We start from the raw sequence: 72,089 nt of genomic DNA, 5'->3' as shown, positions 1-72,089 counted from the left end.
AGTGGCACGATCATAGCTCACTGTAGCCTTGGGCTCCTGGGCTCAAGGGATCCTCCTATCTCAGCCTCTCAAAGTATTGGGATTACAGATGTGAGCCACTGCACCCATCCTGCTAAGCCATTTTTTGCTAAACCATTTGAAAGTAAATTATAGGTATTATGACACTTCACCTGCATATTTTAGAATGTATCTCCTAAGATCAAGGACATGCTCCTAAAAACTATGATACATCACACCAAAGAAATTTAATATTGATATAATTTATCTTTTTTAAAAATTTATTTAAGACGGGGTTTCACTCTTTTTGCCCAGGTTGGAGTGCAATGGCCTGATCTCGGCTCACCACAACCTATTGTCACCTCACTCCCAACTGGGTTACACACATCCCACCAACCTGGCTAATTTTGTATTTTCATAGAAATGGATTTCTCCTGTTTGAGATGGAGTCTTGCTTTGTAGTCCAGGCTGGAACATAGTGGTGTGATCTCGGCTTACCACAACCTCTGCCTCCCGGGTTCAAGCGATTCTCTTGCCTCAGCCTCATGAATAGCTGAGATTACAGGCACCCACCACCACACCCAGCTGACTTTTGTATTTTTAGTAGAGATGGGGTTTCACCATGTTGGCCAGGCTGGTCTCGAACTCCTGACCTCAAGTGATCTGCCCACCTTGGCCTCTCAAACCGCTGGGATTACAGGCCTGAGCCACCGTGCCTGGCCATTATTTATCTTATGATCCATATTCAGATATCTGCAATTATCCCCCCAAATGTCCCTTACAGTCTCTTTCCCCCAGTCCAGAGTTCAATAAAGGATCATGCATGCATTTGAAAGCTATGTCTTGTTACTGTCTTTTAATCTAGAAGAGTCCCTCATCTCTTTTGTCCTTTCAGGATATTGACAGTTTTGGGGTCCAGGCCAGTTGTACCTAATACCCTGCCATCTGGATCTGCTTTATTGTTTTCTCATGATTCGGTTAGGATTAAGCTTTTATGGCTAGAATATTAAACGGGTGATGGTGTGTCTTTCCCATTGCTTCGTATCAGAAAGACATAATGTAACTGTGCCCCATTATTGATGATGCTACGTTTGATCTGTTGGGTAACATGTCTTCATTGGAAAAGTACATTTTGGGGTTAATAAGTAATCTGTGGCCTTCAAGACTACGAGACTGTCTTGTTCGCCACCCACCTTTCACCCAGTAATGTTTGTGTCTGTTTTGAGACGAAGTCTTGCTCTGTTGCCCAGGCTGGAGTGCAGTGGCGCAATCTCGGCTCACTGTAACCTTCTTTTCTTCTTCTCTTGCCTCAGCCTCCCTCCCGAGTAGCTGGGACTACAGGCACGAGCCACTTCACATGGCAAGTTTTGTTTGTTTGTTTTTTTTTAGTAGAGACGGGGTTTCACCATGTTGGCCAGGCTAGTCTGGAACTCCCAACCTCAGGTGATCCACCCGCCTCAGCTTCCGAAAGTACTGGGATTACAAGCGTGAGCCACCGTGCCCAGTCCTCACCCAGTAGTTTTTTTTTTTTGGTTTGTTTTGGGTTTTTTTTGTATTTTTAGTAGAGATGGGGTTTCACCATGTTAGCCAAGATGGTCTCGATCTCCTGACCTCGTGATCCACCTGCCTTGGCGTCCCAAAGTGCTAGGATTACAGATGTGAGCCACTGCACTCGGCCAACCCAGTAGTTTTTATCATCCCTTGATGATCCCTCCTTGGATTATTATGCTGGTGGTTGCAAAATGGTAACTTTCTAATTCTACCATTGCTTCCTCTTTTATTAGGTAATATTCCCTCCCAAAAGGAGCTCCTGCCCTTTTTCTGGGGTATCACTATGGACTCATAAACTTTTTTTTATTTTATGTGTTATAATCCATTACTATGGTTATTCTATTTTCCCTTGGTTTTATTAGGGTATAATTTACATAAAATGAAACGCATAGATATTAGGTAATATCTAATCTGATGAATTTTGACATATGTATATACTTGTGTAACCAACACCTTCATTTAACCAATACTCCCAATGAATATAGAAATTTCCATTAGTCCAGAAAGTTCTCATGCACTTGTTACTAACACCAAAGGAGAAAAATGTACCTTTCCACTGTTCTAATTTTGATCATCATAGATTAATTTTGACTGTTCCATAACTTCCTATAAATGGAACCATCTAATATATAGTCTTTTGTGTTTAGCTTTTTTTTACTAAGGATGATGTTTTCGAGATTCATCCATGTTGATCTGTATGTCAGTGGTTCATTCCTTTTTACCACTGGGAAGTATACGGTCTCAGGAAATGATAGTCCAGGGCCGGGTGTAGTGCCTCACACCTAGAATTCCAGCACTTTGGAAAGCCGAGGTACAAGAATCGCTTGAAACTAGGAGTCTCTACAAAAAATTTAAAAATGAGCTGGGCTTGGTGGCACACACTTGTAGTTCTAGATACTTGGGAGGCTGAGGTGAGAGGACTGCTTGAGCCCAGGAGTTGGGGTCTGTAGTGAGCTATGATCCCACCACTGCACTCCAGCCTGGGTGACAGTGTGAGATCCTGTCTCTGAAAAAATAAAAAAGAAAATGATACCCTAAGATAAAGGCTTCAGAAGCAGCTCTCTCTGACCTTCTCCTACCCTGCTGTCTCTGGCCTCTTACTCTCTCCTGAGGCTAGTCATAGAAACTAGAATCCCTCTTCCCCAAGGCAGGGCTTAGAAACCAGAAACTGGCAGGGCGCAGTGACTCACTCCTGTAATCCCAGCACTTTGGGAGGTCGATGCAGGCGGATCACCTGAGGTCAGGAGTTCGAGACCAGCCTGGCCAACATGGTGAAACCCCCATCTCTACTAAAAATACAAAATTAGCCGGGCGTGGTGGTGCATGCCTATAATCCCAGGTACTCTGGAGACTGAGGCAGGAGAATCGCTTGAATGCGGGAGGCGGAGGTTGCAGTGAGCCGAGATTGTGACACTGCACTCCAGCCTGGGCACAAGAGCAAAACTCTGTCTCAAAAATAAAATAAAATAAAGAAACCAGAAACCTTCCTCCTTCCCCTTGCCAGCGGTGAAACCAAACCTAAAAATATTACTCTAACTCCCCCCCCCAAACCACCACACCTTTCTGTGCATAAACTGGCCATAAAGAAATTATCCGACCTACCTAGTTTGACTGTAGGTCATAAGACCCCCATTCCAGAGAGGGTCCTGCTGCACACCTGGAAGGAAGGACAAGAGCAAAACTCTGTCTCAAAAAAAAAGAAAAAAAATTTTGTGTGTGTGTGTGTGTATTTCTCATTATTCTTTTTGATGCTCAAATTGTCCCAAATTTGACCATTGGTAGTCCTTTCAAATTAATTCCTGTGTCGTCCTTGGGACAATCTTGATTTTAAATGGCCCCTGTGGGACTTAAACTTGTCCAACTCTGTGATCGGTTCTGAGTTCAGAAAATACAGTCTAAATTTTTGTTCCAGTCTCCACAGATGTAGATTCTTACCTCATTCCCAAAGCTAGTCACTCCTTAATCTACAACAGCCATTCTTCAGCAACACTGAAGACTCTTAGGACGTAAACTTGAAACTTCTTTCCCCAAATGATGCATGCATCTGACACACAGGCAGACACACACGTGCGCGTGCGGACACACAGGCAGACACACGTGCGCGCGCGGACACATAGGCAGACACATGTGCGCGCGTGGACACAGACACACGTGCGTGCACACACACATTTTGCCAGTGGTTCTTGGATTTACAGTGATCTCTAAATCGCTAAACACCTACTATGTATCAGAGATTGTGCTAGATGCAAAGAAATGCAAAGGGAAGAAAATAAGAAAATTAACATTTAAAAAAGACCTAGGCCCCCATGTGGTGGCTCACACCTGAAATCCCAGCATTTTGGGAGGCCGAGGCAGGAGGGTCACGTGAGCCCAGGAGTTGGACACAAGCCTGGGCAACATAGTGAGACCTCATCTCTACAAATAATTTTTTTTTTTTTTAATTAGCCTGGCATGGTGGTGCGTGCCTGTGGTCCCAGCTAGTTGGGAGGCTGAGGTGGGAGAATTGCTTGAGCCCTGGGGGCCAAGGCTGCAGTGAGCAGAGATTGCACAGTCCAGCCTGGGCAACAGAACGAGACCCCGTCTCAAAAAGAAAAAGAAGGCCGGGCGCGGTGGCTCACGCTTGTAATCCCAGCACTTTGGGAGGCCGAGGCGGGCGGATCACGAGGTCAGGAGATCGAGACCACGGTGAAACCCCATCTCTACTAAAAATACAAAAAAAATTAGCCGGGCGTGGTGGCGGGCGCCTGTAGTCCCAGCTACTCGGAGAGGCTGAGGCAGGAGAATGGCGTGAACCCAGGAGGCGGAGCTTGCAGTGAGCCGAGATCGTGCCACTGCACTCCAGCCTGGGCGACAGAGCGAGACTCCATCTCAAAAAAAAAAAAAAAAGAAAAAGAAAATACCTACCATGTATGTTCCAGACACTGTACTAAGTGTTTGATACATGTCATCTTAACAAAGATGCATAAAATAGAGATTTCATAAACTAACAAATTATCACAGCACATTAGAATACATACTATTATAAATAAAGGCATGTAGTCACTGAATTACATTCATTCACCAGATATTTCTTGAAAACTTCCTATGTACAAGCTCAGTCCCAGGCGTGGGGGATACATCTGTGAATACGACAAATGCAGCCTGTGCCTTCTAGGGCCCAAGTCTAGTGGAGGAAGGCAGACACATAAGCAATTACCATCAGGGCTCCAACTCACACAAGCATTTTTTAAAAAATATTATTGTAGAGACAGGTTCTCATTATGTTGCCCAGGCTTGTCTCAAACTCCTGGCCTCCAGCAATCCTCTCACCTCTGCCTTTCAAAACATTGGGATTGCAGGAGTGAGCCACTGCATCTAACCCAAAAATATATTTCAAAAAGAAAAACAAAATCTAAAACCCACTGCCTCTGAATCTGTACTACATTCTTTGGAAGCTCCTCACAGGTGACAAATTTGCATTGTCTTGTACACAACCCAAAGCCCTCTGAGCAGAGCTTGATGAATAAGTGGATAAGTAATACCATTTTTTTTTTTTTTTTTGAGACAGAATTTCACTCTGTCGCCAGACTGGAGTGCAGTGGCATGATCTCGGCTCACTGCAACCTCCGACTCCCCGGTTCAAGCGATTCTCCTGCCTCAGCCTCCCGAGTAGCTGGGATTACAGGCATGCGCCACCATGCCATGCCCAGCTAATTTTTGTATTTTTGGTAGAGACAGGGTTTCACCATGTTGGTCATGATCACAAGCTCCTGACCTTGTGATCCGCAGCTGCAGATGGAAAAGAAATCCCAGATTGAGTGTTGTGCTGTTATCCTGGAAAACAATCGATCAAATTAGGACAGACTCCATGAATAAAAAGAAGAGACTCCAACCAGAAATTAATGTCAGAAATTTGAAAAGGGAATATCATTTCAGATTCTTCAGCACCAAAAGATCATAAGAAGACATGATGAATAACTTTATGCCTATGTATTTGAAAATTTATGTGGAACAGAAATATTTCTAGAAAAAAGTCTTACCTAAATGGACACAAAACATAATAGAAAATTGGAATCATCCTATAACTATTAAAGACATTTCATCTCTAATTTAAAAGCTTCCCACAAAGAAAACTCCAGTCCCTAATGCCTTTGAAATCTACCACACTTTTAAGGAAAAAATAATGCCAACGTCACATAATTTCTTCCAAAGACCAGGAAAAAAGGTCACCAACCGACATGAAAGCAACATAACATTGACACCAACATAGCAGATAAGGTGCAAAAATATCTCTAATTTCATTTCATTCAGTTCAAACTGTGATACAGTTTGCCTGTGTCCCCACCCGAATCTCATTTTGAATTGTAGTTCCCATAATCCCCACACGTCGTGGGAGGGACCGGGTGGGAGGTAATTGAATCATGCGGGCAGTTTCCCCCATGCTGCTCTGATCATGAGTGAGTTCTCACGAAATTTGATGGTTTTAGAAGGGGCCTTCCCCCCATTCGCGCTTCACTCCTTGCTGCTGCCAGGTGAAGAAGACCTTGTTTGCTTCCCCTTCCACCATGATCGTAAGTTTCCTGAGGCTTCCCCAGCTATACGGAACTGTGAGTCAATTAAACCTCTTTCCTTTATAAATTACCCAGTTTTGAGTATGTCTTTATGGGCAGCATGAGAATGGATTAATACAAACTGCTTTCATTAATAAAATTGCATCTATTTGTTGCAGCAATGTTGGGAACATCTAGTACCCTTGTTCTCAGTCTTGGGCTTGCATTAGAATCACCTGGAGGGATTGGCTTTGTTAAACCAGGTTGCTGGCCCATCTGTGGTCAGGGATGGGGCCCAAGAGTTTTACATATAACAAGATCCCTGGTAATGCTGTTGCCTCTGCACCAGGGACCACTTTTGACAATCACTGACCCAGTGGCACATACTATTTTGAAATCTTGCTTGCCATAGAAGTAATGTCATTTGGAATGCTTGGACAGGCTCATTATGTTGGAACAACTTCTAATTTAATTCTCTAAGGATGTAAAAAAAATATATTGGTTAGATTGGCCAACATTGATATGATTGGCCAATTTCAATATGCTAAAGTAATGATATGGTCAGCTGTAATCCCTGAAAATTTATTTTCAAGAAGTTGATTATCACAGTTTTTCCCCCAACATATATATGAATTTTAGCAGGATCCCTTTGTTTTCCTAAGATTTACAGCATATAAAAGAGTATTCCAAATAGCATTGCTTTCAGATTTTTCTAACAATTTTATTATAACTGTATTATATTTTCATTCATATTTGCTACTCTCATACAATGTCTTTACATTTGTCTGGACTAATCTGTATTGGCCAAAGTTACAGTTGTCAATTCTCTGAATGCTTTTAATCCAGTTTTGTGGGAGAAGATTAACCAAACAAGAAGACCCTCCTTAAAATGTTCTTACCACTCATATAAGATATAAACTAAATGTTGTGCAACTTTCAATTTGACTTTCTCTGGTTGGATTACAAAATCTATACGAGATTGTAACGGCATAATAAGCATTGTTTCCAACATTCTGCAACAGTATAGATTCAAGGAGAAACTCTATTATTGCTAAGGTATATTTTTATCGCTTGCTACACCATAAAAACTGTACACACCAAAATACATGCCAGAGGATAAATTTTTTTTTTCAGGAACCATGTGAGCAATTTTTTTCTTTTGGCACATAATATGCAACCCAATACAATGATAATAAGGTTTTCTCACTGACAGTCACAACATGAATCATAAAATTTGCCTATCACATTATACATGTTTTTCTTTCTTTGGAAATATTCGAGAGACTGACTAATTCAACATGTCATGTTTCCAAGCATCTTTTAAGTTTTGATGGTTTTAAGTTCTCATTTGCAAGAACATCATTATAATGCATTGGTGTACATGTCATTTTGTTGGTTTTACACATTTGATAAAATAATACATATATATATGCATATATATAGAGAGAGAGACAGAGTTTTGTAATTATCACCCAGACTAGAGAGTATGATCTCAGCTCACTGCAACCTCCGCTTCCCGGGTTCAAGTGATTCTTCTGCCTCAGTCTCTGGAGTAGCTGGGATTACAGGCGCCTGCCACCACACCTGGCTAATTTTTGTGTTTTTAGTAGAGATGGGGTTTCACCATGTTGGGCAGGCTGGTCTCAAACTCCTGACCTCAGGTGATCTGCCTGCCTTGGCCTCCCAAAATGCTGGGATTACAGGTGTGAGCTGGCCGGGAATGGTGGCTGAGATGGGAGGATTGCTCAAGTCTAAGGGTTTGAGACCAGCCTGGTCAACATAGTGAGACCCCCATCTCTATTAAAATAAATAAACAAATACATAAATAAAGCAAATCTTGCATTTACCCTTTTTAACAAGATGCAAATGATGTCAGTCTGTTGATTAGAGTTGATATTTTCTCCAATATTTCCATTTACTCTTCCCATGTTTTTCACATTATTCTTGTTCTTTGTAGCATTAAAACAGTCAACAGCAATTTGGACTAGTTCAATTAAAATGCTACAATTATTGCACATCCAAAATTTTTTATCTGATTATAAACTTTCTGAAAAACTGCACTGCAAATTCCTAACCAAAACCCAGTTGAAAGTCATGGCAATATTGCCCCCCCCAAAAAAATTCCACTCTTCAATTCACAACTAACTACAAACTATTTTGATATAAAATTAAATAATACACAGCTGGGCATGGTGGCTCACGCCTGTAATCCCAGCACTTTGGGAGGCCAAGGCGGGTGGATCATGAGATTACAAGTTCAAGACCAGCCTGGCCAAAATGGTGAAATCCCCATCTCTACTAAAAATACAAAAATTAGCCAGGCGTGGTGGCGGGTGCCTGTAATCTCAACTACTCAGGAGGCTGAGGCAGAGAGTTGCTTGAACCCGGGAGGCGGAGGTTGCAGTGAGCTGAGATCGCAACACTGCACTCCAGCCTGGGCAACAAGAGCAAAACTCCATCTCAAAAAAATAAAAAATAATAAATAAATAAATAAATACTATACTATTCTGTCATTATAACTTGATGGTCATATTGCCAGTCATGTACCAGAAAATCAAATGAGATGACAATTCACCAAATAAAACAAACTGGTTTTAGCCAATGTGTACATTTTTCATATCCCCTCCTCTGTCTCTCCCACAATGTAATGCAATTAGCCTTGTGCGATTAGTAATGTGCTCCTGTCCTCAGTTCTTGTCAAGAATCCATACGAGGCACTCTAATATTTTCGAATCCATTCTATTTCATTATTTAAAAAGTTAGTGGGACACATTAAATTTATTTCTTGACCCACTAAAGGTTCATGAGCAAAGTCTCAAAAACACTACTCTAAGGCACTAAACTATTAACTATTGCAAGGGAGTTTGTAAAAAATACAATAAACAGAATAGCTTACCTCTTTGCATGCACAATGTTTTCTTTGATAACTTTATTTTTCAAGGCTGGATTTATACCACACCAGGCTTGCAAACTATTGCTGCTTCATGGGTTGGTGGGAGGCGTAGGAGATGGGTGTGTGGGGTATATATGTTTTATTTTATGGTCTTTTTAAAAAATTGAGATATAATTCATATACCATAAAATTCACACTATTAAAGTACAATTCAGTGGTTTTTAGTATATTCCCAATATTGTGTAACTATCATCCTATCTAATTCCAGAACATGTTAATCACCCATCAAAAAAATCCATACCCATGAAGATGAACTCCCCATTTTCCCTGCCCCTGGTCCCTGCCAACCACTTAGTTACTTCCTGTCTCCATAGATTAATCTATTCTAGATATTTTATATAAAAGGAATCACACATAGTATGTGGCCTCTTGTGTCTGGCTTCTTCCACTTAGCATATATTTTTAAAGGTTTATCCACATTGCAGCATTTATCAGTACTTCATTCCATTTAGTTGTCGAGTAGTATGCCATTGTATGAATATTCCATATTTTAACCATTTGTAAGTTGATGAACGCTAGGGTTGTTTCCACTTTTAGCTATTATGAATAATGCTGTTACAAACTGATGTATAAACTTTTGTGTAGACATAATTCATTTTAGTTTTCTCTTGGGTGAGTGGAATTGCTGGGTCACGTGGTAACTTAATCTTTAATTTTAATTAATTTATTTATAGGCTGAAATGCAGTGGCATGACCTGGGCTCACTGCAACCTCCACCCCCCAGGTTCAAGCAATTCTTCGGCCTCAGCCTCCCGAGTAGCTGTGATTACAGGAGTGTGCCACCATGCCCGGCTAATTTTTTGTATTTTTAGTAAAGACGGGGTTTCGCCATGCTGGCCAGGCTGGGCAATGTTTAATTTTTGATAAGCCAACAAAGCATTTCCCAAACCAGCTGCCCCATTTTACATCCCACCAGCAATGGATGAAAATTTCAGGGCTGGGCACGGTGGCTCACGCCTGTAATCCAGCACTTTGGGAGGCTGAGGCAGGCAGATCACTTGAGCGCAGTAGTTCGAGACCAGCTTGGGCAATGTGGCAAAACCCTGTCTCTACAAAAAATAAAAAATTAGCCAGGCGTGGTGGCATGCGCCTGTGGTCCCAGCTACTTGGGAGGCTGAGGTAGGAGTATCACTTGAGCCCCAGAAGTGGAGGCTTCAGTGAGCTTTGACTGCGGCACTGCACTCCAGCCTGGGCAACAGAGTGAGAACCCGTCTCAAAAAATAATAAATAAATAAATAAATAAATATATAAATAAATAAAAATTTTAAAAACAAAATTCCAAATTCTCCACATCCTCACTAACATCTTCCACCTCAGCCTCCGTAAAAGCTGGGACTACAAGTGCGAGCCACCATGCTCAGCTAATTTTTGTATTTTTGGTAGAGACAGGGTTTCGCCATGTTACCCAGGTCTTAAACTCCTGGACTCGAACTATCCACCCACCTTGGCCTCCCGAAGTGCTGGGATTACAGGCTTAAACCATTGCTCCTGGCCTTTTTTTTTTTAAATAAATGATTTAAAAAATTTTTTTATATTGACAAGGCTGGGCTTGGTGGCTCACACCTGTAATCCCCAGCACTTTGGGAGGCTGAGGCAGGCAGATTACGAGGTCAGGAGATCGAGACCATTCTGGCCAACATGGTGAAACCCCGGCTCTACTAAAAATACAAAACTTAGCTGGGCGTGGTGGTGCATGCCTGTAATCCCAGGTACTCAGGAGGCTGAGGCAGGAGAATCACTTGAACTGGGGAGTCGGAGGTTGCAGTGAGCCGGGATCATGCCACTGCACTCCAGCCTGGCGACAGAAAGAGACTCCGTCTCAAAAAAAAAAAAAATTTATATTGACAAATAAAATTAGTATATATTTATCAAGTACATGTTGTTTTGAAATATATATACATTGTAGAATGGCTAAATTGAGGTAATTAGCATATGTGATTAACTTTAGACTTTAAGGATATGTACCAGTCATAATGGTCTCTAAGTATATTAGCCAGGAACCTGACAGGAAACAGATGGCTCATCCAAATTAGAAAGATGAGTGGAAGGTTTAATAAAGAGACTACTTACAAAGGTGTGGGCAGAGTGTTAGAGAACCACAAGGGAAAATACAGTAATCCTATACAGCCAATCCTATCCCTACCCTGAAGGGAATAAGAATGGTTACTCTATTAGTCAGAGTTACAAAACAGAACTAATATAATATGTTTGTGTAAGGCAGGCGAGGTGGCTTACGCCTGTAATCCCAGCACTTTGGGAGGCCAAGGTGGGTGGATCACCTGATGTCAGGAGTTCGACACCAGCCTAACGTGGTGAAACCTCATCTCTACTAAATACAAAAAATTAGCCAGGCGTGATGGCAGGCGTCTGTTATCCCAGCTACTTGGGAGGCTGAGGCAGGAGAATCACTTGAACCTGGGAGGCAGAGGTTGCAGTGAGCCGAGATCGTGCCACTGCATTCCAGCTTGGGCAACAAGAGTGAAACTCCATCTCAAAAAAAAAAAAAGAAAGAAAGAATATGTGTGTGTATAGAAAGAGGTTTATCATAAGGAATTGGCTCACACAGTTGCAGAGATTGGCAAGTCCAAATGTGCAGTGTGGGCTGGCAGGTTTGAAACCCAGGAGAGCCAGTGGCACAGATGAAGTCCCAGAGCGGGCTGCTGGAGAATTCCCTCTCATGTAAGGGAGAGGCCGTCTCTTCATTCTCTTCAGGCTCCAGCTGATTGAATGAGGCCCACCCACATTATGGAGGGTAATCTTCACCAATTAAAATGTTCATCTCATCCAAAAACACCCTTGCAGAAATACTCAGAATAATGTTTGACCAAATATTGGAGTACCCAGTGGTTCAGCAAGGTTGACACATAAAATTCACCACCACCTGAAAATAAAAAGTTGTGTAGAGATGGGATAAAATGATACTTTTTTTTTATTATTGTACTTTAAGTTCTAGGGTACATGTGCACAATGGGCAGGTTTGTTACATATGTATACATGGGCCATGTTGGTTTGCTGTCCCCATTAATTTGTCATTTACATTAGGTATTTATCCTAATGCTATCCCTCCCCCATCCCCCATCCCACATCACAGGTGTGTGATGTTCCCCGCCGTGTCCAAGTGTTCTCGTTGTTCAATTCCCACGTATGAGTGAGAACATGCAGTGTTTGGTTTTCTGTCCTTGCGATAATTTGTTCAGAATGATGGTTTCCAGCTTCATCCATGTCCCTACAAAGGACATGAACTCATCAAAAGGATATTCTTTTTATACACATATATAGAGAGATAGGGTCTCACTATGTTGCCTAGGCTGGTCTTGAACTCCTGGGTCCAAGCAATCCTCCCGTCTCTGCCTCCCAGAGTGCTGGGATTACAGGTGTGAGCCACTACGCACAGTCAGAAATGATACTTTTCGATTGAGAGATGTAGCCAGGCTAAAGCAAACCCTGCAAGAAGGAAGCCAGAGGCATACACGCTCTTGAACTCACTCCACTCCCTTTCACCAATCTCCTGTCTGGGTTCCCCATTGGATGGACCCAACTGGAAGCCAGGAAGAATGAGACCATTAATGTAGCTCATACCGGACCACAAGAACAGAGGATAATGAATTTCTTGGGGCAAAGAATAGGGTGAAAAAGGGTAAAAAGTATATCCACAGGGGGAAATAGAAGATATCCTACACACTAGATTATGCCACAGTAATAAGCAATTCCAGCAGACTCAAAGAAAGTAGAAGGAAGGAGATAAGATCAAAGCAGAAATTAGCGCAATAGACAAACATACACTTGACACCAACAAGTCAGTCCCAAGTTTGTTCTTCAAAAAACAGAAACAAAATAAGAAATCTCTGGCAAGACTAATCAAGAAAAAGAGAAGGCATAGATAATTAATATTAAAAAACAGGCCAGGCATGGTGGCTCACACCTGTAATCCCAGCACTTTGGGAGGCTAAGTCAGGAGGATTATTTGGATGCCAGGAGTTTGAGACCACTCTGGGCAACATGGCAAAACCATGTCACCACGAAAAATTTTTTTAATTAGCCAGGTGTGATGGTGCATACCTGGAATTCCAGCTACTTGGAAGGCTGAAGCAAGAGGATTGCTTGAGTGTGGGAGGTCAAGGCTGCAGTGAGTCGTGATCACGCCACTGCACTCCGGCCTGGGCAACAGAGCGAGACCTCTTCTCAAAAAAAAAAAAAGAACCAAACAGATAGGACAACTTCATGCCAATGAATTCATAGAAAAGTACAACTTTCTAAGTTAGGGAAGAGCGGGGTTTAGGAAAGGACTTTCTTTCCTCTCTCTGGTCTGGCCTGGAATCTGGGGTTTGACTGATAATCAAGGGTATCCCTGGGTGTGGGGATGAGCTGGCCTTGGCCACAAAGAAGCCTGAATAATGAAGTAGACTGTGGTTCTAAGAGTAGTCATAGTTAACAGTAGCTGTTAGCTAGTAGATGATGTTATTTCCTTCCATTATGCCTCAGCTTTCAGTCAAGACTTCTTCAGTTATAGCCGTTCTCGTCTATGTTATGGGGAATTATGTGTAGGCCTGAGTCTCTATTTGAGGCAAAGTAATAGAAGAGAGGGCAGGAGGTATATCCCTGCCTATCAAGGTAGCCAGAGGTTTGCCATGGTACTGAAGAAAATGATCAGCAGCTGAATTAGCCAAGGTTCATGGGCAAAGATGAGGTTGGCAAAAAAAGCCAGACAAATTCCTGGTTAAAAGTCACCTCCTGAGCTATTTAGAGAAACAGTTGATTCAGGGTTGGGATAGGAACGGGATCAGCTGAGCTTGGAACATCTTGTAATACCAGAAAGCAGGACACTATCAAAGACTATTGGGGTTGTGTTAACAGGACTCAGGGCTAACTTGAAGAGAGGTTTCCACTGGCCAGAAATGGGACAATTTGAGCTTTGATAAGAAAAATAATTTCAATGAACTGAAAACCATCAAATGAGTTTAAATCCAGGAGTTCACAATACTTAAAAAAAAAACTTCATTGTCATCATTGGAAGATGCTAGGAAAATGATGCATTATTCTGGAAAATAAAAAATAAAAGTTAAGAATCAAATATTTATCCTGGCTTTCCTGAATGAACTCTGCCCCAAGGAACCCAAATAGTTGACGAGAGGAAGTCTTTCTTTAGAGAAGTAGTCTAGCCTCGGCTGGGCGCGGTGGCTCACGGCTATAATCCCAGCACTTTGGGAGGCCAAGGTAGGTGTATCACCTGAGGTCAGGAGGTCGAGACCAGCCTGACTAACATGGTGAAAACTTGTCCCTACTAAAAATACAAAATTAGCTGGGTGTGGTGGCGCATGCCTGTAATCCCAGCTACTTGGGAGGCTGAGGCAGGAGAATTGCTTGAACCCAGGAGGCAGAGGTTGCAGTGAGCCGAGATCAAGCCATTGCACTCCAGCCTGGGCAACAAGAGCAAAACTTCATCTCAAAAAAAAAAAGAGAAGTAGTCTAGACTAATTAAAATCTCACTATTTTGAAACCCCTGTTGAAATAATGGATCCAAGCAATGACCAACAAATGGCTGTTAGTAATAGACAAGCAGACATCACGTGTCTCTTGACCAAAAGAAACAATAGTGCTTATTCTTGAAAAATAAAAACACCAGCCTAGACAACATAGCGAGACCCCATCTAAACAAAAAATTTAAAAATTAGCCAGGTGTGGTGGTGTGGGCCTGTAATCCTAGCTATTCAGGAGGCTGAGGCAGGAGAATCACTTGTGCCTGTGAGGCTGCAGTGAACTGTGATCACCCCACTGGGTGACAGGGTGAGACGCTGTCTCAAAATACATAAATACACAAATAAAAATAAAAACAAAAGTAAAAATCCAAATCTGATGATGTCTCTAGATCTTAATATCAACTTTAAAAAACAGTTATATAATAAATTCCTCAGAGATGCAATTAACAAAATCCATAATATGGGAAATGTACAGGACATACAACTGCTGTCTTCAACAAACAAACTGCAATGAAAATAGACGAGGAGTGGGAAGGAAGGGAGGGAGGGAGAGGGAAAGAATTCCTGTAAATTAAAAGATACTTCAGAGATATATCATCTAATTTCAAATATATAAATCAACTCTATGTGGGTCCTGATGCAAACAAACTATAATACAAAGTTATGAAACAAAACATTTTGAACATTGGAGAGGATATCAAGGAATAATGATTTATTTTTATAGGCATGCTTTGGGGATGCATTCTGAAACACTTGTAGGAATAAAATGTTTAGAATCCTAAATAATCTAGTGTGGATATAAATGAAATAAGGTTAGCCATGAATTCATCATCTTTGAAGCTAGTTTGTTGAAATTGGGTGATGAGCATACAAGGGATGGATGTCCTGTTCGCTCCATTTTTGTTTATTTAAAATTTTACTTAGCCAGCCATGGTGGCATGCACCTGTGGTCCCAGCTACTTGGGAGGCTGGGGTGGGATGACCGCTTGAGCCTAGGAGGTGGAGGCTTCAGTGAGCTCAGAACATGCCACTGCATTCCAGCCAGGGCAGGAGTGAGATCCTGTCTCCAAATAAATAAGAAAATAAATAAAAAAAACAAAAACAAAATAAAACAAAATAAAATAAATAAAAAATAAAATAAAATAAATAAAAAATAAAATAAAATAAATAAAAAAATAAAATAAAATAATAAAAAATAAAAATAAAAAATAAAAAAATAAAATAAATAAAAAAATTAAAAATAAAATAAAATAGTACATCCTGGCCAGGCACAGTGGCTCATGCCTCCCAGCACTTTGGGAGGCCAAGGCGGGCAGACTGCTTGAGCTCAGGAGTTTGAGACCAGCCTGAGCAGCGTGGCAAAACCCCATCTCAACAAAAAATACAAAATTAGGAAAATTAGCCAGGCATGGTGGCATGCTCCTGTTGTCCCAGCTACTCAGGAGGCTGAGGTGGGAGGATCGCTTGAGCCCAGGAGGTCAGGGATTGCAAGGCTTGCAGTGAGCCGTGATTGCGCCACTGCACTCCAGGCTGGGCAACAGGGTGAGACCGTCTCAAAAAAAAAAAAAAAACCTTTACGGCCAGGCACAGTGGCTCATGCCTGTAATCTCAGCACTTTGGGAGGCTGAGGTGGGAGGACTGCTTGAGCCCAGGAATTGGAGACCACCCTGGGCAACAAAGCAAGATCCCATCTCTAATGTTTATAAAAATATAAAAAGAAAAAATTAAAGTTACAAGAAAATAAAATTTAAAAAAGCAATAAAATTTTACATAATTAAAAGCTCACCTCCTCAGGGAGGCTTTTTCCACCTACCCTATCTAAAGCAGCTTATCTTTCTCCATTATTTTCTAGCACAGCCCCCTGTTTTCTTCATGGAACTGATCACAATGTTACTTTATCTATTTACTAGGTTATTTCTTTCTGCTAGAAATTTAGTTTCACAAGAATAAAAACTGTTTGCCTTGTTTGCTGCTGAACCTCTGGGGCTGGGGCTGGCACACAAAGGTGCCTGCTCAGCCCCATGGCTCACGCCTGAAATCCCAGTTACTCAGGAGGCTGAGGCAGGGGATTGTTTGAGCCCAGGAGTTTGAGATCAGCCTGGGCAACATAGGCAGACACCGTCTCTGCAAAAAAATTGTTAAAAATCAGGCAAATTATAGTGGTGTGTGCCTGTGGTCCCAGCTACTCCAGAGGCTGAGATGGGAGGATCACTTGAGCCTGGGAGGTCGAGGCTGCAGTGAGCCGTGATCATGCCACTACATTCCAACCTGGGTCACAGAGGGAGACCCTGTCTCAAAAGAAAAAAGGTGCTTAATAAATCTTTGTTGCTTGGAAGGACAGGTGGATAGATGAGTCAACTAAAGAGTAAGAAGCAGCCGGGCATGGTGGCTCATGCGCATAATCCCAGCACTTTGGGAGGCCGAGGCGGGTGGATCACCTGACGTCAGGAGTTCGAGACCAGCCTAGGCAACATGGTGAAACCCCCATATCTACTAAAAAAAAAAAAAAAAAAAAAAAAATTATAGCCAGATGCGGTGTAGCCAGATGCACGCCTGTAGTCTGTTACTCAGGAGGCTGAGGCTGGAGAATCGCTTGAACCTGGGAGGCAGAGGTTGCAGTGAGCCGAGATCACACCACTGCACGCCAGCCTGGGCGACTGAGCGAGACTCTGTCTCAAAAAAAAAAAAAAAAAAAAAGTAAGAAGCACATGTTGGAGCAAGAACGAACAAAGAAATATATTTATGACAACACTTTCCGCAAAGACACCAGAAAAGGAAGGGAGATTCAACTATCGACCCCTAGGATCTTTGGAGCCAGCTAACTGCATTTAGCCGTTTCTCCAGCTGCATGAGAAAATTAACTAGATTCACAATTGCCCATAGCCACCAATCCTTTCTTTGAATGAAATCTCATGAAATAGCCCAATATGTAAAACATGATAACTAAAATATGATAGCCAAAAGCAATTTATTATAGTTTAGTTTCAAAAAAATAAAAATAAAAAAATTATCCAGTGGTTATGAGGAGCCTAGGAAAACCTGTCCCAGTAATGCCAACTTGGAGGTGAAGGGCTGACTGGGGCAGCTGAGAAGAGGGACCTTCTGTTTGGCAGGCTTCCTCTCCCTTGCCTGGTCATGGTTTTCAGATGAGAAGAGTGTTCCTGGCCTTGCTGGGGGTTCCCATGGCCCCGAACTCACAGTCTTTTTCTGAAATTTCGACCTGTTCCGTTTGAGAGAGTAGAATTCCCTCATCAGGTCCTCCACCTCCCACTGCTCTTCCTTCAGCCTCTGGCAGCAGTGCAGGGCGGCAGGGTCGATGGGGTGAGCTTCTGTGTTGAAGATGTACCCCCCAGCACCCAGGATACACTCCCCATAGGGGGTGATCACTGCGTCGAAGGTGGACCCATTGTTGTGGATGAAGTTGGTTGGGTCAAATAGGAGGTAGAGGTATTTCACAGTCTCGGCCAGGAAGAACGACTCCATGCGGTTGTCCAGCTTGTGGTCTCGCAGATCTTTGATCTGACACGTGGGAGAAGGAAGCAAGTTGGAATACCATCACAATTTGGTAGTAAGGGTCAGGCAATCCCTTAAGAATGCCTGTTCTGCCACAAAGCAGCTGAGGGCCTGTGAGCAAATCACTGAACTTTTCAGAACTTCACTCTTTCCCAAGCCACCATCATCTCTCACCCGGATTATCACATCAGCTTCCAAATGGGCTTCCAGCTTCCATCCTTAGCCCTGCAGTTTATATATACACATTATTTTTAAAAAATAGGGACAGGGTCTCACACCATGTTGCCCAGGCTGCTCTCAAATCCCTGGGCTCAAGCAATTCCTCCTACCTTGGCCTCCCAAAGTGCCAGGATGACAGGCGTTGAGACACACACCCAGCCCCTACAGTATCTGTACAACATAAGTCTTCCTGTCAACTCTCTACTCACAACTTTCTGTGAACCCTCCATTTCATGCAGGATAAAAATGGAAGTCATGACCTGGCCTCACCTCTTACCACTCTAAGAGCTCCAGCTGCTGCCTTTCTGTCCTGAGCTAGCACAGCACCCTCCTGCCTCTGGCTCTTTGCATCTGTGGTTCTTTCAGCCTGGAGCACTCTGCCTCCAGTTTTCCTCATAGCTTGTTCCCTCCCTTCCTTCAGGTCTCTGCTCAAATGCTTCTTCACCAGAAAGGTCTCCGCTAACCTTACTCTATGACATGACAATCTCCTATCCCCTTTGTCCCACCTTTTTGTGACTATAAACATAGAGCTAATCATCCCTTTTAATGATGGCATAGTATTCCATCGTGAAAATGGATCACGATTTACTTAGCTAATCCTCCTTGGAAGGGCATTCAGATGATTACCAAGTTTTTTTTTTTTTTTTAGAGATGGAGTTTCACTCTGTTACCCAGGCTGGAGTGCAATGGCACGGTCTCGGCTCACTGCACCCTCTGCCTCTCGGGTTCAAGCAATTCTCCTGCCTCAGCCTCCAGAGTAGCTGGGACTACAGGCGCATGCCACCACACCCGGTTAATTTTTTTTGTATTTTTGGTACATACGGGGTTTCACCATGTTGGCCAGGCTGGTCTTGAACTCCTGACCTCGTGATCCACCCGCCTTGGCCTCCCAAAGTGCTGGGATTACAGGCCTGAGCCACTGCGCCTGGCCAATTACCAAGTTTTTGTAAGCAACTAATAAGGGGTCTTTTTTTCTCCACTCAGACCCAAAGTATCGACACTTACTAGGTTCAACTGCTGTTGATGAAAACTATTGAAATACATTGTTTTAGTAAGGAGTCTTCTTTAGAGAATTTCAACTGAGTTTCCAGGCATGGATGACTAAGATTACTTGCTACAAACATTTATTTTAGCTTCTCAGAATTAGTAATACTTCTAAACAAAACATTCTCAGTGGACTCTATCTTACATTTAAAAATATGACTCAAATATGGTCTTGATGTATCAAGATTATTATTTCCTTGCCCTGTTTGACAAAGGTCAGATGCCTGTTCCCATCATTCACCATGGAAGACCTCCAAAGGGCTTCACGTTCATGGAAATGAGCCAGCATTCCTAGGAAGGGCCCAGTGGGTTTATCATTTTTGTTTTTCACACAATACAGCATATTAGAAACTAAATCATATCAGGGGTTTATTTTTTCCCTTTCACATGTAGGTCTTCTCTCTTCCCCTACACATATCTATATTCTACTTATAGAATATAATCACATTACAAAATTTTACAAAATAAGTGTTTTGTTGTTGTTTTGAATTCCATACCCCAACACCAACTCTGTAGGCTTTCTGGGGAATTTTCTTCCAGACTATTTTCTTCTACATTCGTATTTATATCTTGCCTTTGGTTCCTGTATGGATGTGAGATGGCTCTCACCTTTGACCCTTTCAATCTATCCTCCACAGAGCAGCCAGAGCGATCTTTCTAAAATACAAATCAGGTCATGTCACTACTCTGCCGTAAATCCTACCAAGGCTTCACATTCCAAGTAAAAAAAAATCCAAACTCTTTCCTGTGGCTTACACAAAACTCTATGTGATCTAGCCCCTGCCTACCTCTGGGACCTTATCTCTTCCCACTTTTCTCCTTGCTTGCTCCGCTCCAGCCACACTGGCCTTCTGTCTACCAGATACACATTCATGGTTTTTTTCTCATTAAAATGTAAGCTCCATGAGAGCAAGGCCACTGCTGTAACCCTTGGGCCTAGCAGAGTTCCTGGCATGTGAAAGACATTCAATAAATACCTGAGACTAAGTAGGACTGCTTTGTTAAGGAGTCCCAGGTTTGAATACAGGGCTGTGGGACTCTGGGTTTCCCTTAAAATCTGTTTTAATGTCTCACAAAACTTTTCGCTAAACTCACCTATTCAAAGTCACCTATTCAAACAGATCAAAGATCTCCGCTGTGAGAAGAATGCCAAGGGCCTGGGTCAAGATCCCAAGGAACTAATCCTAGCTCTACCTCTACTAGCTGTGAGATCTTTAGCAAGGCACTTAGCTTCTCTGTTCTTTGGTTTCCCCATCTGTAAAATACAAGCATTATGTGTATCTCCAAGGTCCCTTCTAGTGCTGATATGTCAGAACTCCCAAAGCTCTACCCTTAAAGAGGCTTTTTAGCAGCAAGGGGAGACTCTTCCCAGTTCTTGGGGCCATGGAAACACTTACTGTTGCAAATCCGCACTCCACCTTGCTGATTTTTTCAATGGATTCCACGGCATCTCTTCCGAGTTCTAGGAGGGTGGGATCCCCCGTGGCACGGTAGAGGTACATTGCGCTTTCAATAAGTTCTGCAAAGTCCAAAGCAGACCCTCCTCACTCAGTGGCTGCACAGAGATGGCCTGGGGCCTCTTAGGGCAGTGAGGGACTACTCCCTTCCATATCTTGTCCATAAGGCCCCAACTAGCAGGAACACAGGATACCTCACCCAATGCTGAGTTTCAGAGCCAGTATACCCAAAGCTTGAAGCTCAGTGGAGACCAGCATTAAGGCTGACCACTGACTCCCACCCCAAGGGAGAGAAAAGTGGCCCGGTTCTAGGGTAGAGAAGGTGGCGGAGGTTGTTGCCTATTTCCCAATATCTGTTCCCCCCTTCCTTCTTAGTAGCAGGATTCCTAACTTCAGCTAAGCACAGGCTGCCTGGCTGCCAACACTAACAACTATCCTAACAGCTAGGTGGGATTAAGGACACCATGGCGAGCCATATAAGCCCAGAACATGAGAGAGAAATACATTTCTATCCTAATTAAGCTACTATTTTTTTTTCCTGTCACTCAGAGTCTAACCTAATTCTAAAATCAAAAGAAGAGTAAGAGCCTGGCATCATAAGGCTCTTTCTAAGATAGGATAGGCCAAAAGGAAAGGCGGAGATATCTAAGAGCAGGCCAGGCCAGGCTCATGCCTGTAATCCCAGCGCTTTGGGAGGCCAAGGTGAGAGGATCGTTTGAGCCCAGGAGTTTGAGACCAGCCTGGGCAACATGGCAAGATCTTGTCTCTACGAAAATTAAAAATGATTAGCTGGGTGTGGCATGCACCTGTAGTCCTAGCTACTCAGGAGGCTGAGGTAGGAGGATCACTTGAGCCCAGGAGTTTGAGACTGCAGTGAGCCATGATTAAGCCACTGCGGCACTCCAGCCTGGGTGACAAGAGTGAGACCTTATCTCAAAAAATTAAAATTAAAAAAATAAAATAAAATAAACCACCAAACCATCAATCTAACAAAGATGTAGTCATCAGTTCACTGTGCCCAGAAAAAGTGACGTTTTGTCTTGCCCAATTCTGTGCCACAACTGGAACTTGATGTTCAGACATGAGCTCTACCTTAAGATGAATATTAGCCAACAGGAGTGGGTCCAGATGAAAATATTTATTCTACAGAAAAGGAAATCCAAAAAACATGTGTTTATTGCTTTCAAATACCTGAAGAACTGTTGTAGAGTTGACTTCAAGGGTGGTCTCAGTTCAGTATGTTTTTCTACTTCATCCATCTTTTCTAAGAGAGAGAAGAACCCCTGTCCCCTTTCTATACCATCATCTCCCCCGACCTTCTCCTGTCCTGTTTCCTCCTGGGCTTGATCAGTGCTTCTGTCCCTTTTAGCTTATTGCTGCAAACTCTAGTTCTTATTTTATTTAGTTAATTTTTTTTTTCTTGTGACAGTCTCACTCTGTCACCCAGGCTGGAGTGCCATGGCGCGATCTCCGCTCACTGCAACTCTGCCTCCTGGGTTCAAGGGATTCTCATGCCTCAACCTCCCGAGTAGCTGGAATTACAGGCATGTGCCACCAGGCCTGACTAATTTTTGTATTTTTAGTGAAGACAGGGTTTCGCCATGTTGGCCAGGCTGGTCTCAAACTCCTGACCTCAAGTCATCCGCCCGCCTTGGCTTCCTGAAGTGTTGAGATAACAGGCATGAGTCACTGCACCCAGCCTCTAGTTCTTATTTTAGAGAAAAGGTCTCTGCCTATCTCCCCAGTTCTCTCTTACTTCCTCCTCCTCTCTCCTCACAGACCTCTAGACAATTGCTAATCTAATTGCTCATATTCTAAGGCACAGACTAGGGTACACTCATTACTAGATGAACACATTCTGTGTGTTCAAAGGCATAAAAGACAGTGCTCTCATGGGAGGCCTCCTCTTCTGCTGCTTCTTCTTCTTCTTCTTCTTCTTTTTTTTTTTTTTTGAAAGGGAGTTTTGCTCTGTTACCCAGGCTAGAGTGCAATGGTAGGATCTTGGCTCACTGCAACCTCCGCCTCCCAGGTTCAAGCAATTCTCCTGTCTCAGCCTCCTGAGTAGCTGGGACTACAGGCACATGCCACCACGCCTGGCTAATTTTTGTATTTTTAGTAGAGACGGGGTTTCGCCATATTGGTCAGGCTGGTCTCAAACTCCTGACCTCAGTTGATCCACCCGCCTTGGCCTCCCAAAGTGCTGGGATTACAGGCGTGAGCCACTGCACCCAGCCCTCTTCTGCTTCTAGCAGCTGGTGGGCCAGTGCCCTCATGACCAGGCGTCGTGCTTCTCTCCTCACAAGTGGGCCTCCTAAGCATGTTAGTTATTGCTTTACTTTCCTGTGCATCTGACCAACTCTGTCGAGCAGTGGTCCCCAACCCTTTGGCACCAGGGCCCAGTTTCATGGAAGACAATTTTTCCATGAACTGGGGTTGTAGGAGATGGTTTTGGGATAATTCATGCGCATTACATTTATTGTGCACTTTATTTATATTATTATTACATTGTAATATATAATGAAATAATTACACAATCCACCATAATGTAGAATCAGTGGGAGCCCTGAGCTTGTTTTCCTGCAACTAGACAGCCCCATCTGGGGTTGATGGGAGACAGTGACAGAACATCAGGCATCAGCTTCTCATAAGGAGCGCACAACCTAGATCCCTCACATACACAGTTCACAACAGGATTTGTGCTCCTATGAACGTCTAATGCCACCACGGATCTGACAGGAGGCGGAGCTCAGGCGGCAATGTGAGTGATGAGGAGCAGCTATAAATACAGATGAAGCTTTGCTTGCTCACACGCCGCTCACCTCCTGCTGTGTGGCCTGGTTTCTAACAGACCACGGACTTGTACCGGTCCATGGCCTGGGGGTTGGGGAATCCCTGCTCTAGAGGAAGGAGACAGCCCAAAGTTCAGATTTGGACTTAGAGGGAGGTAAAAGCCTGCAGAGGCCTTTAGGCTAGGCTCTGTGCTCCAACACTGCTGATCAGAGACATATATGAAAGTATAGGGCTCTGGCCAATTTAGTGAAAGAGTAGTCCTTATCTCCTATTTGCCATTGTTTTGGGGTAGGAGGGATGACTGGATTAACGCACTCCTGGATTCCTGACAGTGGTGCCTTATGTTTTTTTTTTTTGGATACAGGGTCTCACTCCATTGCCCAGGCTGGATTGTAGTGGCGCAATCATGGCTCACTGCAGCTACGACCTACTGGGCTCAAGTGATCCTCCCAGGTAGCTGGGATGGGACTACAGGCATGCAACACCACTCTCGGCTAATTTATTTATATTTCTTTTAGAGACAAGGTCTTGCTATGTTGCCCGGGCTGATCTTGAACCCCTGGACCTAAATGATCCTCCTGCCTCAGCCTTCCAGAGTGCTGGGATTTTAGGCATGAGCCACTGCGTCTGGCCAGTAGTGTCTTACTTTCCATGAATGCCTTCCTGCCGGCCTGTCCTACAAATGGAACAGGTTGCCTCTGTTAAGTAGCAAGCTCCTTGTCACTTGTAGTAACTAAACAAAAACTAGATAACCACTTGACAGGGCCCTATTAGGAAAATTCCGATTAGAACCTCTCAGGTTCCCTCTAACCCTAAGATTGTGCAAGCCTATGTCTTACATTGAGTCCCAAACCCTGATCTTTACCTGTTGGTAACACTAGATATGATACCTTCTCAGAGCTTCTTATTTTTAAAATTTATTTATTTATTTTTTTGAGATGGAGTTTTGCTCTTTTTTGCCCAGGCTGGAGTGCAATGGGGTAATATCAGCTCACTGCAACTTCCACCTCCCGGGTTCAAGCGATTCTACTGTCTCAGCCTCCCAAGTAGCTGAGATTACAGGCGCGTGCCACCATGCCCAGCTAATTTTGTATTTTTAGTAGAGATGGGGTTTCACCATGTTGGCCAGGCTGGTCTCAAACTCCTGACTTCAGGTGATCCACCCGCCTTGGCCTCCCCAAGTGCTGGGATCACAGGCATGAGCCATCGTGCCCGGTCAAGTTTCTTGTTTTAAAAACATGCCATGAGAACAAATGCATGGGAAACATCAATAACAGTGGCCTCTAAGGAGTCAAAAGTTGACTAATTTGCTCTTTATTCCCTCTCCTGGTCCCCTCTACACCTCCTACGATAATCACTTGAGTTAGAAGAGGAAGGAAATGGGGTAGAGGAAGGCAGGATAACCAGAAGGCCTGTCCCATGGCTAAAAGGCAATTCAGGTGGGAAAGTGGGAAGTGTCTAAGACAATGGGCTCATAGCCTGTTTTAGGGTGGGGGATGACTGTGTACTGACTAAGCTTCCTTCCTTTGTCCCCCTTTTTCTTCCCCTCCTCACAATTTTCAGCTTCCCTGAAGTGAATCAAATGACACCAGGGCTAGAAAGGAACGTATGAGAGTGTCTCAAATATAGTCCTTTGCTTGATTCTGAGCTGCAAATGGGGAGGTGGAAGAGACTAGGTAATTCCTAAGGTCTGTCCCAAAGTTCTAACATTCCATACACGTAAGCATAATTTATCTGACCCATGGACTTAGGAACTTTGCCTACACTTCTGAAATCCTGATGGCAGGAGCTCAAAAGGAGTCAACCTTGGCTTTTTCCTTCTCACTCATTTCCTGATTTGAAAGAGCATATGGGGCCAGTCGTGGTGGCTCACATCTGTAATCCCAGCACTTTGGGAGGCCAAGGTGGGCGGATCACCTGAGGCTGGGAGTTCAAGACCAGCCTGACCAACATGGAGAAACCCCGTCTCTAACAAAAATACAAAATTAGCTAGGCATGGTGGCTCATGCCTCTAATCCCAGCTACTCGGGAGGCTGAGGCAGGAGAATCGCTTGAGCCCAGGAGGTGGAGGTTGCAGTGAGCCGAGATCACGCCATTGCACTTCAGTCTGGGCAACAATGGCGAAACTCCGTCTCAAAAAATAAAAATAAAAAAGAGCATGCAATTTAGTTAGGAGCCCTGGGTTCCAGGCTTAGCTCCTGCACTTAAGAGCCAGAGGCGAGCCATTTCATCCCACTAGGCCTCAGTTTCCATATCTGAAAACATGGGGATAATTAACTCCTAGTAAGAAAACCACCCAGAGCCACTGAAAGGAACAGACGGAAAAAAATGAACTTGTGGGCAGTTGTGGAGCACGGAGACTTATAGAGAAGATTTGGGGTTTCAGGAACCAGAGCCTGCGGGCAGATGACAAGCCAGAGATGCTGCTCACCTGGCCGAAGCGGGTAGCCCTCTCGCTTCTCCACTGTGTATCCCTGAGGAATGTTGTAGAATTCCGGGAGCCCCCCAAACTGCTTCCATACAGTGTAGTAGTTGAGGAAGGTCCTCATGGCATTGTCAATGTCTCCAATGAGGCTCTGTGGGAGAAAGTGGCTGTCAGGCAGGTAGACACCAGGCATAAAACCCCACAGACAACCTTAAGAAAAGACAAAGTAAAATCTGTGGGGTCAAAAAGGCCTTGAATCAATCCCTGAGTCTGCCAGTTACTCAGTGTGGTGCTGAGCCAGGCACTGGACTTCTCTGAGCCTCATCTATAAGACGTAAAATACACCACCTATCTCATACATTGTCGGAAGGAACAGAGATTGTATATTAAGTACCTAAATCTTCAGAGTCAATGTCAGCTAACAGTTTTGGAATCCAGCCAGCCAGTTAAAAATTCTAAGAATAGAGAAAAGTTTGTGGTAAGTCTCACTCCCACACCACAACTCCAAAAGATAACCATTTTTGTTTTTGTTTTTGAGACAGGGTCTCACTCTGTCACCCAGGCTGGAGTGCAGTGGCACAATCATGGTTCATTACAGCCTTGACCTCCTGGGCTCAAGAGATCCTCTCACCTCAGCCTCCCATGTAGCTGGGACCACAGGTGCACACCACAACTCCTGGCTAATTTTTTCATTTTCTGTCTCATTTTGTTGCCCAGGCTGGTCTCAATCTCCTGGGCTCAAGTGATCCTCCTACCTCAGCCTCCCAAAGTGCTGGGATTACAACCACGACCCATCTTGCCTGGCCTCAGATAAACATTACTGGTTTCTTGTATAATCTTCCAGAGTTTCTTTATGCATGAGTATATGTTATTTTCCCCACATTAAAAAATAGCCCTTGGTTCCTTATTAATAGGGATATTAATTATCTCCATATTTTCAGATATGGAAATTTGGCTTTCAGATATTTTTATTTGAATTGGTTCCAACAACTAATGTGGCAATAAATAATTCTGTATATATGTCACATCAAATAGATGTAAAATGTTATGTGTAAGATACATTTTCAGAATTAGGATCACTGGGTCAAAGGATATATGCATTTATAATTTTACCAGCTATTGCTAAGTAGCCATTACTATTAATGTAATCTCACAGGGAAGCAGCTGACCCTGACATCTTCACTGGATGTCTCATGGACACAGCAAACCTTGGCATTTCCTAAACAAAATTCTTGGTTCCCTTACTTTTCCACAAAGCTGTCTCCCTACTCTGGCCTTTTTACCTTCTTGGTAAATGACACAATATCTACCTGGTTATTCTGGATAGAAACGCGGTGGTTTTTTTTTTTTTTTTTTTTTTTGAGACAGGGTCTCACTCTGTCACCCAGGCTACAGTGGCATGATCATGGCTCACTGCAGCCTTGATCTTCTAGGTTCAAGCAATCCTTCCACTGCAGTCTCCTGAGTAGCTGGGACTACAGGCATGTGCCACCACACTCGGCTAATTTTTTATTTTTATTTTTATGTATTTATTTATTTTGAGATGGAGTCTTGCTCTGTCACCCAGGCTGGAGTGCAGTGGCGTGATCTCGGCTCACTACAAGCTCCGCCTCCTGGGTTCACACCATTCTCCTGCCTCAGCCTCCCGAGCAGCTGGGACTACAGGCGCCCGCCACCACGCCCAGCTAATTTTTTGTATTTTTAGTAGAGACAGAGTTTCACCATGTTAGCCAGGATGGTCTCAATCTCCTGACCTCGTGATCTGACGACTGCCTCGGCCTCCCAAAGTGCTGGGATTATAGGCGTGAGCCACCGTGCCCAGCCTAATTTTTTATTTTTTGTAGAGATGAGGTCTCGCTATGTTGCCCAGGTGGGACTACTTTTTCTTAAAACTTTTAAAACGTAGACTATAAAAACATTTTGGTACATGCACTATTTTGGAACACCAAAGTGGGGTAGATTAGATAAGCTCTAAGATCCTTCCAGCTGCAACTCTACCAGACCATGTAATGGGAAAACGAGATGGCACAGTGGCACGAGCTGCTTCCTGCCCTTCCTGAGGCCCACTGTCAAGAATGAGATTGGACAGAAACGCCCAGTGGAGAAACAGCTGTTGCCAATGGCCATTCCTGCCCAGACTGGAAATGCACTGTCAACTTTAAGTGCTACAACATTCCATGGCAAACTGGAAGCTCAGTTCCTGACACTCAATTTGGCAGAACTCTAAATCTATCTAATTCACTCTAGGTCTCTCTTCCATCCTCAACCTGTCCCTCCAAAAAAAGTACTCAAGCAACTAACAAAGTACCTTATTTGACTTATACATCAGAATGAGCTTGCTTTGCCAGACCCATAGAAAGATGATCACATTCTTTGATCATTCCTACCTGAAGACCAGGCCAGTAGGCCTCCAAGGACTGGAAGACTGGCATGGACACAGTCCCCTTGTACATCTGCACCCACAGGTACCAGTCATCAAAGCGGGTGTAGTTCCGGATGGCTTTGTTATACTCTGCAGTGGGGGAGATGGGATAATGGACATATGAGTGATTAGGAAGACAGAAGGCAGGCTTGGACAGCGGAAGCGAGAACTTACACTTTGGAAAGAGCACCGGCAGCTTGCAATGAGGCAAGCAGGCTAGAAAAGAGCATGGATTCTGGAGTCAAACTTCTAGCTCAAATTCCAGCTCCAGCTCTACCACTTGCTAACCGTGACCTGGGGTGGGTTTTCCCCTTTTAAGCCTCAGCCTTATGATCTATAAAATGAGGAGGCCAGGCACGGTGGCTCACACCTATAATCCCAGCACTTTGGGAAGCCGAGGCGGGCGGATCACCTGAGGTCGGGAGTTCGAGACCAGCCTGACCAACATGGAGAAACCCTGCCTCTACTAAAAATACAAAATTAGCTGGGTGTGGTGGTGCATGCCTGTAATCTCAGCTACTTGGGAGGCTGAGGCAGGAGAACTGCTTGAACCCAGGAGGCGGAGGTAGCTGTGAGCCGAGATCGCACCACTGCACTCCAGCCTGGGCAACAAGAGTGAAACTCCATCTCAAAAAGAAAAAAGCAGAAAATAATTGATGTGGTTTGGCTGTGTCCCCACCTAAATCTCATCTTGAATTGTAGCTCCCATAATTCTCACGTGTTGTGGGAGGGACCTGGTGGGAGATAATTGAATCATGGGGGCCGTTTCCCCCATACTGTTCTCACGGTAGTGAATAAGTCTCGCAAGATCTGATGGTTTTATAAGAGGTTTCCCCTTTCACTTGGCTCTCATTCTTTCTTGCCTGCACCATGTAAGATGTGCCTTTCGCCTTCCGCCACGATTGTGAGGCCTCCCCAGCCATGTGGAACTGTGCGTCCATTAAACCTTTTTCTTTATACATTACCTAGTCTTGAGGATGTCTTTATCAGCAGTGAAAATGGTCTAATACAGTAATATTGGGTATTTGTGGAACTTTTCAGTCATTTATTTATACCACAAACATTCGCTGAGCACCTACTAGGTTCCAGGCTCCTATGAGTTTGTAAACAAGACAAAATCCAGCCTTCAGAGAACTTACATTCTAGTGGGAACTTGAATTTATCCCTCATATCTCTCCCCTAGATCGTAAATCCATGAGGTCTGGGACTTTGTTTTGTTTACTGCAGAATCCCCCACACTAGTACAACGAGCAATAAATATTTTCTGAATGAACAAAGTACCAAATATACATGCAAATAAATAAGATAATCTCAAACAGGAGTTGTAAGGATTATATGAAACAGTCCATGTTCGGAGCTTGGCATAATGCTTGGCACATCCATGGTATTCAATAAATATTTGTTGAATAAATGAGTACAGTAGTCCCCCCTTATTTGAAGAGAATATGTTCCAAGACCCTCAGTGGATGTCTGAAACCATGGATGGTAGTACTAAATAAACTCTGTATACAGTCTTGTGCCATATAACATGTCGCTCAACACTGAACTGTAGAGATGGTGGTCCTGTAAGATTATAATAGAGGTTAAAAATTACCACAGCCTAAAGATATCACAGCTGTTGTAATTTTATAACTCAATGCATTACTCACTTGTTTATGGTGATACTGGTGTAAACACACCTACTGTGCTGCCAGTCATAAAAGTATAATACATACAATTATGTACAGTACATATTTATTTTTATTTTTATTTTATTTTTTTGAGACGGAGTCTCGCTCTGTCGCCCAGGTGGAGTGCAGTGGCATGATCTTGGCTCACTGCAAGCTCCGCCTCCCGGGTTCACGCCATTCTCCTGCCTCAGCCTCTCCGAGTAGCTGGGACTACAGGCGCCCGCCACCTCGCCCGGCTAATTTTTTTTTTTTTGTATTTTTAGTAGAGACGGGGTTTCACCGTGGTCTCGATCTCCTGACCTCGTGATCCGCCCGCCTCGGCCTCCCAAAGTGCTGGGATTACAAGCGTGAGCCACCACGCCCGGCCACAGTACATATTTAATAAACAACTATACGTTTATGTATTTGCTATACTATTATCATTAGATAACTCCTTCCTCATATAAAAAAGGTCAGCTGGGCATCGTGGCTCATGCCTGTAATCCTAGCACTTTGGGAGGGCGAGGTGGGCGGATCACAAGGTCAGGAGATCGAGACCATCCTGCCTAACATGGTGAAACCCCATCTCTACTAAAAATATAAAAAGATTAGCTGGGTGTGGTGGTGGGCGCCTGTAGTCCCAGCTACTCGGGAGGCTGAGGCAGGAGAATGGCGTGAACCCGGGAGGCAGAGCTTGCAGTGAGCCAAGATCACGCCACTGCACTCCAGCCTGGGCAACAGAGCAAGACTCCGTCTCCAAAAAAAACCACAAAAAAACAAAAATTAGCTGGGTGTAGCGGTGGGTGCCTGTAATCCCAGCTGCTCAGGAGGCTGAGACAGGAAAATCACAGGAGAATTGAACCTGGGAGGCAGAGGTTGCAGTGAGCCGAGATTGCGCCACTGCACTCCAGCCTGGGCAACAGAAGAGAAACTCCATCTCAAAAAAAAAAAAAGAAAAGTTAACCGTGAAACAGCTTCAGGCAGGTCCTTCAAGGAATTCCAGAAGGCATTGTTATCATCTGAGATAACAGCTCTGTGAGTGTTACTGCCCCAGAAGACCTTCTAGCAGGATAACACGGGGAAGTGGAAGACAGTGATATTGATGATCCTGACCCTAGGCCTAGGCTAATGTGTGTTTGTAGCTTAGTTTTTAACAAAAAAGTGTAAAACGTAAAAACAAAATAAAAAACTAAAAATAGAAAAAAACTTAAGAGAATAAGAATATAAAGAAAATATTTCTGTATAGCTGTACAATGTGTTTTAAGCTAAGCGTTATTACAAATGAGTCAAAAAGTTTTTAAAAATTTTAAAGTTTATAAAGTAAAAAAAGTTACAGTAAGCTAACGTTAATTTATTATTGGAGGCCAGGCACGGTGGCTCACGCCTGTAATCCCAGCACTTTGGGAGGCCGAGGCGGGTGGAGATCACCTGAGGTCAGGAGTTTGAGACCAGCCTGGCCAACATGGTGAAAACCCATCTGTCTCTACTAAAAATACAAAAATTAGGCCGGGCACGGTTGGCTCACGCCTGTAATCCTAGCACTTTGGGAGGCCAAGGCGGGTGGGTTGCCTGAGCTCAGGAGTTCAAGACCAGCCTGGGCAACACAGTGAAACCCCATCTCTACTAAAATACAAAAAATTAGCTGGGCGTGGCAGCGTGCACCTGTAATCCCACCTACTCGGGAGGCTGAGGAAGGAGAATTGCTAGAACCCGGGAGGTGGAGGTTGCAGTGAGCTGATATCACGCCACTGTACTCCAGCCTGGGCAACAGAGTGAGACTCTGTCTCTAAAAGAACAAAAAAATTAGCCAGGCGTGGTGGTGGGCGCCTGTAATCCCAGCTACTCAGGAGGCTGAGGCAGGAGAGTCACTTGAACTGGGGAAGCAGAGGTTGCAGTAAACCAAGATCATGCCACTGCACTCCAGCCTGGGCAACAGAGCGAGACTCCATCTCAAAAAAAAAAAAAAATTATTATTGGAGAAAGAAAAAAAATTTAAATAAATTTAGAGTAGCCTAAGTGTACAGTATTTATAAAGTTTACAATAGTGTCATGTCCTAGACCTTGACATTCACTCACCACTCACTGACTCACCCAGAGCAACTTCATTCATGGTAAGTGCCCTATACAGGTGTACCATTTTTTATCTTTTATACTGTATTTGTACTGTACTTTTTCTATGTTTAGATACATACTTACCATTCTATTACAATTGTCTATAGTATTCAGTAGAGTAACATGCTGTATAGGTTTGTAGCCTAGGAGCAATAGGCTACACCATATAGCCTAGATGTGTAGTTGGCTATACCATCTAGGTTTGCTTAAGTACACCCTATGATGTTTGCACAATGATGAAATCACCTAACGATGCAATTCTCAAAATATATCCCTGTCATTAAGCAATGCATGACTACTGCTTTCCTATACATACACATCTATGAGAATGCTTAATTCATTAAATTTTTAAAAATTTTTATTTTTGAGACAGGGTCTTACTCTGTCACCCAGGCTGAAGTGCAGTGGTATGATCACAGCTCACTGCACCCTTGACCTCCCAGGGTCAAGCAATCCTTCACCTCAGCCTCCCAAGTAGCTGGGACTACAGGCACGCACCATCATGCCCAGCTAATTTTTTTTTATTTTTTGTAGAGACGAGGTCTCACCATGCTGCCCAGGCTGATCTCAAACTTCTGGAGTCAAGCAATTCTCTCACCTCAGCCTCCCAAAGCACTGGGATTAAAGGCATGAGCCACTGTGCCTAGCCGAAAAAGTTTAATTTATAAATTAGGCATGGGAAGAGATTAACAACAATAACTAATAAGAAAACAGAACGAGTATAACAATATATTGTATAGAAGTTATGTGAATTTGTCTTTTTGGTAAGAGACAGAAAAAAAAGAAATTATGTAAATCTGGTGTCTCAAAATATCTTTTTTTTTTTTTTTTTAGAGAGGGGGTCTTGCTGTATTGCCCAGGCTGGTCTCAAACTCCTGGCCTCAAGCAATCCTCACTTCCAAACAACTGGGACTACAGGCCTGAGCCACTGCACCCAGCCTCAAAATATCTTATCTGACTGTACTCACCTATTTTCAGACTGCAGTTGACCGTGGATAACTGAAACCATGGAAATGAAAACTGTGGATAATGGGGGACTACCATAGCTATAATAATAATAGTAATTAGGTGCTCAACAATTCCTCAACATTGCTAGTGTCTAAGGGCCTGGAGGGTAAGATGTATTTATTCAACAGGCATTAATCTATTACCTACCACATGGAAAGCACTGTGGGAAACATAAGATGAATAAGGCATGGATTCTGCATTCAGTTGGTAGAGCTATAACTGTTGATGAGAGCTAACTGCAAGAAAGACACTGAAGGTCCTAAATTCTGAAGAAGGATCAAGCTACTTCCTGGGCAAGGTAACATTTAAGTTAGGCTTTGAAGGGTGAAAAGAATTTGGACACAGGAAGATAGGAAAAAAGACATTCTAGGCAAAGAAGACACCATGTGCAATGGCCAGGAGATAAGAAATCCAGGGCTACATACACAGAATGCAGCATGCTTCAGTTGGTTTTTGCAAGAAGGAATGAAGTGGTGTAGTGGGCATGAAGTGGGCAGTGTAAGTCCATAGTGACTCTGAATTCAGAACTGATTCTGCAGGTACTCAGGCTGGGCGTGGTGGCTCACACCTGTAATCCCAGCACTTTGGGAGGCCAAGGCGGGCAGATCACCTGAGGTCCGGAGTTAGAGACCAGCCTGGCCAACACAGTGAAACCCCATTTCTACTAAACATACAAAAATTAGCTGGGTGTGATGGTGTGCGCCTGTAGTCCCAGCTACTCAGGAGGCTGAGGCATGAGAATCACTTGAACCTGGGAGGCAGAGGTTGCAGTGAGCCTAGATTGTGCCACTGAACTCCAGCCTGGGAGACGGAGCAAGACTCTGTCTCAAAAAAAAAAAAAAAAAAAAAAGTTTTTAAACAAATCACACATCAACAAGAAAAATGAGGGGAAAAGCTCCCTTACTCTGCCCTTTTTACCTAGGAACATGGCCATGAGCTTCTTATCCTGAAGCAGGATGGCTCCTTTCACCAAGTACTCAAAGTAGGAGTCCACGCCAGCCCCGATGCCTGCGTCCTGGGCCACCCACTTGCCAGTGAGCACATCAATGTGGTTGCCGACCTGAGAGAGAGAAAGACACACGGTCCCAAGGGGAAGGCCGATGGCCAAAGGAGGATCTACTCACCCCCAACCCTGACTGCCCAGGGAGATGCAAGGCAGGCACCCCAGTGCTTTTTGGGAAACATGCAGACCATGAGAGGGAAGGGCAAGGCTGGATCATGGCCAGCCTTCCTATACATCTGCATAGTAGAGATGCATCTCATGCACATTTATGAGGACTTAATTACACACATTGAGCAAAGAATGAAAAAGAAAAATGATTTGGAGTGTTTATGTCCTGCCTAGAGTGAGTGTGACATGGGAGATGAGAATTTGCTGTTCCCACAATCTGTCGGATTTCTCAGCACTCAGCATGTGATTCCAGTATCTGAAGACACAGACGTGCTTTACGTATTTCCATAAATTAACTCAAGAAGAACATCCACCAAGAAGCTGACAGAGTGGTTCTAAGGAGAGAAACCGAATAGCTGAAGAGACGGGCAAAAGGGACTTCACCAATGTCACTGAGTACCCTTTTTTGTATCCTTTGACTTTTTTTTTTTTAATTGTTCAGTCTCTGTAGAGACTTAAAAATTGCCAATGCTGGCCAGGCACGATGGCTCATGCCTATAATCCCAGCACTTTGGGAGGCTGAGGCAGGCAAATCACTTGAGGTCAGAAGTCCAAGACCAACTTGGCCAACATGGTAAAACCCTGTCTCTAATAAAAACACAAAAATTAGCCAGGCATGGTGGTGTGTGCCTGTAATCCCAGCTACTCAGGAGGCAGAGGCACAAGAATCACTTGAACCCAAGAGGGGGAGGTTGCAGTGAGCTGAGATCGTGCCACTGCACTCCAGCCTGGGCGACAGCGGGAGACTCTGTCTCAAAAAAATAAACAAAGATATGTATTTTTCTATTTTATTGTATTTATTTTTTATTTTTTATTTTTAGTAGAGACATGGTTTCTCCATGTTGGTCAGGCTGGTCTCAAACTCCCAACCTCACGTGATCCACCTGCCTCGGCCTCCCAAAGTGCTGGGATTACAGGCGTGAGCACGCGCCCAGCCAAAGATATGTATTTTTCATATGGCTTAGACCCTCATGGAAGCTGGTAACTTCATCTGGTACTCAAAGAAATAGCTAACTGTTCTGTGCTGGTTTGGATTCCCCTGAGGAGCACAACCTCATTCTGACTGAAAGTAGTTGATTTGGAAGGCGAGTCCTTGTAAACACCAGTAGAGGAGGGGGAAAGTGAGGCAGGGCAAGGGAGGTGGCATTTAAGGGGTATGCCATCAGGCAGGTTTCCACCGTGGGAACTGGAGTTCAGTCCTGCTGGGGAGCTCAGGAAGTCAGTGTAGAGCTCGAGCTTCGGAGTGATCTCACCCAAGGGGCAGGGAACTGGAATGTTTATCCACCAACTCCCATCAGTATCAGTTACCGGCTTGAGAGCTACTCATGGGTAGCATTAAATCCTGGTACCCTCAGCCAAAGGCAAGCAGAGTGGCTCCAGGCACCAGAGGAGACCCACAGGCAAAGAGGCGCAGGTGATGGCAGTTGGAAGACTGGCCAGTGTGTATGGAAATGATGAGTTGAGAGGATATGGGCATGGCACCAACAGAGTCTACTATGGTCCCACTGCTGGAGCAAAGCCTGCCTGAGATGGACTAAGGGATTTACTACAGGTCTCCAGAGGGGCACCTTTCTTTTCTTTTGAGATAGAGTTTTGCTCTTGTTGCCCAGGCTGGAGTGCAATGGCGTGATCTCGGCTCATCGCAACCTCCGCCTCCCAGGTTCGGGCAATTCTCCTGCCTCAGCCTCCCAAGGAGCTGGGATTACAGGCATGCATCACTACGCCTGGCTAATTTTGTATTTTTTAGTAGAGATGGGGTTTCTCCATGTTGGTCAGGCTGGTCTTGAACTCCCAATCTCAGGTGATTCGCCCACCTCAGTCTCCCAAAGTGATGGAATTACAGGCGTGAGCCATCGCGCCCAGCCTTAGGGGGGCACCTTCTTAAGGGATTTTCAAGGAGTCCTCACACAAGCTTTACTTTTCAAGCTGAATTAGCACTAGACTGCATAAAACGTGCCTAGACCTGAACGCAGTCTTCCTGAGTCAGAGTGACTCGGCAAAGTTGGTATTAATATATTAACGTTACTGCTGAAGTAACTGAGGACCAGAAAGGTTGAGTGACTTGCTCAGGGTCACACAGTTTCGATGCAGCAAGGCCAGGGCTTGAATCCAGTTCTGACTAAAGCCAGTGTTATATCCTGGATGGCTTTGGCTCAATTACTGTTAATCTTATTGGATTATCCCATTTAGAAGCTGAAACTGACCTTAGAGATCATCTGGTCCAAAGTGTGTTCAATTTCCATGGGTTAATAGTACTGGAAGATAAAGGGAAGCTCTGGTGTTAAATAAGTTTGGCAAATGTTAAATTAAACAAAGTTGAATAGACTTCTTTACTAGAGGACTTTTATTCTGCTCATGTGCATTCTGACTCTCCAAAAAAGTGGGGGATATTATATGTAATATTCCCCTAACTTAATTGGCCAAGACTCATGTTTTCATGCAACAGCCATTCAGTATCTCTCAGAACCGGTATCCTAAGAAACACAGCAAATACAGATAGACACTAAAAATGAAGGCCGGACGAGCTGATGATCTGCAGTCATCAAGTGAGTCAGGGGCATGAAACATACGACCCTATTCCTAGAAATCAGAGAATCTCAAGTGGTCAAAGCTTAATGCAGCCCCTGCTGCCTGCCAGAAAAATGTGCTTTCCCACTCTCCTCCCCGCTCCAAGCCAAACTTGAATTGGAGGCTCGGTCTATTTTTGGTGTCCTGAGCCCAAATCCTGGACCACTCCCAAGGTCACCCTAAGTTTTCCTTGGCTTGACTGCAACTTATTGCTCAGAGCCCTGGGCCTCGTAAGCAGGGACTCAAACAGGAAGGGCAGCAGCAAACATACCAGCCCGATATCTGACCGGCTCTCCCAGAGGCGCATCAAAGCCACTCTGGCCACATCTTCGAACACCGGGTCACCAGTGAGGCTGCTCAGGGTAGCAAATTCAACAATGAAGGTCCCAATCCCTGCCGTACAGGTGACAGGGGTCTCTCCTGGGTTCACGCCATGAAGTAAGTTCACCGTTCCATATGGCATGCCAGTGGGGGTCTGAAAGGCTGAACAATCGACAAATTATGACCCCGGACAGGAGCAGGGGGATAGGGATAGTTCTGATACACGCCCAAAGCCTGGGACCTTAGCCAGCACTTCCCTCTTTCTCCTGGGTGTCCTGCTAGAGTCTGAGCCAGAGAAAGATAAATGTCATAACTGGAGGGCCCTGAGCAGCCACCCAGCCCAGATGCTGTCAAACACTGCTCTGCACAACCCTTGAGTTCCTGCTCGTGATGAGGGGGCAGGGAGCAGGCTGTGCTCCACACACACTCGCTTTAGCTAGAGAGCTTTAGCTATTTTTATTTATTTTACACTACGCCTTCAAAGCCCAGGCAGGTAACTTATTGTGATGCAGGCAGGGTTTAAGCCACAGAAAGTGGCGGGGCTTGTGGCACAATGACAAGAGTAAGCCCCGTTCAAAGCCATTCATAGACTTTTGGCTCACGCCTATAATCCCAGCAGTTTGGGTGGCCAAGGCAGGCAGATCACATGAGGCCAGGAGTTCGAGACCACCCTGGCCAACATGGTGAAACCCTGTTTCTACTAAAAATACAAAAATTAGACAAGCATGGTGGTGCACACCTGTAATTCTGGCTATCTGGGAGGTTGAGGCACGAGAATTGTTTGAACCCAAGAGGCGGGGGCTGCAGTGAGCTGAGATTGCACCACTGCACTCCAGCCTGGGCGACAGAGGGAGACCCTGTCTCAAAATAATAATAATAATAATAATAAACAAAGCCATTCATAGACTTTAAATAAAGATCTCTGCTTTAAATAGAGTATAGGGGCTAAATTATTTTTAAAGGGAAGCAAAATAGGATATAAACCAGTAAACCATGGATATAGTATGACCCTCGATTTGTAGGTAGGGAAAACCATGCCTGTAAAGCAGTGATTCGGCCACAGGTCACACAGAGAGAGTCAAACAGAGCTGGGATGGGAACGCCTCCCCTGTGCCCACCCCTAGTCCCAGTCCAGTTCTCTGCCTGCCCCACCCAAGTGCCTTCTGGTTTAAGACGAGAAATGGACAACCAGCCAGAGGCAGAGATTTCCTCTCTGGGCCTAAAGGTCAAACAACTCCAGAGCAGCCTATGCGTCACCAAACTGTGAACAAAGGTGTCGACACTTCCAAGAACCACAGGGTCTAGCAACTCTGTCTGCCACAGACAAGAAACTTGCTATCTGGCAGGCACCAGCGGGAGAGCAAGTCACAACCAGGAAGAGCTGTAAGCAATATTTCAGAAAAAGTCAGGCTGTAATAAGAAGGAGTGACAAAATCCTGTTTCTTGACCTTTTTTTATAAAATGACCAATGACCAAAAATAATTAAATAATAAAGGAGGAGCAGCTAGGCAGAGTTTCCAGAGTTTCCTCCAGGGATGAATCACACAGGACACAATGTCTGCAAGGAGACGCTCAAGCCATGAGCCATGAGCCATGAGTGAGACCTGAACCCAGCTCACCCACTATCCTCAGCTCTCCCGCAAAGGAGAGGCAAGTGCTATGTGAGAGGGATAAAGAGGCCAGGTGTGGTGGCTCACACCTGTAATCCCAACACTTTGGGAGGCCAAGGCAGGTGGATCACTTGATCCCAGGAGTTCAAGACCAGCCTGGGCAACATGGTGAAACCCCATCTCTACAAAAAAAATTTAGCCATGCGTGGTGGCATCTGCCTGTAATCCCAGCTACTCAGGAGGCTGAGGTGGGAGAATCAGCTGAGCCCAGAAGTTCGAGAGGCTGCAGTGAGCCATGATCACACCACTGCACTCCAGCCTGGGCAATAGAGCGAGACCCTGTCTTGACAAAAAAAAAAAAATTAAGAAAGAAAAGGGATAAATAAGTGAGATGGCCAAGAGGCTGGTGGAAAGCACAGTGTGACGTGTCTGGGTGTGAACAGTCCTCAGAGCCTCCACCACACCCTGAAGGGAACACAGTGTACAGTTGATGCTACTGAGCCTGGCATTACTGCCCCACTAGACAAAAACACGGAGGCTTGGCCTGCAGCCCTGGACACAGCTTAGCCACAAAACAAATCTCTCTCGTTTTAAAAGTGTTGGAGGTTCTCTAAGCAGTTTCTCCTTCCTGACCTCATTTTAGCCTCCCCAAAACCCGATGTGGTAGGGAGGTGGAAATTATGATTCTCATTTGATAGATGGAGAAATTAAACTGTGGAGAGAGGCCAGACACAGTGGCTCATGCCTGTAATCCCAGCACTTTGGGAGGCCGAGGCAGGCAGATCACTTGAGGTCAGGAGTTTGAGACCAGCCTGATCAACATGGTGAAACTTCATCTCTACTAAAAAATACAAAAATTAGCTGGGCATGGTGGCAGGCGCCTGTAATCCCAGCTACTCAAGAGGCTGAGGCAAAAGAATTGCTTGAACCCGGGAGGCGGTGGTTACAGTGACCTGAGACTGAGCCACTGCACTCCAGCCTGGGCAACAGAGCAAGACTCCATCACAAACAAACAACAAACTGTGAAGAAAAAGAGTGGCTTGGTCAAGATGTTGGCTGGCAGAGCTGAGTCTAGAATCCAGGTCTGCTAATGCTCACACCAACACCCTTCCCTGGGCCCCTGTTACTCCAGCAGTGTGTGGAATAACTGTAGTACCTGGGAGGGGACAAACGGGCTCATTCAAAATAAGGGCAATGGCCTTCCACCCACCAGGCTGGCCACCTTCAACCATCCCCTGCAAACAATAATGAGGTCAACTCATCCATCTGGGTCAGGGCCCCAGCAGGCCCTTAAAATGCCCAGGACACTCCTGATTTCCATGGTGGGGTCTGGTGGGTAGAAAGACCAAATACACCTGGTGAGAAATACCAGGAATTAATTCAGCACTGCCACTCTCATCTTCAGCAAGGGAAGCAGGACCTACTGGACTTCATCTCTGCCCCATCTCTGTGCGGGTCTTACCTGGGAGGAGTTTTCGGGCCGCCTCCTCAGCCATTCTCAGGAGAGGTCCGGAACAGGGCCATCCAGCCTCCACTTCCACCCCAGCCTTCTTGGAGAGCAGATGAGCAGACAGGAGTCCTCCTACCACTACAGATGGCACAGAAAGCAAATGGCACAGTCCAAAGGGAAAGACCAAGGGACCAAGGATCTTTCCCCTGGGCAAGTTAAACATAAACGCTCTATTGTGGGGCGCATGTTCTCAGGACCTCCTGAGGCTATTTCATGGGTAAAAACAAACAAACAAACAAAAAAAACCTCACTCTATTGGGGTGGCTCACTGGGAAGGAGCTAGAGCCACCTAGCGAAAAAAGAGTCCCTTAGTCCCACATATTTATACGGTGTTAAGTTTATGGGTTTTTTTTCTCTTGCTGCATCACAGGAACAGTGGCTATTTTTTGTAAGTCCCTATTGTGTACCAAGCACTAAGTACTACTGCCCCCTCTTCATATGAAGATACTGAGGTTCCGTGAGATAAAGTGACTTGCCCCAGGTCACCCATCTAGTAGGTGGTAGGGATGAGTATCTTTGATTCCAAAGCCCATGCTCATTCCATTTGTCACTCTGTCTGTCTCCCAGTCACCTGTCATACCTGGGGGGAAGTGGTAATGGTGGTTATTACCTTTATTTTACTAATTTATCTATTTCAACTTACTATGCAATATTTAGAACTTTTTTTTGAGACAGAGTCTCGCTCTGTCGCCCAGGCTGGAGTGCAGTGGCGCAATTTCGGCTCACTGCAAGCTCCACCTCCCAGGTTCACAACATTCTCCTGCCTCAGCCTCCCGAGTAGCTGGGACTACAGGTGCTCACCACCATGCCTGGCTAATTTTTTTGTATTTTTTTTTTGTAGAGACGGTGTTTCACTGTGCTAGCCAGGATGGTCTCGATCTCCTGACCTCATGATCTGCCTGCCTCAGCCTCCCAAAGTGCTGGGATTACAGGCGTGAGCCACCGCACCCGGCCTATTTAGAACTTTTAAAAAGACACAAAGGTTCTTGGAAATACAGCTAAATAGATATCCTGAGTGGCCCTCTCACTGAAAATAACTGGTGACCCTAAGCTTCAAAATTCCCCTCCTCCCTGCAGAGGGGGAATAGGAGACCAAGGCCAGACCTGCCCCAAGTGGAAGTCTGATAAAAAGTCCCTATGTAGGCCAGGCATGGTGGATCACGTCTGTAATCCCAGCACTTTGGTAGCCAAGGTGGGCAGATCACGAGGTCAGGAGATGGAGACCATCCTGGCTAACATGGTGAAACCCTGTCTCTACTAAAAATACAAAAAATTAGCCGGGCGTGGTGGTGTGCGCCTGTAGTCCCAGCTACTCGGGAGGCTGAGGCAGAAGAATTGCTTGAACCCAGGAGGCGGAGGTTGCAGTGAACTGAGATCACGCCACTGCACTCCAGCATGGGTGACAGAGCGAGACTCCATCTCAAAAAAAAAAAAAAAGAAAAGAAAGAAAAGAAAGAAAAGAAATCTACATGTATGTACATTATGGTAAAACTGCAGAACACCAAAGGGAAAAATGATCTCGAATGCAGCCAGAATCCATGTAATAATAATTATTAATGCTGGGTGATGGGCACATCTGGTTCATTATGCTATTTTCTCTACTTTTATGTTTCAAGTTTCCCATAATAAAAAGTTTTTAAAAGGAGGAGACAGCCAAAGTGAAAACCAAAACAAGATTCTCTACAAAGAAATAATAATTAAATTGACAGATTACTTCTTAACAATAATGAAACCAGAAGATAATGGAAAAATTTTTCAACACAGTAAGAGAAAGTAATCATCAACCTAGAACCATACACTCAGCAAAAATATCACCCAAAGGCCAAACAAAGACAGTGGAATAAAGACATTTTCATATAAACAAAAGCTGGGAATGTTTACGAAGCATACACCTGCATTAAAGGAAATTCTAAAGGAAATGCTTTAGAGAAAAGGTCTGAGACATGAAAAGAAAAGACAGTCAAAAAAGTGGTAAACAGGCCGGGCACAGTGGCTCACGCCTGTAATTCCAGCACTTTGGGAAGCCAAGGCAGGTGGATCACTCAAGATCAGGAGTTTGAGACCAGCCTGGCCAATGTGGTGAAACACCATCTCTACTAAAAATACAAAAATTAGCCTGGCGTGGTGGTGCACACCTGTAATCCCAGCTACTCTGGAGGCTGAGGCAGGAGAATCGTTTAAACCCAGGAGGTGGAGGTGAGCCAAGATCGCGCCACTGTACTCCAGCCTGGGTGACGGAGTGAGACTCTATTTCAAACCAACAACAAAAAAAAAGTGGCAAATATACGTGCAAATGCAAAACTTCAACAGTATAGAACAAAAATTATAATGTATGGAAGGTTTAAAACGAATAACTAAAATATATAACTGTAGCATATAGGTCAGGATGTTCTCTAAGCCAGGTTTTGCATTATTCAGGAGGAAAACAAAGATTTTCATTAAATTTAGACTTTGATAAGTTATGTTTGTTAAATTTGCTTGGAAAACTACGTAAAAAGCTAGATATTGTGCATAATTTCCATATTAGTAAGAGGAAAATGGAATGGGGGGAAAAACAGTCTAAAGAAGGCACGAAAAAGGACAGAATAAAGGAACATAAAGAAGATGGCAAAGGGCTGGGTGCAGTGGCTCACATCTATAATCCCAGCACTTTGGGAGGCTGAGGCGAGCAGATCACCTGAGGTCAGGAGTTCGAGACTAGCCTGGCCAACATGGTGAAACCCTATCTCTACTAAAAATACAAAAATCAGCAGGGCATGGTAGCAGGCACCTGCAATCCCAGCTACATGGGAGGCTGAGACAGGAGAATCACTTGAACCCAGGAGGCAGAGGTTGCAGTAAGCCGAGATCGCACCACTACACTCCCGCCTGGGTGACAGAGCGAGACTCCATCTCAAAAAAAAAAAAAAGAAGATGGCACAGAGAGCACAATACTGTAGAAATGAGTGCAAATATATCAGTAATTACAGTAAATGTAAATGGATTAAATGTGTCAGTTAAAGACTGTCAGAATGTATAAACAAAATATAATACACTATTTGTAAAAGATGTATCTAATCATAAAACTACAGAAAGATGGAAAGGATAGAAAAAGATACATGGGAAAATGTCAACCAAAAGAAAGCTGGTATCAATTATATTCATATCAGAAATGAAGGTATAAGAATGACTTTCATTCACAGATGAAAAACTGGGCTCAGAAGCTGGGAGACACAGCAACAAGCACAGCCTCAAACTCAGGCCGGATTCCTAAACCAGGATTTTAGACCATGTTGTCCCTCTGCTCTCTTCTCTGTTTTAAACTTTTATGGATCGTATGTCTGGAATATAAGTTTCATTGCAGAAAACATACAAAATAATGGGGAAAAATAGAACTCTGCCATTCAGAGGTGACAGCTGTTAAGTGGTCTAGAGGTTCGATGCAAATAAGGGCTGTGGTAGCTTCACAAGAATCATTGGAAGTCTGCTAAAAATACTGATTCTAGGACCCAACCCAGAGATTCCAATTCATTAGGTTTAGGGTGGAGCCTCAACATCTGAATTTTTTAAAAGGTCCCAAGTGGTTCCTATGGGCAGCCAAGTTTGGAAGATTAATGCCCTGGATTTGCACTGTCCAATACAATAATCACTAACCACATGTGACTGCTTAAATTTAATATCATTAAAATTAAATGAAATTAAAAATTCAGTTCCATAGTTGTAGTAGATACATTTCAAATGCTCAATAGCTCATGTGGTTTGTGGCTACCATACTAGACAAAATACAGATATAAAACATTTCCATCATTGCAGAAAATTGGATTGGACAGACAGTAAGTTCCAAGAAGGCAAGGATCATATCTTTCTTGTTCATAGCTGTGTGCCTAGTATCAAATACATATTAAAGAGGTGAGCAATCTGATGTATTTCTTTCCAGTCTTTTAGTCTCCTGCTCACTTTCATATCTGAAACTGACGGGGAAATCCTGAGACTTCCCCACCTCACCGTCCAGGAGGGAAGAAGAGCTCTGTCGGTCAGAGGTTTTGGCCAAGGGTCCTGGCATGGTCCTTAAAATCCTATTTACCACTTCTTGGTTTACAGAGGCAACTTCACACTCTTTTTTCTTTTAAAGGTCCTAGAGAGCAGCCCTCACCTCGAATGTTGGTTTCAAACACAGAGGCGTTCACATCAATATCAAAGTCCACATTGTCCTGGAGCACTTCAACCACTCTTTGGAATTCTGAGACATTCCCCAAAATCTGGAAATAAAAAAGAGACCTGACAATGAGGCTCTTACATGCATGGAGGCAGATTCAGAGTCTGGGATCCTATGTTGATGTGGCCCTCACTAATTCCACTTAATCTCCAGTTTCTGTCCTAGGATTGGTGACAGCAGAAGAAAACACTGAGAGCTAGAAATCATCTAGAGACTTCATACCGAGAGACTGGTTAAGTAAATTCATAGGTCCCAATTAAGAGTCACAATGTCGTCATTTAAATGGACACAATATAAAGAATGCAAACTACACATAGAAGTCTTAGGTTTTTTGTTTTTTTTTTTTTGAGACAGAGTCTCGCTCTGTCACCCAGGGTGGAGTGCAGTGGCGCGATCTCGGCTCACTTCAAACTCCGCCTCCCGGGTTCAAGCGATTCTCCTGCCTCAGCCCCCTGAGTAGCTGGGATTATGCACCACCATGCCCGGCTAATTTTTGTATTTTTAGTAGAGACGGGGTTTCACCATGTTGGCCAGGCTGGTCTCAAACTCCTGACCTCGTGATCCACCCGCCTTGGCCTCCCAAAGTGCTGGGATTACAGGTGTGAGCCACTGCACCTGGCCAAAAGTCTTAGTTTGACATTTGCAGTAGATATCAGTTGTCACTTTAAACCTTGTGGAAAACAGAACAGGTTGGTTGGCCCAAAACTAATTCATTCCTACCCTCTTTTCCTCATGGCCTCCCACCACAGGTTAGAAATCCAGAAGCTTTCTCAGCCTCCTTTGCTGCTGCAGTTGATGGTGTTACCCAGTCAATTGTGACCCTTGAGAGGTCTACTGGGGGCACTTCTGGGAAGGCTTCTGTTTTCTTAATACCAAGGGACAAACACAGCTAACACGGCTTTTAGTCTCTCTCTGCCTTGAACTCAGACTCGATTTCTGAAGCGATGGCAGCTATGTGAGACCGTGAGGTACTAAGCATTAGAATAAAAGCCAAAACACTAACGATACTAGAATGCAAAGCTACAAAGAGCCTGGTCTCTGATGACACGGTTGAGTAGCTGACCCAATGCTAGAAATTACCTCTAGACTTTCTTTAACTTGAGAAAATAAACTCTCTTTATTTAAACCATTAGCCAAATGCAATCTCAATTTCTCTTCTTTTGATAGTAACATCTCAATTTACCCTCGAAGAATCACTCTTCCCCGGTAGTCACTCCTGTGGTTTGGGAGAGGCTGATCCCATCCCTCTAGCTGTGGAGTGGGTACTTGACCTGGACCAGTCCAGGTCTTTTTTTTTGAGACAGGATCTTGCTCTGTTACACAGGTTGGAGTGCAGTGCTGTGATCATAGCTCATCACAGCCTCGAACTCCAGAGCTTGAGCAATGTTGGCCTCCCCAAATGCTGGGATTACAGGCATGAGCCACTGCGCCCAGCCCTAAGCATCAGGTTTCTTAGCCATAAGAAGGAGTAAAGGTACTTACCTCAAGAAGTTGTTGGAAGAATTAATACATGTCTGTACTAAGCCCTACAGAAACATACTAACTAGTCACTGATTTTTTTTTAAATAATTTTTTTTGAGATGAAGTTTCACTCTTGTCACCCAGGCTGGAGTGCAATGGTGCAATCTCGGCTCACTGCAACCTCTGCCTCCCGGGTTCAAGCAATCCTCCTGCCTCAGCCTCTCCAGTAGCTGGGATAACAGACATGTGCCACTATGCTGGGCTAATTTTTTGTATTTTAATAGAGACGGGGTTTCACCATATTGGCCAGGCTGGTCTCGAACCCTGACCTCAGGTGATCTGCCTGCCTCGGCCTTCCAAAGTGCTGGGATTACAGGTGTGAGCCACCGTGCTCAGCCTGATATCCTTTTATCATCATTGAACATGGCCCCTAGAATGTAAGCCTCTGAAAACAGGAGGATGTCAAAGTCTCTGTATCCCCCATAGAGCTATGCAAGCCTATCACAATTCTCCATACCTAACAGGTCCTCTATAAATGTTTGCTAAATAAATGAATCTGCATAAGTTGTAGTTCGTTTTTCCCTATCTAGCTAGGCAACCACAGCTGGACGCTTCAGAATCATAAGATGCAAATAAAAGGCCTAGGAGAGGAATTCATTTTTCACCCACAGTCACGCTGCCAAAAGAGGAAGGATGTTGGTTATGTAACAGTGGAAAGGAAAAGAAACAGACGAGATACTTACCAGCAAGGTGTCCAGTGCATCAATTAGAGTCAGAGAAAAACTGCAAAAGGACAGAAATCCCAGCCGCTTAGTAAGAAAATCAAACACCAGATATTATGGCTGCCCTAGATCTGATCCCCCTAAAACTAAATGAGGCAAAGTAATGCCTCTGCCTGTCCCACTTACAGTCACAACAGAGAAACCACAGTGAAAATCGCAGGGATCCTCTGACCCACTTAATGCACCTGGGAGGGTTGGCTGATGTAGCTCAATTGTAATTAAATACATCTCCTATGTTCTGGCATTCTCCTCTACCATTGGGAGGCAGTATAAGATTGTAACTTAAAGCACAGGCCTTTCACCAATTTTCACGTCTAGGAATTTACCTCACAATGAACAGCTGTTTGAGAGTGTTCAGGGCAGTATTGCTTAGAACAGCAAGAGGCTGGAAAGAACCCAACCGTCCACCCATTAATGGGTGATTAAACTGTGTTATAAACAGTGCAGAACTATGAAGTTATCAAAAAGATTGTTATCAAGACTTCTACGTGCTGATGGAAAGATATTCGAATTGTTTTTAATGAAAAAGACAGGGTGGTTTAGTATGTTTCCATCTATATTTCAAAAAGACATACTGACAGAAAGCAGATCAGCAATTGTTAGGGTCAGTTGTGGTGCAGGGATGAACCATAAAGGGCCACAAGGGAACTTTTTAAAGTGACAGAAGTGTTTCATATCTTGACTGTGATGGTGGTCACTTCAAACGAGTGTAGGCCGTGCGCGGTGGCTCATGCCTGTAATCCCCCAGCACTTTGGGAGGCCGAGATGGGTGGATCACCTGAGGTCAGGAGTTCAAGACCAGCCTGGCCAAATGGCAAAACCCCGTCTCCACAAAAAAATTAGTCGGGTGTGGTGGTGGGCTCCTGTAATCCCAACTACTTGGGACGCTGAGGCAGGAGAATCGCTTGAAGCCAGGAGGCGGAGGTTGTAGTGAGCCAAGATCACGCCATTGCACTCCAGCCTGGGTAACAAGAGCGAAACTCCATCTCAAAAAAAAAAAAAAAGTGTATTTTATTATATGTAAATTATGCCTTTAAGAAGCTCATTTTAAAAAGATACACATACACACATCTATATATATATAATGGTATAAACCAAGAATATTTCTGGAGAGATACAAAGGAAAGTTAATAGTTGGAATTCTAGGGTATGGGAGATATTTATTGTATATAATTTTTTACCATTTGAATTTGCCATTTGTATTTACTTTGTTTCAACTTAAAAAAATAAAAACCATCACAAGTTTTGAGTTTACTTAATTTCTCCCGACCTTAGCACATTCATGTGTAAAACAGGGATAATGGCACCTAACTCGTAGGCGTATTAAGATACTGAGCTGAGATCTGAATGACAAGCAGCAGCCAGTGATGGGAGGAAAACGGGGAGAGTGTATTTCAGGCACAGGAGACACCAACTACAAAGACTTAAGTTTTAGGAGTGTCACACTCCTTCCTGGATCTGAATGCCCACCTACACAATGAAAGGGTTGGGTTTTCTAATTCTTGGAGCCCTTCCACGGTATCTTGTTACTCCAGAAAGTGCCTATGTCCCCACAGCTGATGCCTGTTACTGCTGGGGCTGAGCCCAGCGATCCAGCGCACCCGGCTAAGCCAGGACTGTTTTTCACTGCGAGAGGCTAAGTGGATCCTGGAGGTGATATCAAGAATTGGGGGGAGCGCGGCTCTAGCTCAGCTGGGAGCTTTCTGGTGCCGGTGAAGAGACCATGAAGCCACCAGCCCCAGCGGACCCGCCCGCCTAGGCCCAGAGAGTCAGACCCTGGCCGTCCCTTGCCCCTCCGCTCGCACTACCTGCCCCAGGTGTCGTGCCCGTCACAGGTGAGAGGTCGCAGCTCATCGAAGGGAAAGGCATTCTCCAGGTAGCTGTCGTAGGCGTGGTAGAACATGGCCTTGACTCGCTCCCTGGACGGGGGACGAGAAATCAGGCATGGGGCAAGAACACAAAAACAAGCGGGGGAAGAACAAGATACAGGGCAGAAAGTGGGAATCACTAGCTGATTTCTGCCTGGGACCTAGCGGCGGGGTCGGAGCAAGTAGGGGTAGGTGTCCTGGGATGGACCGAAAGGGAAAGGACCCGGTTCGCGCTTCCCATTCCCCAGCTGCGAAAGGGCGGGAACCTGGCCTCCTTCACCTGTAGTGGGCGGGATCTGGCGCCGAGCCGTCGGGACCTGGCGCACCATGGTGCAGAGGCAGCAGCGCGCACAGGAGGCCGAGCGGGATGAGCAGCCGGAAAGGCATAGAGCTCGTGTCCTCTCAGCGCCCCCGCAGCAGCAGCAGCCACTGCAACCAGCTCATCCTGGGAGCTGCTGCGGGTTCTTCCGGGGATCCGCGCCACTGCGCCCGCGCGCTGAGAAATCAGCCTCTCACTTCCGGACTACAAGCCCCGGAATGCAATGGGCAGTGAAACGCGGCGGAAGAGCAACTTGGGATATACGGTTTCGGAAACACTGATCAACGTGTCTTAAAGACAGTGGCTGCTGTTACTACTGTTATTAATTAATGTTTTAATAATAACAGCTAGCATGTATTGAGCACTTATTGCGTACTAATACTGTACGGAGCATTTAAAATGCATTCTCTCGTTCATTTTTTTCAACAACCTTATTAAGCATGAAGGCAGGGTAAGCATAAGAAATGTTCAGCCTTTACCATTATTATCTAGCAGGAGGAGCCGCAGACAAAACACCTCAGACACCGGGTTAAAGAAGGAAGGAGCTTTATTCGGCCGGGAGCGTCGGCTGACTCACGTCTCAAAAACCGAGCTCCCGGAGTGAGCAATTCCTGTCCCTTTTAAGAGCTTACAACTCTTAAGGGGGTCCGCGTGAGAGGGTCGTGATTGATTGAGCAAGCAGGGGGTACGTGACTGGGGGCTGCATGCACCGGTAATCAGAACGGAACAGAACAGGACAGGGATTTTCACAATGTTTTTCCATACAATGTCTGGAATCTATAGATAATATAACCGGTTAGGTCAGGGGTTGATCTTTAATTACCAGGCCTGAAATGCAGTGCTGGGCTGTCTGACTACTGATTTCACTTCTGTCTTTCCTTTAACTCCTACTTTTTCTTTGAGGCAGAAATTGGGTGTAAGATAATATGAGGAGTGGTCTGCTCCCTTATTTAGGGATCTTGAGTTTCCCAAACCAGTTACTTGTTGAATGTATAAGATACAACTCACATTTATTTGTCCAAATCTTCCACTCTTTTTTTTTTTTAAACCTCTTGCATTTTCTGATGCTGTCAATCTTGAGGTTTCCTGAAATCCCTTCAGTTCTAGGAATTCATGACACTTCTCTCCTCCCAATTTGGGATGTGGTTACACAATCATGGTACCTTCAGTCTCCATCTCAAACCAGAAGCTTACCCCTATCAGCCCTGTAGAATGTCTTAAGTAAGAATGAATACCCTGGTCGGGCGCGGTGGCTCACGTCTGTAATCCCAACACTTTGGGAGGCCGAGGTGGGTGGATCACCTGAGGTCAAGAGATAGAGACCAGCCTGGCCAACATGGTGAAACCCCGTCTTTACTAAAAATACAAAAATTAGCCAGGGGTGGTGGTGGGTGCCTGTTAATCCCAGCTACTCGGGAGGCTGAGGCAGGAGAATCGCTTGAAACAGGAAGGCGGAGGTTGCAGTGAGCCAGGATCGCGCCACTGCACTCCAGCCTGGGCAAAAGAGCAAAACTCCATATCAAAAAAAAAAAAAAAAAAAGATGAATGACTACCCTGGGGCACTATAGCTTTCAGGAGGTTGGTGATCCATTTCTCCATTTCCCTTATTCCCAAGTTTCTAAAATTTGGTCAGCACCTTAGACCACAGCAACACCCATGACTTTGGTCAGTGTGACATGCGGTAGAACCAACCCTGGATTTGAAGTCAGATCTAGGATCCAGTTAATTACAACTCTGTTACTCATCTATAACCTGTGTATGTGACCCTCTCCTTCTCTGGGGCTAGCATCCTTGTCTATAAATAATGAGGAGTTTGAACAAATGGATCTTTGAGATCCTTTTAGGTCGAGCTTTCTATGATTCTAGGATTGGCTATCTCCTATTTGCTGAAAAAGTCAGATGGAAGTGGTAGCTCAGTTTGTTGAGCTGGAGTGCAGCCAGGCTTGGTCTCCTTTGGTCCCACATCCCTGAAAACATCCCCCAAGTAAGTGTCTCAAAATGCTATCCGTTGATAGAATTAAATCCCTGACAACCCAGAGAGATTGAGGTGATATAGCCTAGAGGCTAAAAGTATGGGCTTTATATTTGGGCAGACCTGAGTTGGAGTACTAGCTTCATCACCTGTTAGGATGTGACCCTGCCAGTTTTTCTCTGAGCCTCAGTTATCTCATCTGTATAATAGGAATAATATTAGTACCTACTTAATAGGATTGTGAGGATTCGGTGAGCTATTGCATGTAAAGTGCCTGGCATAGTGTCTGGCAGAAGAGACACTCAGTAAATATTAGGATGTTTTTATTTATTTATTTATTTATTTATTTATTTTTTGAGATGGAGTTTCATTCTTGTCACCCAGGCTGGAGTGGTGCTATCTCAGCTCACTGCAACCTCCACCTTCTGGGTTCAAGTGATTCTCCTGCCTCAGCTTCCCAAGTAGCTGGGATTACGGGCGCCTGCCACTATGCCCAGCTAATTTTTATAGTTTTAGTAGAGATGGGGTTTCGCTGTGTTGGCCAGGCTGGTCTCGAACTCCTGACCTCAAGTGATCCACACACCTCGGCCTCCCAAAGTGTTGGGATTACAGGCATGAGCCACCGTGCCCAGCCTGGGATGTTTTTAGAAACTCTTCTTGGGGCTTCCAAATGGAAGGGAAAGGAGATGACAGTAAGCGGAGACCTGGATAACAACACAGGAGCACTGTATTCATTTCCTGTGATTCTTGCAACAAATTATCACAAACCAAGTGGCTTAAAGCAACAGAAATTTATTCTCTCCCAGTTTGGGAGGTCAGGAGCCTGAAATCAATTTCACTGGGCTAAAATTAAGTTATTGACAGGGCCACACCCACTCCAAAGGATCTAAGGGATAATCCGTTCCTTGCCTCTCTGGATTCTCCTGACTGCTGGCATTCCTTGGCTTATGGTTGTATCACTCCAGTATCTGCCCGTGTCTTCATATCACCTTCTCTGTGGATGTGTCACATCTCCTTCTGCTTTTCTCTTATAAGGACATTTATAATTGCATTTAGGACCCCCCCTCCCCAGATAATACAGGATAAACTCCCATTCCAAGATTTTTAACTTAATCACGTCTGGGAAAAACAAAACAAAAAAACCCAACATTTTTCCAAATAGAGAAACATTTACAGTTTCCAGAGATTAGGACCTGGACTTTAAGAGGCTGTTTCAAGCCTAGCACAGGGACTAAATATTTTTCAGACCTGGGCCTTTCCCTGTTATGAAACTCACATTCTCCATATTATAAATCCTATAGCTTATCTTTTTGTCTCCCATTCAAAATTCTAGTGTGGATAAAACTTTTGCAGGAAGGGTGGGTTCAGGTTGCCTGGATTTGGTAACGATAGGTCTCTCTTTATGAGCAAGATGGAAACACTCAGGATTTTCCTTTATATTCTTTTTCTAGCTTGATGTCATTTTCCACACTGTCACTGAACAAATAAAGCCATGACTTACGTTTTCACAATTCATGTGACTAATTTCATAGTTCTCTAATGAGAATAAAAAAATTGTTTTACCCTCTGGAAAGTATCAGGACTCTTCTTTCTCTCACTCTGTGTTTATGATACTGGATTCTAGAAGGTTATGACCCAGCAGTGAAATGGCATACTTGAGCATTTAGTTGTAAAGAGACTCAGGGTTAAGTTGCCTACCTCTCTGAGCCTCAATTTCCTATTGTAAAATACAGAAATTGATGACGCCATAAAGGAATTCGGGGAATTAAATGGGATAATGAAAGTGAACATTCTCAGCACAGTGACTGGTATATATTAAGTTCTTGATACATATTAATTCTCTTCCCTGCCTCCCCAACTCTTCTTTTTTTTTTTTTAAGGCAGGGCAGTTGTTTCCATTTACTGAGCATTGGCCCTGAGTCATCCAAGGTGTTATAGGCAATAGTTCCTACCCTCAAAAGTTTGAGGCACGGTGCTGAGCATATAACTAAGATTCCAAAATACTCAAGTCATAGTCCTTTCCCTTGAAGTGCTTGCAATTTTGGTGGAAGGGGAAGATGTCAGTTGGAGAATACTTGGAATCATAGGGTGTTCAAGTCTTCCCTATGGGTGAATAGAGTTTGGAGGGAGCTCAGATCACATCAGTATCTGAGGCCAATGTCCTTGGACTCTGTGTTCAGTGGAACAAGACTAGGACTGGTTGTCGGAAACCCTTGGTCTTGTTACTTGTTTATCCACTGTCTCTGTGTGATCTCAGGCAAGTCATTTTCCCTTTTGGGGACTCAGTTTCCATATCTGGAAGATGAAAGAGTGAGACTATCTCTCAGCACAAGGAAAATATTAACAGATCCATACAGAGTTATTGCAAAAAATCAGAAAACAGAATTCAACACACATAACTGCACAAATTTCCCCCCAGAAACATCCATGAAGCAGAATAAAACAGTAAGACAGCATTCCAAATGAAATTTGACTATTTGCCAACTAAACAAGGAAGAGGAGGGGGATGGGGAGGGGGACAAGAAGAAGGAGAAGGAGAAAATAGTTACATGTATTGATAATAGCGAACATTTGCATAGCAATTAATGTTCTTTGTACTTTACATCCATCAACACCATTAATCCTTACCACAACCCTCTGAGAAAGTGTCATTATCACCATTTTATAAACCAAAAACCTGAAGCACAGATTCTAAGAATTGAAGAGCGATTTAGCAACTTAATCAATGTCTCATACCGAGTAAGTAGAAGAGTCAAGATTTGGACCCAAACAGCCTATACTCTAACGTATTAATGAAAATAATGACAAATATATAAATAAAAGGCCAATACAGAATTTAACAATGGAGATCTGGTGAACTGCTACAGTGTCCTCTAGCTTTAGCTTCATGTGGTTTTGGGGTCAACATTTCCTTCCCTTTTGCTGGAAAGTTAGAGGGAAAAGCCCAGTTCCCTGAAGTTGGAAGCCAAGGCATTTTAGATCCCCTTTGGCCAAGTACACTCGACCTCTTTTAGCAGGGAAGAATCCTTTTTCTAGCATCTGGAGGTCATTTGGTTCTCCCAACTCCCAAAGCAGGGCTTGCACACTACATACTTTTGACTTGCCAAAAAATAAGTTTATCCCTGGGAAATTTCCTATCTGTTGCTTTGTAGAAATGCTTGAACTTCTGTGTGCAGTATGTCCAAACATTTAGATCAACGACTCCCTGGTTAGAGTCTCAGACCTCGTTATTATTATTTTTTTTTTTGAGATGAGAGTTTTACTCTTGTCACCCAGGCCGGAGTGCAGTGGCGCGATCTTGGCTCATCGCAACCTCTGCCTCCTGGGTTCAAGCGATTCTCCTGCCTCAGCCTCCCGAGTAGCTGGGATTACAGGCATGCGCCACCATGCCCAGCTAATTTTTATATTTTTGGTAGAGACAGGGTTTCGCCATGTTGGCCAGGCTGGTCTCGAACTCCTGACCTCAGGTGATCTGCCCGCCTCGGCCTCCCAAGGTGTTGAGATTACAGGCATGAGCCACTGCGCCTGACCTTACACTTTTATTCTTATTTTATTTTTCTTCTTTTTGAGATAGAGTCTCGCTCTGTCACCTAGGCACGATCACCACTCACTTCAGCCTCGACCTCCCAGGCTCAAGTGATCTTTCCACCTCAGCCTCCCAAGCAGCTGGGACCACAGATGCGTGACACTATGCCCAGCTAATTTTTAATTTTTTGTAGAGACAAAGTCTCACTGTATTGTCCAGGTCGGTCTTGAACTCCTGGGCTCAAGCAATCCTACTGCCTTGGTCTCCCAAAGTGTAGAGATTACAGGCATGAGCCACCACACCGGGCCTCAGACCACGTTTTTATTATGCTCATGTTCCAAGTGAACTCAGACCTGTAGCTAAATCTGCCACAGAATTGTGCACTTTATATTGGTTAAGATGGTAAGTTGTGTCACATGTATTTTGTCACAATTTCTTAAAAATCAAAAAGTGAGGCTGGGCACAGTGCCTCAAGCCTGTAATTCCAGCACTTTGGGAGGCTGAGGTGGGCGAATTGCTTGAGCCCAGGAATTTGAGACCAGCTTGGGCAACATGGCAAAACCCTGTCACTACAAAAAAAAAAAAATTAGCAGGGTATGGTGGCATGTGTCCATAATCCCAGCTACTCAGGAGGCTGAGGTGGGAGGGTGGAATAAATGGAATGTGATCCAACAAAATTATTATTATTATTTTTATGATGTCCACTGCCCTTTTGAAATACCCAATTCTGGCAGGGTGCAGTGGTTCACACCTGTAATCCCAGCACTTTGGGAGGCCGAGGTGGGCAGATCACCTGAGGTCAGGAGTTGGAGAGCAGCCTGGCCAACAAACCCCATCTCTACTAAAAATACAAAAATTAGCCAGGTGTGTTGGCAAGCGCCTATAATCCCAGCTACTTGGGAGGCTGAGGCATGAGAATTGCTTGAACCTGGGAGGTGGAGGTTGCAGTGAGCCGAGATCATGCCACTGCACTCCAGCCAGGGCGACAGAGCGAGACTCTGTCTCAAAAAAAAAAGAAAAAAGAAAAAAAGAAATACCCAATTCTTTCACAGAAAATATGTTCTTATTGGCTGGTGGGGAGAGGGGTGGTTGGTAGATGGGAAAAGGGTGCTTCCTTTGCTGATATCCAAAGCAGATACTTTCTCTGCCTATTTGATGATACAAAACTAGCCCTACCACACCAGGCTAAGGGAGAGAAGAGGATCCGTGTCCCACAGAATTCCCCCTATTAGCCTACCTGCCCCATAGCCCCCAAACTCTGCTGCTAATCAATTGTGCCAGGTCAGGAAGAAAGAAACTGGAGGGAAAGAAGAAGCCTAACAGATTGAAAATCTCTTCAGCAAACATTTATTGAGAGCCTTATAACTGTTAGTGTCTACTGAATTAAACTTACTAGTGTTAAGAAAAATTATCTGAAACATGTTATTAAGGTAAAAAGATGATTGTGTGACTTTTTGCTGTCATGATAAAGCATTGACTAGCAAGTCTACTTGTCATCTGTCCCTGAAGAGAAATGTGACACTATTTTCATATTAATTAGGGCCCAGACATTGTACAATTCTGTAAAGTAATAAGATGTGACAATTTCCTTTCCTGTCTGGTAGAGAAGATAATCCCAAAGGTTATGATATTATTACTCTGTAGGACATTGACCCATTTAGTATTTAATTTAGCAATCTTACTTCAATATTTTTCTTTTCCATTGACTATAAAAACTCAAGTTCTTTTTTCTTTTTTTTAAGACAGGGTCTCACATTGTTGCCCAGGCTGGAGTGCAGTGGTTCGAACACGGCTCACTACAGTCTTGACCTCCCACATCCTACGCTCAAGTGATCTTGCCTCAGTCCCTCAAGTAGCTGGGACTACAGGCATGTGCCACCATGCCCAGCTAATTTTTGTATCTTTTCGTATAGATGGGGTTTTGCCATGTTGCACAGGCTGGTCTCGAACTCCTGGCTAAGCGATCCACCTACCTTGGCCTCCCAAAGTGCTGGGATTACAGATGTAATCCCACCGTGCCCAGCCAAAACTCTAGTTCTTATATTCTATTTTGAACTGGCTTTGTCGTCCTGCTTGTCCCTTCATTAATGAGTTAAATGAAACTCTGACCCATGCTCACTGTCTATTTCAATGAGAATTATGGTTGGCTTTTTTTGTTTGTTTTGAGACAGAGTCTCACTCCGTTGCCCAGGCTGGAGTGCAGTGGTGTGATCTTGGCTCACTGCAACCCCCACCTCCCAGGTTCAAATGATTCTTTTGCCTCAGCCTCCCAAGTAGCTGGGATTACAGGCCCCTGCCACCACTCCCAGCTAATTTTTGTATTTTTAGTAGAGACGGGGTTTCATCATGTTGGCTGGACTGGTCTCGAACTCCTGACTTCAAATGATCCACCCACTTCGGCCTCCCAAAGTGCTGAGATTTACAGGAGTGAGCCACTGCGCCTGGCCAAGAATTACGTTTTTAACATGCTGATAATTATCCTTGACACTAAGTGTCAGACCCTGGATTAAGTAATTTATAGACCCATGATACTCCTTTGAGATAGTTTTTTTGTCCCCATTTTCCAGATAGAAAGTGAAGGCACAAAAAGATAAAATAATTTTTCTCAGTGCCAGTTTTGTGCCAGGAGCTTTACTAAGTTACAGTTTTTTTCTCCTTCCCTGGAAGTCCTGTTATCTATTCACTGATTAAAAAAAAAAAAAAAATCTATTGAGCACTTACGATGTGCCAAATACTCTGCTAAGCTGGTAATACAGAACTTTAAAACACATTCTCTGCCCTCTTATGGCTTTTGGTGTGGAAGACAGATGCATAAATAGACAATTATCATTTAAAGAGTAAAGGAGGAAAACTCTCTGAACCTATTCTGGTTTGGAGGCTGCCTGCAAAAAAATTAATTAATTAATTAATTAATTAATTAAAAATTAAAAAAATAAAAAGAACTAAGGGAAAGAGAGGGCTCCAGTAGAACAGAGGGAGCATCTAACCCTGGCTTGTGGACATGAAGTCAGGGAAGGCTTCCTGTAGTAGGTGACACCTGAGTATTCTAATAGGAATTAGTAGGGCTGAAGAAGGTGGTGGGAAGCACCTCAATTCAAAATTTTGATTCCTTTGTGTATTATGAAAGGCTCTTCTTCTGACTCCTGCTTACCTCCTCATATCACTTCTTCCTTCCTATCACCTACTCCTATTTGGCCATACTTAAGTATTACTGCTTTCTCAAGTATGTTGTATTCTTTCTCCTTTCCTATTATATTCTTTTGTACCTTCTTCACCTTGTACTTGAAACAATTCTTCCTCACCCCCACTTGCCCCTTAGGCATTATCCGGCTTTTTTGTTTTTGTTTTTTTGTTTGTTTGTTTGTTTTTGAGACAGGGTCTTGCTCTGTCACCCAGGCTGGAGTGCAGTGGTGCGATCTCAGCTCACTGCAGCCTCAGCCTCAGCCTCCTGGGCTCAAGTGATCCTCCCACCTCAGCCTCCCGAGTTGCTGGGACTACAGGCATGCATCACCATGCCTGGCTAATTTTTGTATTTTTTGCAGAGCCCAGACGAACTCCTGGGCTCAAGCAATCCTCCCGCCTCAGCCTCCCAAAGTGCTGGGATTACAGGTATGAGCCACGGCACCCGGCCTGGAAAGCATTCCTTTTTAAACCAGGAAAATGGCAAGAACATTCTCTTATATTCTCTATCACTTTTTTTTTTTTTTTTTTTTTTTGAAGACAGAGTCTTGCTCTGTTGCCCAGGCTAGATAGAGTGCAGTGGCACGATCTCGGCTCACTGCAGCCTCCGCCTCCTGGGTTCAAGCGATTCTCCTGCCTCAGCCTCCTGAGTAGCTGGGATTACAGGCATGCACTACCACACCCGGCTAATTTTTGTATTTTTAGTAGAGATGGGGTTTCACCATATTGGCCAGGCTGGTTTCAAACTGCCGGCCTCAAGTGATCCCCCCACCTCAGCCTCTCAAAATGCTGGGATTACAGGCGTGAGCCACTGTGCCTGGCCTTCTATTACTGTCTCTGCTAAACATTGTACTAGAGGTTATAGCCAGAACAATAAGTTAAAAAGAAACAAACATTATACAAATTAAAAAAGAAGAAATAATCTGTCATTATCTATTGGTGCTATGATTATGCATGTAGAAAATCCAAAAGAGTCTAAAAATAATTATTATAACAAACAAAATAATTTATTAAGGTTGCTAGACACAAAACTAATGCAACAAAATCATCAGTACTTCTATATGCTGAGAATAAGCAGTTAGACCATGAGATTTTTAAAAAAATTATTTGCAATAATATTTTTAAAATATGAAGAACTTGACTGGGTGCAGTGGCTCATGCCTCTAATCCCAGCACTTTGGGAGGCCAAGGTGGGCAGATCACTTGAGGTCAGAGTTCGAGACCAGTCTGGCCAACATGGTGAAACCCTGTCTCTACTAAAAATACAATTAGCCTGGTATGATGGTGTGTGCCTGTAACCCCAGCTACTCTGGAGGCTGAGGCAGGAAAATCGCTTGAATCTGGGAGGTGGAGGTTGCAGTGAGCCAAGACTGTGCCATTGCACTCCAGCCTGGGCAACAGAGCGAGACTCTGTCTCAAAAAATATATATATGAAGAACTTATACAGGAAAATTTAACAGAGGATGGGCCATATGTTCAGAGAGAAAATTATAAAACTCTGAGAGATACCAAAGAAGACGTAAACAAATGAAAAAAATACACCCTATCATGCACTGGATGATTCAATATTGTGAAGATGTCAATTCTTCCCAGTCATTTACATGCTAAATGCAATACCAACCAACATTTCATCAACGTGATAAAAAAGATTCCAAAATTTAGGTGTAGACATTCAAATATTCAAAAATAGCTAAGACACTCTTGAAGAACAAAGAGGGAAGACTTGATCTACAAGATATAAAGACATTATGAAATAATACTAATTGAGGGCCAGGCACTGTGGCTCACACCTGTAATCCCAGCACTTTGGGAGGCCAAGGCAGGAGGATCACCTGAGGTCAGGAGTTCGCGACCAGCCTGACCAATATGGAGAAACCCCGTCTCTACTAAAAACACAAAATTAGCCAGGCGTGGTGGCGCCTGCCTGTAATCCCAGCTACTCGGGAGACTGAGGCGGGAGAATCGCTTGAACCTGGGAGGCGGAGGTTGCGGTGAGCTGAGATCCCGCCATTGCACTCCAGCCTGGGCAACAAGAGTGAAACTTGTCTCAAAAAACAAAAAAAAAAGAAAAAAAATTTTTTTAAAAAAGAAATAATACTAATTGAGATAATGAGCATTGGTGCCAGGTGAGACAACTGGGCCACTGAAACAGAATAGACATATTTACTGTAAGTCAGAGATGCCACTGTAGATCAGTAAGGAAAGGCCAACTTTTGATAACTGGTTCTGTCTGGGACAGTGGATATCCATGAAAAGAAACTAATCTTGACCTCTACTTCATACCATACCTCAAGGTGAAAGACAAAACTAAAAAGCTTTGAACATAAACAGAATATCTTCATGACCTTGGGGTTTAGGGAAGGGTTGCTTAAATAAGGCACAAAAAGTACAAACTGTAAAGGAATAGGTTGATAAATATAACCACTTTAAAATTAGGAACTTTTGTTTATCTAAAGACATGATAAAGAAAGTGCAAAGCGGCTGGGTGCGGTGGCTCATGCCTGTAATCCCAGCACTTCGGGAGGCCAAGGTGGGAGGATCACTTGAGCCCAGAAGTTTGAGACCAGCCTGGGCAGCATAGCAAGACCTCATCTCTACAAAAATAAGGTTTCTTTTGTTTGTTTGTTTGTTTTTTGAGACGGAGTCTCGCTCTGTCGCCCAGGCTAGAGTTCAGTGGCGCGATTTCGGCTCACTGCAAGCTCCGCCCGCTGGGTTCACGCCATTCTCCTGCCTCAGCCTCCCGAGTAGCTGGGAATACAGGCGCCCGCCACTACGCCCGGCTACTTTTTTGTATATTTAGTAGAGACAGGGTTTCACCATGTTAGCCAGGATGGTCTCGATCTCCTGACCTTGTGATCCGCCCGCCTCGGCCTCCCAAAGTGCTGGGATTACAGGCGTGAGCCACCGCGCCCAGCATAATAAGGTTTTTTTGTTTTGTTTTGTTTTTTTAAAAACCTGTGAGGGTAAAACCATCTACTCAAGACTCAGCAATGGCGGATGCCCTACGACACCTAGGTGGCGTAGCCTGCTACACCCCTAGGCTCCTTGGTATAGCTTATTGCTCCTAGGCTACAAACCTGTAGAACATGTTATGATACTGAATACTTTAGGCAATTGTAACACAACGGAAGTATTTGTGTATCTTAAGAAATCTAGGATTTGCTGGCAAGATGGCCGAATAGGAAGAGCTCTGGTCTGCAGCTCCCAGTGAGATCGACGCAGAAGGCGGGTGATTTCTGCATTTCCAACTGAGGTACCTGGTTTATCTCACTGGGACTGGATGGGCAATGGGTGCAGCCCACGGAGGGCAAGCCGGAGCAGGGTGGGGTGTCACCTCACCCAGGAAGTGCAAGGGGTCAGGGGATATCCCCCCAGCCAAGGGAAGCGATGAGGGACTGTGCCCTGGGGGAACGGTGCACTCCGGCCCAGATACTGCGCTTTCCCCAAGGTCTTCGCAACCTGTAGACCAGGAGATTCCCTCCGGTGCCTATGCCACCAGGGCCCTGGGTTTCAAGCACGAAACTGGGCGGTCATTTGGGCAGACACCTAGCTAGCTGCAGTTTTTTTTTTTTTTTTTTCATACCCCAGTGGTGCCTGGAACGCCAGCAGACAGAATTGTTCACTCTGCAGGCTAGGTGCGGTGGCTCATGCCTGTAATCCCAGCACTTTAGGAGGCCGAGGTGGGCGGATCATGAGGTCAGAAGTTCAAGACCAGCCTGGCCAACATGGTGAAACCCCGTCTCTATTCGAAATACAAAAATTAGCTGGGCGTGGTGGTGGGGACCTGTAATCCCAGCTACTCGGGAGGCTGGGGCAGGAGAATCGCTTGAACCCAGGAGGCAGAGGTTGCAGTGAGCAGAGATCGCACCACTGCACTCCAGCCTGGGTGACAGGACGGGTCTCCGTCTCAAAAAAAAAAAAAAACCAGAATTGTTCACTCCGCTGGAAAGGGGGCTGAAGCCAGGGAGCCAAGTGGTTTGGCTCCGTGGGTCCCACCCCCACAGGGCTCGGCAAGCTAAGATCCACTGGCTTGAAATTCTGGCTGCCAACACAGCAGTCTGAGGTCAACCTGGGAAGCTTGAGCTTGGTGGTAGGAGGGGTGTCCGCCATTGCTGAGGCTTGAGTAGGTGGTTTTACCCTCACAGTGTAAACAAAGCCACAGGAAAGTTCAAACTGGGCAGAGCCCACCGCTGCTCAGCAAGGCTGCTATGACCAGACTGCCTCTCTAGATTCCTCTTCTCTAGGCAGGGCATCTCTGAAAAAAAGGCAGCAGCCCCAGTCAGGGACTTATAGATAAAACCCCTGGCTAGCACGGTGGCTCACGCCTGTAATCCCAGTTTGGGAGGCCGAGACGGGTGGATAATTTGAGGTCAGGAGTTCAAGACTAGCCTGACTAAAATGGTGAAACCCCATCTCTACTAAAATACAAAAAAAATTAGCCAGGCGTGGTGGCAGGGGCCTGTAATCCCAGCTACTCGGGAGGCTGAGGCAGGAGAATTATTTGTACCCAGGAGGAGATTGTGCCACTGCACTCTCTAGCCTAGGTGACAGAGTGAGACTCTATCTCAAAAAAAAAAAAAAAAAATCTCCCTGGGGCACAGCACCTGGAGGAAGGGGTGGCTTGGGCACAGCTTCAGCAGACTTAAATGTCCCTGCCTGATGGCTCTGAAGAGAACTCCCAGGACAACATTCGAGCTCTGATAAGGGTCAGACTGCCTCCTCAAGTGGGTCCCTGAACCCTATGTATCCTGACTGGGAGACACCTCCCATAGGGGCCAACAGACACCTCATACAGGAGAGCTCTGGCTGGCATCTGGTGGGTGCCCCTCTGGGACAAAGCTTCCAGAGGAGGGAACAGGCAGCAATCTTTGCTGTTCTGCAGCCTCCAGTGGTGATACCCAGGCAAACAGGGTCTGGAGTGGACCTCCAGCAAACTCCAGGAGACCTGGAGCAGAGGGGCCTGACTGTTAGAAGGAAAACTAACAAACAGAAAGGAATACCATCAACATCAACAAGAAGGACGTCCACTCAGAGACCCCATCCAAAGGTCACCAACATCAGAGACCAAAGGTAGATAAATCCATGAAGATGGGGAGAAACCAGCACAAAAAGGCTGAAAATTCCAAAAACCAGAATGCCTCTTCTCGTCCATAGGATCACAACTCCTTTCCAGCAAGGGAACAAAACTAGAAACAGAATGAGTTTGAAGAATTGACAGAAGTAGGCTTCAGAAGGTGGGTAATAACAAACTCCTCCGAGCTAAAGGAGCATGTTCTAACCCAATGCAAGGAAGCTAAGAACCTTGAAAAAAGGTTAGGTGAATTGCTGACTAGAATAACAGTTTAGAGAAGAACATAAATGACCTGATGGAGCTGAAAAACACAGCACGAGAACTCGTGAAGCATACACAAGTATCAATAGCCGAATTGTCAAGCAGAAGAAAGGATAACAGAGATTGAAGATCAGCTTAATGAAATCAAGCGAGAAGACAAGATTAGAGAAAAAAGAATGAAAAGAAACAAACAAAGCCTCCAAGAAATATGGGACTATGTGAAAAGACCAAATCTACATTTGATTGGTGTACCTGAAAGTGACAGGGAGAATGGAACCAAGTTGGAAAACACTCTTCAGGATATTGTCTAGGAGAACTTCCTCAACCTAGCAAGACAGGCTAACATTTCAACTTCAGGAAATACAGAGATCACCACAAAATCAATGTGCAAAAATCACAAGCATTCCTATACACCAATAACAGACAGAGCCAAATCATGAGTGAACTCCCATTCACAATTGCTACAAAGAGAATAAAATACCTAGGAATACAACTTACAATGGATATGAAGGACCTCTTCAAGGAGAACTACAAACCACTGCTCAAGGAAATAAGAGAGGACACAAATAAATGGAAAAACATTCCATGCTTATGTATAGGAAGAATCAATATTGTGAAAATGGCCATACTGCCCAAAGTAATTTATAGATTCAATGCTATTCCCATCAAGCTACCATTGACTTCCTTCACAGAATTGGAAAAAGCTACTTTAAATTTCATATGGAACAAAAAAGAGCCTGCATATCCAGGACCATCCTAAGCAAAAAGAACAAAGCTGGAGGCATCATGCTACCTGACTTCAAACTATACTACAAGGCTACAGTATACAAAACAGCATGATATACCAAACAGATATATAGACCAATGGAACAGAACAAAGGCCTCAGAAGTAACACCACACATCTACAACCATCTGATCTTTGACAAATCTGACAAAAACAAGCAATGGGGAAAGGATTCCCTGTTTAATAAATGGTGTTGGAAAAACTAGCTAGCCATATGCAGAAAACTGAAACTGGACCCCTTCCTTACACCTTATACAAAAATTAACTCCAGATGGATTAAAGACTTAAACATAAAACCTAAAACCATAAAAACCCTAGAAGAAAACCTAGGCAATACCATTCAGGACATAGGCATGGGCAAAGATTTCATGACTAAAAAACCAAAAGCAATGGCGACAAAAGCCAAAATTGGCAAATGGGATCTAATTAAACTAAAGAGCTTCTGCACAGCAAAAGAAAGTATCATCAGAGTGAATAGACAACCTACAGAATGGAAGGAAATTTTTGCAATCTATCCACCTGACAAAGGGCTAATATCCAGAATCTACAAAGAACTTAAACAAATTTACAAGAAAAAAAAACAATCAAAAAGTGAGCAAAGGATATGAACAGACACTTCTCAAAAGAAGGCATTTATGTGGCCAAAAAACATATGAAAAACAGCTCATCATCACTGGTCATTAGAGAAATGCAAATCAAAACCACAATGAGGTACCATCTCATGCCAGTTAGAATGATGATCATTAAAAAGTCAGGAAACAACAGATGCTGGAGAGGATGTGGAGAAATAGGAACGCTTTTACACTGTTGGTGGGAGAGTAAATTAGTTCAAACGTTGTGGAAGACAGTGTGGCGATTCCTCAAGGATCTAGAACCAGAAATACCAGTTGACCCAGCAATCCCATTACTGGGTATATACCCAAAGGATTATAAATCATTCTACTATAAAGAATACACGTAGAGGTATGTTTATTGTGGCACTGTTCACAACAGCAAAGACTTAGAACCAACCCAAATGCCCATCAATGATAGACTGGATAAAGAAAATGTGGCACATATATACCATGGAATACTATGCAGCCATAAAAAAGGATGAGTTCATGTCCTTTGCAGGGACATGGATGAAGCTGAAAACCATCATTCTCAGCAAACTAACACAAAAACAGAAAACCAAACACTGCATGTTCTCACTCATAAGTGGGAGCTAAACAATGAGAACACATGGACACAGGGAGGGGAACATCACACACCGGGGCCTGTCAGGGGGTGGGGGGCTAGGGGAGGGATAGCATTAGGAGAAATACCTAATGTAGATGACGGGTTGATGGGTGCAGCAAACCACCATGACAAGTGTATACCTGCGTAACAAACCTGCACATTCTGCACATGTACCCCAGAACTTAAAGTATAATAAAAATTAAAAAAAGAAATTTAAACATAGAAAAGGTACAGTAAAAATATGGTATAGTCGATTTTAAAAGGTACACACCTGTAGAGTGTGTACTTCATGAATGGAGCTTGAAGGACTTGGTGTTGCTCTGAGTGGGTCAGTGAGTGAGTGGTGAGCAAATGTGATGGCCTAGGACATTACTGTACACTACTGTAGAATTTATCAACACTGTTCACTTAGGCTGCACTAAATTTATGCAAAAATATTGTTCTTTCTTCAATAATAACCTTAGCTTACTGTAAAAAAAAGAAGTGAAAAGGTAATATTTATGTGTTCTGTGTTCAGGAAACCAGGAGGAATGGATTTGGCTGAAACTGGAATACATGGATAGATAACGCTAGAGAGATAGGCAGGAACCAAGCCAACAATACTAGGCTCCCACCAATTGCTGGGGCAGGCAAGAGCAGGCATCGTCCTGAGTGTTTGGAGCTTCTTTTCATGTTCCCTAGGTTGGGGTGTGTTGGGGGGATGATACAGGGGGAAATTCTGATTAAGACTTAACATCTATTCCTTTGCCTTCTCTTCAAGAAGTCATACTTGATGTCCATCCCTCCTAGACAGGGTCCGTTCTGTTTGCTGTTAAGCTCCTTTCTTATCTCTCCCACCTACTGAACATGTACTGTGTTCTGGCAGCTTTGAATGCATCATCTTGTTTATCCTCATGAGATGGTCTAATAATGAAGAAAGCATGTTTTGGCATCCAACTCACCTGGGTTTGAGTCCCAGCTCTGACTTTTACTAGCTGGATGTCTTTGAGCAGCTCAGTTCACTGTTCTGTGCTTCTGTGTCCTCATCTGTAAAATGGGAATGACAGCTATTTCTTCAGACTGCCCTCCCTCCCTTTTTTCTTTCTCCCTCCCTCCCTTCCTTCCTCCCTCTTTCCCCCACTTCTTCTTTTCTTTTCTTTTCTTTTCTTTTCTTTTCTTTCTTTCTTTCTTTTCTCTTTCTTTTTCTTTTTCTTTCCTTCTTTCTTTTTTCTTTCTCCCTTCCTTCCTTCCTTCCTTTCTCTCTCTCTCTCTCTATTTCTGTCTGTCTGTCTTTCAACAGGGTCTTGCTATATTACCCAGGCTGGTCTCAAACTCCTGGACTCAAGCAATCCTCCCAGCTTGGCCTCCCAAAGTGCTAGGATTACAGGCCTGAGCACCTGGCCTGGACTTTGTTCAGACTTTTCACAGGGTACTAGTGAGAAAAAAATACGTGGACTCTGCTTACTTAATACTGTGCCTGGCACATTGTAAGCTCTTCGCACATGTTATGGTTATTATTCTGCATCCTAAGGGGGAAGTACCTTTGAAGGGTCCACACTCCTTTGTTACCCAAATTGGGCCAGGTTGCTTAAACTGCCGCTCTTCAATAGCTAACAACAGGGGTGGGAGAGCCTGGTCCTCTGAAGTCCAGCTGGGCACACGGCCAGTCCCTGGCCCGTCCCTGCTCCTGCTGCCCTGGCAAGGCCTCCCTCACCTACTGGGGCTGCACCAGCACTGGCCCCAGCTCAGCTTCCTGTCTCCCTTATCTTCCTCCAGCATGTGCTCTCTGGAGTAGGAAACACTACCACTTGCTTCCTTCATTTCCCTTTGCTCAACGGGACCCTCATTCTTTAGGTCTCAGTCAAATCCCAGCTGCTGGCCTGGTGCCCACTCTGTGATTTTCTACACCTCAGCCACCCAGGCCAGATGCAGTATAGGCCATGGCTCCAACAGCAGCATTTCTCTTTTCTTCCCCACCCCCATCCCTGGGTTTAGAATGAGAAAATGCTCAAGTTGCCCCCCTCCCAACTTCCCTACCCCCAACACTCTTTTTATTTTCTCTGTTCCCAGCTCCATACTTCCATGATTTTTCTTTTTTTTTTTTTTTGAGACAGAGTCTTGCTCTGTTGCCCAGGCTGGAGTGCAGTGGCAGGATCTCGGCTTACTGCAACCTCCATCTCCCAGGTTCAAGTGATTCTCCCACCTCAACCTCCTGAGTAGCTGGGATTACAGGCATGCCACCATGCCCAGCTAATTTTTGTATTTTTAGTAGATACGGGGTTTTACCATGTTGCCCAGGCTGGTCTCAAACTCCTGACCTCAGGTGATCCATACACCTTGGCCTCCCAGAGTGCTGGGATTACAGGCATGCCCAGCCCCATACTTTCTGAGTTCAAATCCTCGCTCTGCACTTCCAAGCTGTGTGACCTTGGGCAAGTTACTTAACTATTTTTCTGGGCTTTGATTTTTTTTTTTTTTTGTACAGAGGAGCAGAGGAGGTTTCATCAGGTTGTCCAGGTTAGTCCAAACTCCTGGGCTCAAGGGATCCTTCTGCCTGGGCCTCCCAAAATGCTGGGATTACAGGCATGAGCTGCCATGCCCAGTTTTTTTGGTTGTTGTTTTGTTTTGAGACAGGGTCTCTTTCTGTCACCCAGGCTGGGGTGCAGAGGCACAGACATAGCTCACTGCAGCCTTGACCTTTTGACATCCTGGGCTCAAGCCATACTCCTGCCTCAGCCTCCCGAGTAGATGGGACCATAGGTGTGTAACACCATGCCTGGCTAATTAAAAAAAATTTTTTTTGTAGAGATGGAGTCTCATATGTTGCCATGCTGGTCACTGATTTACAGGCATGAGACACTACTCCCAGCCAGCTTTATTTTATTTATTTTTTTGTCTGTAACATGGAAACAATGAGCATGGTCTGCCCCAGAGAAAGTGATTAAAGGCCTAGCACATAGTATGAATTTAAAGAATGTTTTATAATATATATATTAAACATTCAAGCATGTTGGAGGTATGTGTTAAAAAATGTATTGGTGGAAAGTGATCAAAATAATTTTTGAGTCACTGTGTAGGAGTTAAATTCACAAACTTTGGCACCAGAGAGAGAAAGTTTCAAATTATAGCTTTTGCTGTGTGACCTTAGGCAAGTCACTTAACCTCTCTGAGCCTCAGTTTCTTTATTAGTAAAATGGTGATGCTAGTGAAACCCATTTCACAGGGCTAACGTAAGAATAAAGTAAGATTATTTATGTAAAGAGCCGAACACTGTTTCTGGCCTACAATAAGTGTTACCTATAATAATGGTATCATTGTCTCACTGTTCAATTTTCAGGGCTCTAGTATATGAGAGGGGTGCTTGGGAAATAGCTGTTGCTGCTGCTATCTGTCCATGATGGATCTTAACCTGATTAGAAAGGCCTTGATGTGGCTGGGCGCGGAGGCTCATGCCTGTAATCCCAGCATTTTGGGAGGCCAAGGCGGATGGATCACTTGAGGTCAGGAATTCGAGACCAGCCTGGCTAACATCATGAAACCCTATCTTTACTAAAAATGCAAAAATTAGCCTGGCGTGGTGGCACCCGCCTGTAATCCCAGCTACTTGGGAGGCTGAGGCAGGAGAATTGCTTGAATCCAGGAGGCGGAGGTTGCAGTGAGCAGAGATCATACCATTGCACTCCAGTCTGGGCAACAGAGCAAGACTCCATCTCAAAAAAAAAAAAAAAAAAAGAAAGCCCTTGATGTAATGAGCTCTGTGTAAGATAATGTGGGTGAAAGTGGACCCAGACCCTACCCGCTTAGATGGAAGGCTCACAGCATTCAATTCCAATTGGTTCAATCATACACTCTCTTACCCTCTTTTACCCATCCCAAAGCACCCTTCAAGCCTTCAAGGGAGAAAAAAGGCAAAGCAAAAATATGCACAACCTCACTAAGAATCAGAAAAATGCAAACTAAAACCAAAGAGAAATGCCATTTTACACCCAACCATCTGATAATGCCAAGGGCTGGCAAGGATGTGAAGCGAGGGAATTCTCATACACTGCTGGGAACGTAAATTGGCACAACCTTTCTGTAAAACAGTTTGGCAATATCTAGTAAAACTGAAGATGCATATACTTTATTACTCAGAAATTCCACTCTCAAGTTTGCACCTACAAAAACTCCCACATATGCACAAGGACTCGCGTATAAGAATGTTCATACCAGCACTGTTTGTAATAGCAAAAAACTGGAAAAAAACTTAAATGTTCAGCAACAAGAGAATGGATACATAAATAATGATCTATTCCCAAAATTGATTTTTTTTTTGAGACAGGGTCTCGCTCTGTTGCCCAGGCTGGAGTGCAGTGGCATGAGCATGGCTCACTGCAGTCTCAACCTCCTGGGCTCAAGCAATCCTCCTACCTCAGCCTCCTGAGTAGCTGGGACCACAGGCACACCCCACCACGCCCAGCTAATTTTATTTTCTTTGTAGAGATGGGAGTCTCACTATGTTGCCCAAGCTGGTCTTGAACTCCTGGGCTCAAGTGATCCACCCACCTTGGCCTCCCAAAGTGCTGGGATAATACCTCCCCAGCCAGAATATTTTAAAGCAGTGAAAATGAATGGTCTACACATAGTCACATGAATGAATCTTATTAATACATTAAGTGAAAAAAGCAAAAGGTACAGAAGAATACATTCATTTTAATATCATTTATATAAAGCTCAAAATATGTGAAATACCACTATCTATTGTTTAGGGATATATACATAAGTAGTGTAAGTATACAGAAATATAAGGAAATGAAAAATATCAAGTTTTCATTTTCATCTGAAGTGGTTACTTCAGGGGCTGTGGCAGGGAGAGAGAGATGCAACTGAGGAAGAGTCCATAGGGGGCTTCAACTATATTAGCAATATTGTATTTCTTATGCTGGGTGGTGGGGATAGGTATGTTTGAAATGTAATCCTTTAAGCATGAAATAACTCTTCAAAAATGAAATATTTCAGGCTGTGCACAGTGGCTCACGCTTGTAATCCCAGCATGTTGGGAGGCTGAAGTGGGCGGATCACCTGAGGTCAGGAGTGTGAGACCAACCTGGCCAACGTGGGGAAATCCCATCTCTACTAAAAATACAAAAATTAGCCAGGTGTGGTGACAGGTGCCTGTAATCCTAGCTACTCAGGAGGCTGAGGCAGGAGAATCGCTTGAATCCGGGAGGCGGAGGTTGCAGTGAGCCGAGATCACGCCACTGCATTACAGCAAGACTCCGTCTCAAAAAAAAAGAAAAAAGAAATGTCTCATAATTTTTAATAAAAGGCAAGACAATATAAATTGGTAGTGATTTAAGTCATTCTACTTTTCCTGAGGCCCAGTGCAGGAAAACAAGGTTCCTATCCTTGTTCCAACTAGACCATTTTGATAAGCTGCAAAAAGAAAAGACTTTGATGCTATTTCTTAGCCAGTTTGCAACAGCTGAGAGGTGAGCATGGAAGCTCTTGCATATATTCAGTTCAGAGAATGGGTGCTTAGTTTATGTCCAGAGTTTGTCCCAGATTTCACTGTGACGTCAACTCTCCAGGGAGAAGTTTATAAAATAAAAAGTTAAAATCCCCCTCAGTCCTTTACCCAATCCTATTCCCCAGAGGTAATCGCTATTGACAGTACCCCTCCAGACATTTTCCCTATGTATGTACAAATACACAAATACACACTGAAAGTTAATTTTGGCCAGGTGCAGTGGCTCCTGCCTATACCAGAGGATTGCTTGAGTGCAGGAGTTCAAGACCAGCCTGGGCAACATAGCGAGACCGCGTCTCTAGTAAAAATCAAAAAAATTGCTAGGTGTGGTGGCACAGTGGCACATACCTTTAGTCTCGGCTACTCGGGTGGTTGAGGTGGGAGAATCACTTGAGCCCGGGAGGTCAAGGCTACAATTAGCTGTGATTGCTACACTGCACTAAAGCCTGGGCAACAGAGCTAAACCCTGTCTCAAAAAAAAAAAAAAAAAATAATATATATATATATATATATATGAGGATGAAATTATATATGTATTATTTGAACAGAAGTGAAATCTTTTCTTTTTTTTTTCCATACAGAATCTTGCTGCATCACCCAGGCTGGAGTGCAGTAGTGTGATCTCAGCCCTCTGCAACCTCCACCTCCCAGGTTCAAGCGATTCTCATGCCTCAGTCTCCCAAGTAGCTGGGATTACAGGCATGCACCACCATGCCCAGCTAATTTTTGTATTTTTAGTAGAGACATTCGCCATGTTGGCCAGGCTGGTCTCAAACTCCTGGCCTCAAGTGATCTGCCCACCTCAGCCTCCCAAAGTGCCAGGAGCATGCTCGGGGGAGTGACTTTAAAACTTTTCTACTTGCTTCCTAGAGTAAGGAACGCATTTTACACTGCTACCCAAAACTCATCATAGAAACATACACACACAAAAGCAAAGCACACATACACAACTGAGCAAATATTTCATGACATAACACTTTCTCTTACTAAGGGTGATGCACTGAAATTTTGTATTCTGTTCTATTTCATTTTTTAAAAATAGTAGCCATGACCTGCGAAATTGATTTCATCGTCCACTAATAAATTATGACCTCAGTTTCAAAAATATTGCTTTAGGTAACCAATCATCTTCTGAGATTTATACAGATTGCTCATAATTCTCTCCTATGTTTAAAAAAAATGCTGCAGTGAACTGCTTTACACTCATTTTATGACTACTTCTGAGACCAAGATCCCTGATTAGGTAATTGCTATTTACTTAAAATTCTGGTAAAATGTAGCCATTATACTGGAAAACTAAATTTTAATCTTGGATCTGTCACCACCATGATATGTAAACTTTGGGCAAGTCCCTGCACCTCTCTGGACCTCAATTTCCCCATCAGCAACCTGGAGTGCGCTCTAAGTTGAAAGTAGATGCCCCACCCCCTGAGTCAGCGCCGTCCGGACTTCTCACCAAGCCCTTCTCCCCCTTTTCCGCTCCCTGTTCCTGGTTCCTAGGAAGCAGCCCAAGGAGAAGGGAAAAGGCAGGTCTGGGCAGGAGGGCGCAATGAAGGGCGGGGCAGAGGGAGGGCAGGAGGGAGGCCGGCCCCCTAGTAGGAAATGAGACACAGTAGGAATAACACTTTATAAGCCTC

The 72,089-nt window shown here is 44.2% G+C and overlaps 1 protein-coding gene and 1 non-coding gene across 3 annotated transcripts; both read right to left on the bottom strand.

Moving 5' to 3' along the window:
- Positions 1–17,215: 17,215 nt before the first annotated feature.
- EDEM2 (ER degradation enhancing alpha-mannosidase like protein 2) lies at positions 17,216–65,948 on the bottom strand. 2 transcript variants are annotated; one of them, XM_058432958.1, is made up of 11 exons: positions 65,906–65,948; positions 48,573–48,683; positions 46,726–46,765; positions 44,459–44,564; positions 40,279–40,404; positions 37,157–37,368; positions 34,065–34,206; positions 28,343–28,467; positions 25,962–26,106; positions 20,681–20,802; positions 17,216–18,026 (listed from the first exon to the last, which is right to left on the bottom strand). In XM_058432958.1, the coding sequence occupies exons 2-11, from the start codon at positions 48,665–48,667 to the stop codon at positions 17,526–17,528; spliced, it is 1,614 nt and encodes a 537-aa protein (XP_058288941.1). In that variant the 5' UTR covers positions 48,668–48,683; positions 65,906–65,948; the 3' UTR covers positions 17,216–17,525. The 2 variants fall into 2 exon arrangements, with proteins under 2 accessions (XP_058288941.1, XP_031998194.1); XM_032142303.2 differs by lacking the exon at positions 65,906–65,948 and adding an exon at positions 48,913–49,105.
- On the bottom strand, positions 19,216–19,291 carry LOC116461550 (small nucleolar RNA SNORD56). Its single transcript, XR_004246089.1, has one exon. It is a non-coding gene; the product is annotated as a small nucleolar RNA SNORD56 (small nucleolar RNA).
- Positions 65,949–72,089: the final 6,141 nt, after the last annotated feature.

Source organism: Hylobates moloch, unplaced genomic scaffold (genome assembly GCF_009828535.3).
Source record: "Hylobates moloch isolate HMO894 unplaced genomic scaffold, HMol_V3 SCAFFOLD_21, whole genome shotgun sequence".
Lineage (NCBI taxonomy): Eukaryota > Metazoa > Chordata > Mammalia > Primates > Hylobatidae > Hylobates > Hylobates moloch.
Note: the sequence above shows the minus strand (reverse complement) of the source record. Positions and strands in the feature narration are given on the sequence as shown.

Bases quoted from the DNA above. Each gene is read 5' to 3' on its own strand.
- EDEM2 (XM_032142303.2), bottom strand. From the start codon at position 49,019: ATGCCTTTCCGGCTGCTCATCCCGCTCGGCCTCCTGTGCGCGCTGCTG. The intron at 34,207-37,156 runs GTATGTTTGCTG...TCTCTCTCTCAG, and splicing joins GCCGGTCAGATATCGGGCTG to GTCGGCAACCACATTGATGT. The intron at 28,468-34,064 runs GTAAAAAGGGCA...CCCCCACTGCAG, and splicing joins GCTCATGGCCATGTTCCTAG to AGTATAACAAAGCCATCCGG.